We start from the raw sequence: 71,190 nt of genomic DNA, 5'->3' as shown, positions 1-71,190 counted from the left end.
GAAGTTCCCAGGTGTCACAGATGTCAGCATTGTCATCACCCAGGAGCTTTCTGGAAATGCAGACTTTTGGGCCCTGTCCCAACCTGCTGAGTCAGGATCTGCATCTTAACAAGATCCCAGGAGAGTTGCGGGCACAATGAAGACTGAGTAGCCACTGGCCCAGAACATCAGGCCTGGAATCGAAATGAAATCCAGCCCTGGACTCACTGTTCCTCAAGATCTGGTTCAGCTTCATCCAACCAGAGGAAGCTTCATCTGCATTCATTTGATGACAAAAAGTTCACTCCTCTGCCTTTAACAGCTGCAAAAGTCTGCCCAGCGAGGAGGAGGCAGTGAGCTCCAAGTGCCCGCCCACGGTCAGCTTCCCTTAATTATGGGAAGTTTTCACACAGAGGCAAGTGGGCTCCAAGTGTGCTTCTCCAACACTTGCATTTTGGTTAAAATGTGCACAACTATGGTAAATGTAAAGAACAAGAAAAAAATCTAACTGCCGAGAACTCTTAGGGACTCTGAGTCCCTAAGCACTCGGAAAGGTGGGCTAATCTGTGCAAGCTGGATTTTCACTTAGCATAGCTGCTGGGCTTCCGCATCCCAAATAGCTCATTACCATGCTAATATGGAAATTTAAATATAAAAAAGGAAAGCTGGGTTTATACCAAGGCAAGAACTGACAGATGCTTTCAGTGGAATGTACATCCTGGCAATTATGTGCTAAACCATTAGCTCTGACTCAAATCCAGCTTCCTAGTCTGTCATCAGCTCTGCGCCTGGGCTAATGAGCAGAGGTGAAATCACTGGATAAGTGGCTCTCAAAAATGTGACCCTCAGACCAGCAGCTTCTGTATCCGGGGAGTTTGCTAGAAATGCAAGTTATCTGGTCCCACCCCAGACCTAATGAATCAGAAATTCTGAGGTGAGGCACAGCAATCTGTGTTGAACAAACTTCCCGGGAGACTCTGTTGCACCTTAAAGTTTGAGAACCACTTAATTAGATAAATTTAAGTAAAAATAAAAGTTCTTACCACAGGAAGGTAAATTGCGGCTGGGCTTGTTCTTATCTACAAGACAGCTGCTGGCTCTCTGGGCAAAGTTGTCCGGGTACTTCTTCCTTCCTTCATCTGATTCATGAGGACCCCTCAAGGTCTGGAACTGTTATCGGAAAGGGGTTCCGATCCAGACTCCAAAAGAGGGTTCTTGGATCTTGCACAAGAAAGAATTCAGGGCAAGTCCATAGAGTAAAGTGAAAGCTAGTTAAATAAGAGAGTAAAGGAATAAAAGAATGGCTACTCCGTAGGCAGAGCAGCTGCAAGGGCTGCTGCTTGCCCATTTTTATGGTTATGACTAAATGTGTAACCCACATGACTCCCTCTTCTCCACCCTTGCTGTGGTTAACACCCACAGCCTCTCTGGCCCTCAACACCCTGGTACAAAACCAGCGAAGAGCAGAGAAAATTCAGGGTGCTGTGGCAGCTCCAGGACTACTTGGAAACCCATCGCTAGGATGGGAGGCCAGCTGGGCAATGGGAGCAGAGGAGAGACGGGAGGGATGTCAAAAAAGCACTTGAAGGCAAATGCCATCGACTCGAATTTGAATTTGTAACCACCTAGACCAGTGGTTCGCAACTCAGACTGTATAACAGAATCACTCAGGGAGCCTGGAAAATAATTCTGCTGCCCCGACCACTCCTTCAAAGAGTCTGGTGCCATTGGTCTAGGTTGGGGCCCGGACATCAAGACTTTAAGGCTTCCCAGGTGATTCTGCTGTGCAGCCAGAGCTGAGACCACTAGCTGGGCTGCATTTTAATCTCATTTCCTGAATACCATGCCTTTCAGTGATCACGGGTTAATCAAAAAACAGCTGCCTGGAGTAGCCACTGTCTATAAAGCCACTCCTATAAAGGATCAGTTTCCCAGCCCTTGATGTGTAAACGGACACTTGACCATAGTGGATTCTTATGTTTTCATTAAAGTGGGACCCATCAGAGCCTGGCCTGATTTGTTGGTTTTCTGGTCACAGTCTACTGTGATATCTCATTTGTCCACATCTCTTCCATTTTTATATCTATGACTCAGGGAAGGGCCTGGTGATACAAAGTTAATACTGAACGTTTATCAAATGAATAATAAGTATTACAGATCTCAGCAGGGGCCTCCATGCCTTAAAACCTAAATAAGGTTGGCTCAAACTATCCTTCTCCATTCCCAAGCCTATGGTTTGTGGCCATCCCAAGGCCCACTGAAGACTTCACACAGTTCTTGAAAGTCAGGTTCTCACAGGGACCTCCACTTCTGTCCATTTCAGTCTGACGTTCAGCCCCTGCCTCAGTTTCTACAAAGAAAACTCACTCTCAATAAACATTCCTAGCCAGGTGCAGTGGCTTGCACCTCTAATCCTGGCTCCTAGGGAGACTGAGGCAGGAGGACTGCTTGAGCCCAGGAGTTTGAGACCAGCTTGGGCAACCTAGCAATACCCTGTCCCTTGAAAAAATAAATAACCATTCCTGAGTTTTGCTGGGGGACTTGGGGGTCCCAGGGATGGTCCCTTTGCTGTCAGGGCCTCTCAATTGGCCTTCACCCCATACCAGACCCTCTACCAACCTGTCTTCTCCAGCACCAGCCACCCAATGGGCTAAACACCCATCCCTTTAGATTCTCTAAACCTCATTTGCTTTCTTTAGCCATAATCCCATAATCTCTTCCTAGAATGAAATTTGGTTCCAGCTCTTAATAGGATGGCCAAAACCTTCAGTTTGCTGAGGACCGAGGAGTTTCCTGAAACACTGGTCATTCATTGCTAAATCCAGGACAGTCCCCAGCAAACCAGGACCATTGGTCACCTTAGTGGTAAGAATAAAATTTTCACCTTGTTCTATAATAATGGTACTAAGAATTATAAATTAGCTGGTGGTTCTCAACCTAGCAATCATCATCATCATAATTACCTGGGAGTTAAAACATAGGCTTTTATGATTTAGCAGGTCTGGGGCCTGAGAAATTGCATTTCTTACAAGTTTCCAGTTGATGTGATAGTACTAGCCTGGGACCACACTTCAAGAACCCTGAATTAGGTAACCCACATTACACATTCAACAGAGGACTTGGCATACAGTAAATAAATGCACAACAATAACTAGTTATCAGCTAACATTTTGTTGAGTACTTACTGTAAACCAGGCACCCTGCTATTTCTGCATATTACCTTATGGCTTCCCTGTGAGGTAGGTGATGTGATGTTTGTTTTACAGAAAGGGAAACTGAGGTCCAGGGACAGCCAGAAGTGACTGAGCCTGCATGTGCACCGAATTCTGACTTGGAAGCCCATGCTCCATTCACCAGCAACCCCGCCACACTGAGGACTGAGCTAGTCCCAGGTAGCTGCCCCGCCCCTTTTTAATTTTAACTTTGTTTGAGGAAAATCTCTCAATGCATCTCCCACATCCCTGCCTTCTTCCAAGTGAGCTGAATGCAGATCAACTTCCTCTGCATGACTCAACAGCAGCATTTTGAACTTCAGTGACAGTCATTTTCCAGAGTGTCTGCTCTGGGCCTCCTCCAGGGGCAGCCTGAGCTGTGGCCTTGGACACCACCTCCAGTTCTGTTCCTCCAGCTGCCTTTCCCAGCTCCATCTGAGAAGTCGAGGCTGGGACAACCCAGCAGTTAGCCCAGTGAATGAGACCCAGGAGGCCTCCTGTGTAGTCTGGGGTCCTCTGGACTGCAGCCCAGGAGAGCACCCACAGCCAGGAGCCCCCTCAGCCCTGACCTTGGCCCTGCTCCCTCGGAGTCAGCCTGGTGGCTGAGGCTGCTGGAAATGGACCGTGTGATGCAAGGCACAACCACTGACTTTCATGTTAATATAACAGTTCTTCCCCACCACCCCTCCTCCTCCAAACCATCCAAACTTTTCGTTCCTTCTTTGTGGCTGGCATTGCTGAGATTTCTGGTGTTACTGGTGCAGAGGATGTGTGGAGTGCAGTAAGAACACAGGCTGCCTAGGTCTGGCCCAGCAATGCTGCTAGCTGATGACCTTCGGTAACTTGTCCAAGCTCTCTATGCCTTGATTGCCTCATTTGTCAAATTGGGTTGATGATAACGTACTTATTTTAGGGATATTGAGCTATTGTTGAATTAGATACAGTCATGTGCCACATAAGGATGTTTTGGTCAAGGGCAGACCACATATTCAAAGGTAGTTCCATAGATTAAAGTACCCTATTTTTACTGTTGTTTTTCTATGTTTAGATACACAAATACTTGCCATTGTCTTACACTTGCCTACAGTATTCAGTCCAGTAACATGTTGTCCAGGTTTGTAGCCTAGAAGGAGTAGGCTACAATTTAAAATTTAAATTTAAAAATTACATTTAATTTAAAATTTTAAATGTTAAAGCCATAGAACCATGGTGTATAGTAGGCTCTACTCTCCAGGGTTGTGTAGGTGCACTCTATGATGTTCACACAATGATGAAATCACCTAAGGATGCATTTCTCAGAACATATATCCATCATCAAACAACACATGACTGCATATACTTTCAAAATAGTGGCTGACACATCGAAACTCTATTTAAATGTTAACCAGGATTCCAAAATCAAATCCGTAAATGCTTCTGGAGTGCCTGCTAGTGACTCCAGCCACCATTGACTCAAACAGCACGTACCAGTCATTGTGCTTTGCATGCGTCGCGTCATTTAAGGCTTGGAGGAGCTAGGTGACTTGCCCAAGCACACCCCGCTTAGTCAGTGGGGTGCTTGTCTCCCAGGCCAAGCTGGCCTGTCCAGCGGTACCCCCTCTGCCTCCCTTGTGGGGCAGGCCCTGAGCTGGGCATTCAGCAAGGAGGCTTAACCTCCCCCATCCTCTGACCATAGCCCCTGCTCCGCCACCTCTCCCCTGCCTGCCTCACTTCCCCTTCCCTCAGATGATCCTTACCCAAAAAACAGCCTCCTGTTGCCCTTTCCTCTCCTGGGTCCCAGGACTACTCTGAGCTCTGCTCTTGCCCAGCTCCCCTTGTTAATCAAAACAGATTCAGCCTTCACAGGAAGCAATTTGGCATCTGGTATCAAGAGGCTTAAAATCCTCTTTCCTAAAAATGCCACTCCTAGGACCCTCTCCTAAAGAAGTAATCAAAGATGCAAAGAATGATGAACGAAGGTGATCTTCACATTCATAAGATACAAAACGTTAAAAGATCTAAGTGAGCAATAATTGGAGAATGATTAAACGATGCTGTACCCATGAAGGATTATACCACAAATGTGAACAGCAGAAGAAATGTTTGTTCCTGCGTTTTCATCATCCCTAGATAGTAGTGTCTTTTCAAAAATCTTTGCTTAATGGAAACACAAAAGATGGGCATCTAGTTTCTATTTTATTTTTATTTCTTTGACCCCCAGTGGACTTTTGAAGACTTGTCAATTTTTATTCCTTATAGAAACTGCCAATTTATGCCCTCTTCAATTTTCTGTTAATTTCATTTTTCTTATTTATTGGTTTTATGTATTCAGTTTATTAACCACTTATATGTCATATTTATTGCAAAAATTTCCCTTAGAGTGTAGTTTCCTCTTTCATTATATTACTGATTTATTTTTATACTATAGATGTTTAAAATTGTAAATGTCCAAAGCTATTATTTACTCCTTTATGGTTTTTTCTTTGGTACAATGCTAAATGAGCCTTTCTCGTCCAAGTATTATTATTATTTCCTTTGAATACCTTTAGGGTTACACTTTAAAATTTTTTTTAATGTTTCTTTTAGAGACCAGGTCTCACTCTGTTACTCAGGCTAGAGTGTAGTGGTGATCATAGCTCACTGCGGCCTTGAACCCCTGGGCTCAAGCAATCCTCCTGCCTCTGCCTCCCTAGTAGCTGGTACTACAGACATGTGCCACCACACCCAGCTATTTTTTTTTTCTTAAAGACGGGTCTCACTATGTTGCCCAGGGTGGTCTCCAGCTCTTGGCCTCAAGGGATCCTCCCACCTCAGCTGTTCACAGTGCTGGGGTTACAGGCATGAGCCACCATGCCTGACCCAGATGACTTTCTATTCATAAAATAAGGGAATGGAATTGTCTATACCTCATGCCATTATATTGAAGATTAAGTAAACTAACTTATGGAAAGCTTTAGAAACAATAACTGGCACATAGTCATTTCTCTGTCATTGTTAGCCTATTATTAATGTAACTTTAATTCACTGGAAATTTATTCTGGAGTGAGGTGTGAAGGATGTTATAACTTTGTGTTAAGCCAGTTGTCCCAACACCACTTTTTCAATAATATGTCCTGACCTCATCAAAAAGGCTGTGGCTGGAATGCAATCTTTTTGCTGATTCTGAGCCGCATGGGGAATTCCCTTTACAGAGCTCTGAGGTGGGGAGGAGGCTATTCCCAAATTCCCTGCTCATCCTCTCACTAGTACTCTCCCCTATGCTAAGTTCACCATGGATTTCCTAAGGATAGAGTGTGGAGCCAAACACACTCAGCCTGACTGTTCTCTCCTTTCCCAGCCCAAGTTCAGGGTGTCAAAGTCAAAATAAAAGGATAGAGATAAATCTCTAAATTTAACATTTTATTTGGGGAGCAAGAATTGCAATTCAGGGCATATGCACAGACCCCATGATCTTCAGTACTTCAGAAGAACAAAGAGAAGGTTAGAGATTTTATAAAAAGGAGAAATGGCTGGATGTGTTGGCTCACACTTGTAATCCCAGCACTTTGGGAGGCCAAGGCTGGCAGATTGCTTGAGCACAGGAGTTCCAGACCAGCCTGGGCAACATGGTGAAACCCCATCTCTACAAAAAATTTAAAAATTAGCTGGGCGTGGTGGTACACACCTATAGTCCCAGCTACTTGAAAGGCTGAGGTGGGAGGATCGCCTGAGCCCCAGGAGGTTGAGGCTACAGTGAGCCATGATCATGCCACTGCACTCCAGCCTGGGAGACAGAGTGAGACCCTGTCTCAGGGGGAAGTTCTGATTGGTGAGTGGTGGCAGTGGTTAAAACTAGTCTTAGAATTAACAGCAGGCTGTTTCGGTAGCCATTAGACAAAACTGGTTTCCGTTTACAAAAACAGGCAGTTTCAGCAGCCAGGCTTGCAGAGAATTACATTTTTGGAGCAACGTTATATTCCCTGGGTGTGTTTTCCCCCAGACTCTCTACTCTGATTTAGTTGGGTATGACAAGAACGATACAATTTGTACAACCAATTTTCACAAGAGTTTTTTATCCTCAGTCCTTCCACAAACCCTCCTCCTTTTTCTTTCACTTTCTCCCTTGGGGCTACTGAGATCCCATTTTCTCTAACCACCCTGGTGCCACAGCCCACGGAATCTGCTGAGTCAAGGTCAACAACGAACCCCCCTGCAACCCCCAGGCCAGGTCAGCCTGCCCAGGTAGGAGCCAAGAGGAAAACAGTGCCTCCATCCTGCACTGGGTGGTGGTGATGGGGGTAGGGTGCTCCCTTCCCTTTGGGAAACATCCAGCCAGGCTTTCTCACCATTGTCCGCCAAACTTACTTGTCTTCCCAAGTAAGGGCGAAACCTCCATCTGAAGCTCAAGCAGTGTTAATGCCTCTCCCTTGCTAACACCCACCTCTGCAAGGAAGTTCTTCAGACATTAACACACATTTGTGCGAGGGGCATAGTATCAAAGATTAGGAAAGGAGATGGATGATGCCTCTTTTTCTTAGGCAAAGAGCTGAAATGCACCTTTTTGAGTGAGGGCTCACTATGTGCTGGGCAGGGCTAGGTGACTGCACAGCCCGGAGGGGAACTGTTGTCATGACATTTGTGTGAGGGGCACCTGCTGGTCCTCACAGCAGCCAAGGTACATGCTGAGAATCCTCACTGCATCCCGATGGGGACAGTAAAATTCTTCAGAGGAAGAAGCTGAGCTTCAAGTCGAGGACTCGGACCCAAGTGTGTCTGATCCATTCCATGCCAACCCTAGACAAGGATCAGAGGACATTTCCTCACCATGTGGCCTTGGGCAAGTTATTCCAATTCTGTTGGCCTGGGTTCCCTCTTCTGAAAAATGGACATCCTACCTACCTTTTGGGTTGTGAAGATTAAATGAGTTAACACATTCAAAGAGCTTAGAATAGTAGCTGTGCTCGCTCCTTCACAGTTGCTTTAAAGAAAATATTTAAGCATTATCAGCATTATTACTGTAGCAGCAGCAGCAGCAGCAGCAATTATCCCCGCTGAGGTTTCCCTGCCAACCCGACACCTGGGAAGCAGGAGCAGTGCCCCTCTCGTCCACCAGATGGCAGCATCGCAGAACAGACGGGCCCTTTCTAGCTGCCTCTGCGCGCACATTTGTAGGGAAGTCCTCCAGCTTCCCCAGAGGCCCGGGAGAGAACCAGCACCTCCTCCAAAGCAGGATATCAAAGGTCAGGCTCCTTCACCCACCGGCCCCTGTTCTCGGCCCAGCTCTCTAGGACTTCCTGCCCTAGGACTGCCCATACGCAAATAAATGTGCACCTTGGGGGCCCAGGGTCTGGATCTCGGGAAGTTCCCCATTTGTATTTGCCACATGCTTTGCACAGCAGCAGGCCGAGGAACCTTCTCAGGAACTGTCTGATGAACTCTCTGGGTCTAAACCTGCCCAACGAAGGCCCAGCTCTTTCTGGGTGCTTCCTGCTGAAAGCCACCCCAAACCCCTCCCAGCTGACCTCCAATGTCCTTCAGGGGTTGGCTGCTCCATCTGCTTCCGGCCTTCCACGTAGACACAAGGACTGTGGGGTCTCCAGGAAGGGCTTTCAGAAAGGCTCTCTTGGTTCCATTTTCACAGGATCCATACACACATACACAGTCCTACCACAGCCTCTACCTTGGGAGACCCCAAACCCTGACTTCTGGCCTCTGGCCTGCTCACTTGCACCTGGCATTGGCCATGTCATGTGCGGGCCTGCTGCCTTGGATCACAGATGGAGCTTATTAAAAGGATGGATTCCAAAGCCTCACCTAGGGTCAGTTGTCCTCAAAGTGCTGTTCCAAGACAAGGGCAACACATCTCATGGGAACTTATAGGAAATGCAAATTCTCCCCACACTCCCACTGAATCCGAAACCCTGGGTTGGGGTAGAGCAAGCTGTGCATTAATACACCCTCTAGGTGAAGCTGCTGTGCAGAAAAGTACAAGACCCACTGGCCTGCCCTCTTCCCTTCTTCTGTGGCTGCAGGATTCATCTCCGCGGATGGCGCCAAATCTCTCCTTCCAGCACTCCGGTGGGTCTAACTCATCATCTCCAAGAGTGATGTGGTTGGTGGGTGATGTAGTGCACCACCTGACACAGTTGTGGTCCGTATTTTTCCAATATGATGGTGCTCAAAGCTCTTCTGGTCTTAGTTTTTAATCTCGATGAAAATATGTAATATTTTCATTGCAGTTGCTTAGCAAATAGAACCCTGACTTGTGACAGCTGATTCCAAAAAATATCAAGTTACACAAGCTATCTTGTTTCCAACAACTGTAATATTTTTCTCCTCCAAGGCAAGAGGAGACATTGAGTTGATCCTGTTATAGAGGGGAGAGGAAGAGATGAAGATCTCCACACACACGTCCATATGTAGGCACACATGCATGCACACACATGCAATGTCACTGAGAGCCCCTGCTCTGAGGACGGACCAGGGCTGGGATGGGAGCAGCTGTGGTACCTGGAGGATTGAGAGGTACAGCCCATACTTCAGGAAGCTCACAATCTCAAATGGACAGATATGTTTTTGGCAGAAAGTGTGAACAGTTAATTCCCTTCCCTGCCACTCCCCTCCAAGAAAAGAGTTTCACGGAACTCAGAATTACTCCCCCATATGCAGAGTAAGGGAGAAAAGACAGACTTATTTCCTGTGAAAATGGATCTGGTGGCATCATGTAAACAAGTCTCTTTTGATGCTGGAAGCTGCTGGAAAATAAATTTTTTGTAATTACAAGTAAACTTGTATGTTTCTCAGAAACTGTCAATCAAATTGTCATGATTCTATAAATAGAAGTGTAGTGGATTGAATAGTGGCCCCAAGAAGATGTTGACCTAAAAGGAAGAAGCTGAGGCAAAATTAATATAAGTAGAGAGTGTATTTGGGCCCAGCTTGAGGATTGCAACATGGAAGCATAGATTCAAGTTGCCCTGAATACACACTCCAATTAGCAGCAATTACAAGTGGATTTTTAAAGGCAAAATAGGATACAGAGAGTGGACTGTACAAAGTTGTTTGTCAGGAATGAAACCACCTTTGCAAAAATTATAACGGTAAGAAAATTACGACTGTGAAAGAGATCTGACCTAACCAACCTCCATTTTTCCCTTTTACCTCCAAACTGCCCTTAATCATTCCTGGACTTGGACTAAGCTAACTTCGGAAGACATTTCGTTTCTAGTTTAAATTATAACAGCCTTTGCCCAAAAGTAAACCACTTTAGTAAAACTAATGAAAGACCACCACGTTAAGAGGATGAGGGGAACCTGACTTCTGCTAAGGTGTAGATGTAAACAATTACTAGCCATTATTCTACAGGTGACAAGATTTGCAACTTCCCCAGTTACTCCTGCAGATAACATCACTCTTATAGAACCTAAGATTGGCCTTTTGAGATGTCTTTTCAGGTTTGCATTTCTGACAACTGATGGCTCCACCTAAACCCTCCAACTGGTCCTGTACCCACCACACCCCCCGGAAGCTGACTGAGCATGCACAAAGACCACTTTCCACACCCTGATGATTGCATCCCCAACCTATCGCAGCACCCATTCCCTGGTCTGCCAAACTATCTTTGAAATATCCTAGCCTCCGAATGTTCAGAGAATTGATTTGAGTAATAACTCCATCTCCTGTATTGTGTGGCTGGACTCATGTCAATTAAACTCTTTCTTTATTGCAATTCCATAGTCTCAGTGAATTGGTTTTGTCTGTGTAATGGGCAGAAAGAACCCATTGGGTGATGACGGGAATTCTCATTGGCTTACAGAAATAACATTGATTAATGATTGGTTATGCATTGTTAAGCTATGGAGTGCGGTTATAGGGTAATTTATAGCTACTTGTGGCCATAGCAAGTAGTTTCAAGAGATGAATGTCAATGAAAAGAGCCAAACTCTGTAAAATATTTAAAGAGATTTATTCTGAGCCAGATATCGGTGACCAAGGCCCATGACACAGCCCCAGGAGGTCCTGAGAACATGTGCCCAATGTGGTCAGGCTGCAGCCTGGTTTTATATGTTTTAGGGAGGCATAAGACATCAATCAATACATGTAAGGTATGCATTGGTTTGGTCTGGAAAGGTGGAACAACTTGAAAGGAGAAAGCTTACAGGTCACAGGTGGATTCAAAGATTTTCTGATTGACAATTGGTTGAAAGAGTTATTATCTGAAAACCTGCATTTAATAGAAGGGAGTAACTGGACTAAGAGAAGGGATTTGAAAGTCTGGAAAGAAAATAGATGATTCTCTGATAACATTTTATATTGCCAAACATGACTCAGAAAGAGGTAGAAAACTTGAACAGTTCAGCAACAATAGAAAAATCTGGAAAATGTGTTAAAGATTTATCACTTCAGGCCGGGCGCGGTGGCTCAAGCCTGTAATCCCAGCACTTTGGGAGGCCGAGACGGGCGGATCACGAGGTCAGGAGATCGAGACCATCCTGGCTAACATGGTGAAACCCCGTCTCTACTAAAAAAAATACAAAAAACTAGCCGGGCGAGGTGGCGGGCGCCTGTGGTCCCAGCTACTCGGGAGGCTGAGGCAGGAGAATGGCGTAAACCCGGGAGGCGGAGTTTGCAGTGAGCTGAGATCCGGCCACTGCACTCCAGCCTGGGCGACAGAGCGAGACTACGTCTCAAAAAAAAAAAAAAAAAAAGATTTATCACTTCATAAAGCACCAAGCTGAGATTATTTTGCAGCTAAATTTTACTTAACTTCCCCAAAGAAACAATTCTCTTACTATTCAAACTATAAAAGACTAGAAAGAAAAGTCCCAAAGTCATTTCATAAGACTAGCAATATCTTAGCATCAAAGTCTGGTAAAGCAAGCCGAGAAAACAAATGAGAAATTTCACTTATAAAAATAGATGTAAACATTAAAATATAATAGTAATAAATCTGACAGCATATGAAAGGAATAATCTGCCACATCAAAAGCAGTTCTTCCTCATATCTGAGTTTTGGCTGAAGCCCCTGAGGAAAGAAAAATAACTCTGATCAGTGTGAGCTATGTGAGGTTTGCAAAATTCACCAGGCCCAGTGAAACATGAGCATGGGGCTTCAGTCACACAGAGCGGGTGGGTGTGTGCCTCCACGCCCTGCCAGGGCGATTGTTTAAAGGCATTTTGTTCCTAACTAGCTGCCTCATCCATTAATTTTCATGTTCTTGGAATTTGTGATAACAAAGAACTGTGAGTGTATAGCAGCCAATCAGTAGCTTATGTTATTTTAATGTAAATTCTTGGTTAACAACTTAGGAACTGCCCCTTCTTTTCCTTTAAAAACCTACTAGTCGGCTGGGCGGGGTGGCTCATGCCTTTAATCCCAGCACTTTGGGAGGTCCAGGCGGGCAGATCATGAGGTCAGGAGACCGAGACCATCTTGGCTAACACGGTGAAACCCCGTCTCTACTAAAAATACAAAAAATTAGCCAGGTGTGGTGGCGGGCACCTGTAGTCCCAGCTACTTGGGAGGCTGAGGCAGGAGAATGGCGTGAACCTGGGAGGTGCAGGTTGCAGTGAGCCGAGATCATGCCACTGCACTCCAGCCTGGGTGACAGAGCGAGACTCTGTCTCAAAAATAAAGTAAAATAAAATAGAATAAAGTAAAGTAAAGTAAAATAAAATAAAATAAAACAACCCAGTAGTCACTGCTGCTAATCAGAGCGTATATTCAGGGCAACTTGAATCTATGTTCCTGGGTTGCAGTCCCCAAATTTAGCCCAAATAACTCTCTACTTACATAAAATTTGCCTCAGTTTTTTTTTTTTTTTTTAGTTCAACACCCCAAAGACCAAGAACAAGAGCCAGCTTGTCAAGCCCTCCCATTCTTGAGGGAGACAGCTGGCCTCTGTGCCAGCCCAAGAGGGCCCTCCACACCCTGAGGTTTCCTTCAGACGCTGAAGAGTGGAAGTGAGGACGTCTTTGGATAGCGTTGTCAGTGAGCATACTCCATCTGGCCTTCTGCCTCCCCTCCCATCTCAAGTCAAAAGAGGGTCTCCTGAGACCTGAGGGACAGAAGAACTGATACAAACTCAAGGTGAGAGGCTGTGGCTGGAGCTGCCCCTCTGTGATGGCAGATCGTGGGTGAGGACTGTCTGAAGGAAGGCCTGCATTTCCAGCCTTCACTGGGTAACAGCGTGTGCATATTTCCTGTGGGCGCCATGGAAGGGAGTGGTATTTAGCAGGGATCCCCACACTTGGCCAAAGGAGGCTGAGGGAGAAGTCTACACTGCCAACTTGAGGGGGTGTTGCCTGGATCAAAGGTTCTGTAAGAGAGGGAGCCTCAGTGTTGGGGAGTGGGCTCCCCTCAGTAACTATAAGTGCAACACCCACTGAGGGTGCCAGCACCAACTAACAGTGGCACCAAACTAGTAGGGACTTCTTGCTCCTCATCTCTGCTCTCTCCCAGAGGGCCCCTGTGATGGTTAATTCCATGTGTCAACTTGACTAGGTCACGGGGTGCCCAGATAGTTTGTAGCACTTTTTTTTAGTGTATCCGTGAGGGGGTTTCAGGAAGAGATTAGCATTTGCATTGGTAGACTGAGTAAAGCAAATGACCCTCCCCACTGCAGTGGGGCATCATCCAATCTATTCAGGTGTGAGTAGGACAAAGATCAGAGGAAGGGAGAATTCACTCTCTCTGCCTGACTGCTGAGCTGGGACATCAGTTTCCTGCCTTGGGCCTGGGATTTACACCACTGTCTCCCCTGGTTCTTGGGCTTGCGAACTTGGACTGAACGATACCACCAGCTCTCTCGGGTCTCTAGATTGCAGATGGCACGCCGCGGGACTTCTCAGCCTCCATAATCGTTACAGGAAAGAGGTCCCGACCCAGACCCCAAGAGAGGGCTCTTGGATCTTGCGTAAGAAAGAATTCAGGGTGAGTCCATAGGGTAAAGTGAAAGTAAGTTTATTTAAAAAGTAGAGGTATAAAAGAATGACTACTCCATAGAGCAGCCTGATGGCTGCTGGATGCCCATTTTTATGGTTATTTATTGATTAGATGCTAAACAAGGGGTGGATTATTCATGCCTCCCCTTTTAGACCATAGAGGGTAACCTCCTGATGTTGCTGCGGCATTTGTAAACTGTCATGGCGCTGGTGGGAGTGTAGCAGTGACAACAACCAGAGGTCACTGTCGTGGCCATCTTGGTTTTGGTGGGATTTGGCCGGCTTCTTTACTGCAAGCTGTTTCATCAGCAAGGTCTTTATGACCTGTTTCTTGTGCTGACCTCCTATCTCATCCTGTGACTTAGAATGCCTTAACCGTCTGGGAATGCAGCCCAGTAGGTCTCAGCCTCATTTTATCCAACCCCTATTCAAGATGGAGTTGCTCTGGTTCAAACACCTCTGATATAATCACATGAACCAATTCCTTATTAAAATTTCTGTCTCTCTCTCTCTGTGCATTCAATGATTCTGTTTTTCTGGAGAACCCTGACTAATCCAGCCCCCAAAATAGCACTTAGGAAAGAGGTGTAGCCAGGCACAGTGGATCATACCTGTAATCCCAGCACTTTGGGAGGCTGAGGCAGACAGATGACTTGAGGTCAGGGGTTTGAGACCAGCCTGGTCAACATGGTGGAACCCTGTTTCTACTAAAAAAAAAAAAAAAAAAAAAAGAGCCAGGCATTGTGGCCTCACACCTGTAATCCCAGCTACTTGGGAGGCTGAGGTGGGAGAATCCCTTGAACCCAGGAGGTGGAGATTGCAGTGAGCCAAGATCGTGCCACTGCACTACTGCACTTCAGGCTGGGTGACAGAGTGAAACGCCATCTCAAAAAAGAAAGAGGTAAAGCTGCTGTCCCCATCACAAATTTCCCAGCTGAAGCCAGAGCTAAGGGAGAGGAGAAGTTTAAGTTAGATAAAAGACTGGAGTTTTAATATTGTTTAATGTTGGATCGAGCAGGGCTTTTTATACTAAAATGACAGTGTTCTTAGATAACAAATGATTGGAAAAATTCTGAAAGTGGCCCATGTTTTCATCCCGTGGAGGAAAAGCACACCCCGGTGGACTTGGAAGGCAATGGGAAAAGTTCACTTTCTCCTTGCACCTTACTGAGTAGACATTTGTGCAACAAACTGGTTCCACCAGGAATGCAAGTGTGGTTCAGTATTAGGATAATCTTAAAACCATTTGATCATACCTATAGATGTTGGGAAGACATCTGATAAAATTTAGTATACATTCCTAATAGAAAACACTGTATAAAATAGGAAACAGGCCAGGCACAGTGGCTCCTGGCTGTGATCCTAGCACTTTGGCAGGCCAAGGCAGGTGGATCACTGGAGCTCAGGCGTTTGAGACTAGCCTGGGATGTGGCAAAACCTCCGTCTCTGCAAAAAAAACACAAAAATTAGCCGGGTGTGGTGGGGCACACCTGTAGTCCCAGCTACTCAGGAGGCTGAGGTGCAGAGATCACTTGAACCCAGGAGGTTGAGGCTGTGGTGAGAGATCACGCCACTGCACTCCAGTCTGGGGTCAAAGTGAGACCCTATCTCAAAAATAAAATAAAATAAAATAGGAATCAAAAGAAACTACCTAACATTTTAAAGACTGTGTACCTGAAACCAGCAACTCATGTCTTTTTTTAAATTTTATTTATTTTTATTTAATTTATTTATTTATTTATTTATTTATTTATTTATTTATTTATTTATTTTGAGACAGAGTTTTGCTCTTGTTGCCCAGGTTGGAGTGCAGTGGCACGATCTCAGCTCACAGCAACCTCCGCCTTCCGGTTTCAAGCGATTCTCCTGCCTCAGCCTCCCGAGTAGCTGGGACTACAGGCACGTGCCACCACGCCCAGCTAATTTTTCATATTTTTAGTAGAGACAGGGTTTCACCACGTTGGCCAGGATGGTCTCGATCTCTTGACTTCGTGATCTGCTCACCTCAGCCTCCCAAAGTGCTGGGATTACAGGCGTGAGCCACCAAGCTGACCATGTCTATTTTTTTTAAATGCAGAAAAGTACAAAGAAAAACAAAACTCTCTCATATTTTCATCACCTGGAACTAATAATTTGGCTATTCGCTTATGACTTTTTAAATAAAAATTATTATGCTGCATAATACACGTTTATTAAAAATTAAACTATAAAAAAGTATAACAATAAAGTTAAAAAAAATCACCAACCAGAAACCGTCATAATTGGCTGGGCGCAGAGGCTCATATTTGTAATCCCAGCACTTTGGGAGGCCAAGGCGGGCAGATTACTTGAGGTCAGGAGTTCGAGACCAGCCTGGCCAACATGGTGAAACCCCGTCTTCTACTAAAAATAAAAAGCTAGCTGGGCATTGTGGCTGGTGCCTGTAATCCCAGTTACTTGGGAGGCTGATGCAGGAGAATCGCTTGAACCAGGGAAGTAGAGGTTGCAGTGAGCAGAGATGGCACCACTGCACTCCAGCCTGGGCAACAGGGCAACACTCCAAAAATTAGCTGGCCGTGGTGGTGCAGGTCTGTGGTCCCAGCTGCTCAGGAGGCTGAGGTGGGAGGATTATTTGAAACTGGGAGGCTGAGGTTGCAGTGAGCTGAGATCATGCCACTGCACTCCAGCCTGGGTGACAGAGCCAGTCTCCATCTCATAAAAAAAGAAAGAAAGAAACAGTCATCATTAATATCAGGTAAACATCATTTCAGGTATCTTTCCATACATATTTACATATGGACAGAGATACATGGATACATGCATTTAATTTTACTTAAATTTGCATCTGTGTTTGTGAGGAATACTGGTCTGTAATTCTCTCTTCCTGTAGTGTCTTCATCTGGTTTTCATATTAAGGTAATACTGGCCTCATAAAATGAATTTGGGAAGTGTTCTATACTTCCATATTTTAAAAAGTTTGTATAGTATTCCTGTTGTTAAAAAAAATGTTTCATAGAATTCATGAGTAAAGCCTTCTGGGCCTGGAGTTTCTTCTGTGGGACATTTTAAATTACAAGTTCAATATTTGGAATTAATGTAAGGACATTCAAATTTTCTGTTTCTTCTTTGGTAGTTTGTGTCCCTGAAGAAATTTTTCTATTTCATCTAGGTTGTTCCATTATTTTGCATGAAGTTGTTCATAATATTCGATTCCCTTATCATCCTTTTAATATCTGTGGCGGCCGTAGTTATGTCCCTTCTTTCATTCCTGATATTAATACTTTGCCTTTTCTCTTTTTTCCTTGCTTCGTTTAGCTAAAAGCTTATCAATTTTGTTGATATTTTCAAAGACCCAGTTTTTTATTTCATTGATTTTCTCTACTGTTGATCTAAGTTTTATTTAATTACTGTACTTGTCTTTATGATTTTCTTTCCTCTACTTTAGGTTTAATTTACACTTCTTTTTCCAATTTGTTGAGGTAGGAATGCAGATCACTGGTTTTAGACTTTTCTTCATTCTAATATAAACAAACATTTAAAGCTATAAATTTTTTTCTTAGCACTGCTTTAGCTGCATCTGATAGAATTTAATATGTTGTTATCATGAGATTAAAATATTTTCCAATTTCCTTTGTGATTTCTCTTTTGACCTATGGATTATATGGAATGTGTTGTTTAATTTCCAGATATTTTGGGTTTTTCTAATTATCTGATTTTTCTTAAACTCTAACGTGATTCCACTGTGATCAGAGAATATACTCTCCATAGTCAGAGACAGGACTAGCTGGATTTCCTAGGCCGACTAAGAATCCCTAAGCCTATCTGGGAAGGTGACTTCATCCACCTTTAAACATGGGGCTTGCAACTTAGCTCACACCCAACCAATCAGGTAGTAAAGAGAGCTCACTAAAATGCTAATTAGGCAAAAACAGGAGGTAAAGAAATAGCCAATCATATATCGCCTGAGAGCACAGCGGGAGGGACAATGATCAGGATATAAACCCAGGCATTCGAGCCAGTAACGGCTGCCCTCTTTGGGTCCCCTCCCTTTGTATGGGAGCTCTGTTTTCACTCTATTAAATCTTGCAACTGCACACTCTTCTGGTACATGTTTGTTACAGCTTGAGCTGAGCTTTCACTTGCTCTCCATCGCTGCTGTCTGCCACCGTCGCAGCCTAAGGGGCTGCAGCTTCCTCTCCAGCTGTTTATCAGGCAATGTGAGAAGGACTATCCTGTTTGTGGCTCAAACACATTCATGTATTCATTCATGTGTGTGTTCCTTCACAAACATTGAGCACCTACTGCATTCCAGGCACTCTGATAGGCACTAAGTTTGATAAACCAGAAAATTATCAAGATACGCTCAGAGAATTGAATGCCTTTTGCAGGGTAAGACCTCACAGACACTCTGGTTAAATCTTTCATTTGACCCAACAGCTTGCCAAAGTCCAGAGTGGGAGTGGGATTTGCCTACAGTCATACAGAAAATCATTGTTTTTGTGTTTTTAAAAATGAGATCCTACATAAATGGCCAAAAAGCACACAAAAAGATGCTCAACATCACTAATCATCAGAGAATGCAAATCAAAACCATAATGAGATATCACCTCACAGCCATTAGAATGGTTACTATATAAAAAATCCTAGAAAATAATAAGTGTTGGCAAGGATGGGGAGAAACTGGAACTTTGTGCACTGTTGATGGAAATATAAAATGGTTCAGCTGCTGGGGAAAGCAGCATGGCAGGTCTTCAAAACTTAAACATAGAATTACCATTGATCTAGCAATTCCACTTCTGAGTATTACCCAAAAGAATTGAAAACAAGGTTAAAGAAGAGATATTTGTACACCCATGTTCACAGCAGCATTACTCACAATCGTTAAAATGTGGAAGCAACCCAAGTGACAATGACAGCTGACTGCAAAGACACAATGTGGTAGATACCCACAGTGAAAGATTAGCTTTGGAAAGGAAGGAAATTCTGACACATGCTACAACATGGATGAACCTTGGAGACATTTATGCTTAAAAAAAAAAAAAGCCAGTCACAAAAAAGGCAAACATATGGAATTATGTTTATAATTCCATATAAGCATATGGAATTACAGAATGTAAGATTCCACTTATGTGAGGTATCTAGAGTAGTCAAAATCATAGCGATAGAAAATAGAATGGTGGTTGCGGGTAGTTGGAGGGTGTGGAGGGGAATGGGAAGTTATTGTTTAAGGGGTGTAAAGTTTTGGTTTTGCAAGAAAAAGAATTCTGGAGATGGTGATGATGGTTACACAATAATACGAGTGTACTTAATACCACTGAGCTGACCCTTAAGAATGGTTAGGATAGTAAATATTATATGTATTTTGCAACAATAAAAAAACTTTTTAAATTATACAGATAAAACACAAACACATTCTTGTTGGAAAAAGTCAAACAAGGCTGGGCGCGGTGATTCACACCTGTAATCCCAGCACTTTGGGAGGCCGAGGTGGGTGGATCACGAGGTCAGGAAATCAAGACCATCCTGGCCAACATGGTGAAACCTTGTCTCTACTAAAAATACAAAAATTAGCCGGGCGTGGTGGCGGGCGCCAGTAATCTCAGCTACTCAGGAGGCTGAGGCAGGAGAATCACTTGAATCAGGGAATTGAAGGTTGCAGTGAGCCAAGATCGTGCCACTGCACTCCAACCTGGTGACAGAGCAAGACTCCGTCTCAAAAAAAAAAAAAAAAAAAAAAAAGTCAAACAATACAAACAAAACCCTAGTTTTTCCTTGACAACTTCCCCATGTGTGGGATATACAGCCTTACACACATTGTGTCTGACCCAGTCCTCATGACCACTCTGTAACTTAAATATTATGATCTGCATTTTACAGATAAGGAAATGGAACTGCAGATTCTCTAGTTCCAGAGTCAGTAAGTGCTTGAGTCTCAATTTAAACCCAAACAAATGCTAGAGATTCTGATTTTACCCTTTGCTCCCTAGCCTCCTCCTGTAGGTCAGGCTCAAACGTTGACACCAAGGCAGAAAGATGTATCAGATACAGCTGCCGCCCTCAAAGAATTCCCCAGTCTAACAGAGGGAACAAACACAGAAAATTACTCTAGCTCTGTATGAAAATACAAAAGTAAAACTAATGACACCGCTGGGTGCGGAGGCTCACGCCTAAAATCCCAGCACTTCGGGAGGTCAAGGTAGGCGGATCATTTGAGGTCAGGAGTTTGAGACCAACCTGGCCAACATGGTGAAGCCCTGTTCTACTAAAAATACAAAAAAATTAGCTGGGCATGGTGGTGCATGCCTGTAATCCCAGCTACTTGGGAGGCTGAGGCAGGAGAATTGCTTGAACCTGGGAGGTGGAGGCTGCAGTGAGCTGAGATCACGCCACTGCATTCCAGCCTGGGCAACAGAATAAGACCCCATCTAAAAACAAAAACAAAAACAAAAAACTAATGACACCTACATAGCAGAGGACATTTATTTTTCTGTTCCAAAGGAAAGATGATTTTGTGAGATGCTAAGTTTTTAAAAATAATAAAATTAGGCTGGGCACTGTGGCTCACACCTGTAATCCCAGCACTTTGGGAGGCTGAGGAGGGTGGATCACCTGAGGTCAGGAGTTCGAGACCAGCCTGGCCAAAATGGTGAACCCGTCTCACAAAAAATACAAAAAAATTACCCGGGCATGGTGGCAAATGCCTATAATCCCAGCTACTCGGGAGGCTGAGGCAGGAGAATCACTTGAACTCAGGAGGCAGAGGTTGCAGTGAGCCAAGATTGTCCCATTGCACTCCAGCCTAGGCGCAATGGGACAGGGAAACTCCATCTCAAAAAAAAAGAAAGAAAGAAAGAAAAATGGCCAGGTGCGGTGGCTCATGCCTATAATCCCAGCACTTTGGGAGGCCGAGGTGGGTGGATCACAAGGTCAGGAGATCAAGACCATCCTGGCTAACACAGTGAAACCGTGTCTCTACTAAAAATACAAAAAATTATCTGGGTGTGGTGGCGGGCGCCTGTAGTCCCAGCTACTCGGAAGGCTGAGGCAGGAGCATGGCATGAACCCGGGAAGCGGAGCTTGCAGTGAGCCGAGATCGTGCCACTGCAATCCAGCCTGGGCGACAGAACAAGACTCTGTCTCAAAATAATAATAATAATAATAATAATAATAATAATAATATTGTATGTACATTTTCAGTCTTCTTTTTAATTTAGGTCTCAACCTGGCTAAAACAGCCCTCCCCGCTACGCCAGCCACTCTCTCTGAGCCCACTCACTGCACTATCTGCAGAGCACCTTTCCTTACCTGCTGTTTTCTTGTACTTGGTTTAAATGTTGGTGTCTGTCTTCCTGCACTAGAATGTCAGCTGCCTGAGAGCAGTGAGCCTGTCGGTTCTGTTTACCCTGAATCTCTTACGCCTGGAACAGTGCCTGGCACTCAGTAGAAGGCTGTATTCATTTCCTAGGGCTGCAGTAACAAAGTGCCACAAACTGGATGGTTTAAAACAACAGGAATTTATTCTCTCACAGTTCTGGAGGCCAGCAGGGCTGAGCTCTCTCCCAAGGCTCCAGCCTGGTGGTGCCAGCTTCTGGTGTCCAGCTCCTGGTGGTGCCAGCAATCCTTGGCATTCCTCCCCTGTAACTGTACCACTCTGGTTTCTATGTGTGTCTTCACATGGCCTTCCCTTCCTGTGTGTCCTCTGCGTCCCTATCTCCGAATCTCTCTTTTCTTATAAGGACACCAGTCATTGGATTTACAGCCCACCCTAATTGAGTATGATCTCATCTTAAGTTGGTTACATCTGCAGAGACTCTATTTGAAATAAGATTACATTCACAGGTGCCAAGGGTTAGGACTTCAACATAGACAGAATTCAATCCACACTAGTGACCAACTTATATTTATTTGAGCTACTGTTCTTTGAATGGTTGGTATGTAATAGGATGCACCCTCTAATGTGTTCAGGTAAAGACTCTGGAAGGCATTATTCTCCCCAGGTTTTGCTGTGATCAAACCACCCAAGAAATTTTTTTTTTTTTTTTTTTGCTGGTGGTAGTCACTAGATGTCTAGATCGAGGGAAATAAAGGCTCCAATGTTCTAGGCACAGATTCCTTCCCAGGTAGGATATAGAGTTTTCAATGCCATATTCTCAATGTTCTATTATATTTAATTTGTGAGAGTAATTTAATGACATAAATAAGGTTTTAAAAATGGGGGGCAGGCATGGTGGCTCACACCTGTAATCTCAGCACTTTGGGCAGCTGAGGTGGGTGAACTGAGGTCAGGAATTTGAGACCAGCCTGGCCAACATGGCGAAACCCCATCTCTACTAAAAATACAGAAATTATTTGGACATGGTGGCAGGTGTCTGTAATCCTAGCTACTTGGGAGGCTAAGGCAGAAGAATCTCTTGAATCTGGGAGGCAGAGGTTGCGATGAACTGAGACTGCATCGCTGCACTCCAGACTGGGCACCAGAGCGAGATTTCATCTCAAAAAATAAATAAAATAAAATAAAAAATAAATAAAATAAATTTTAAAAGGGAGGGTGAAATCATAATCCCATCACCCTAACGTACTTTGGAGAAGTTTTAGAAGAGGAACATTCCAGGCAGAGGGAACAGCAAGGACAAAGGCCTTGCAGCATAAATGAACTTGATGTGTTCAAGGAACAGAAGGGCAATGCAGCTGAGGATGGCAATGTCCCACAGGTCTCAGACTGGGCATCTGTCTCAGTGGGTGTCCATCCAGTTCACAAACCAACAATCTTCGTTTCTCTAGTAAAACCCCACAAACTCACTACCTTCCACACCCCCTCCCAAACTAACCCAGGTTGAGGTGTGGACCTGCTGTGTGTCAAGGATGAAGGGGATGATAGATTCAGTTGGATCCTGTCTCCAAGGGATTTGGAATTGGGACAGGGTAAGGGTCAAGGCAGTCTCTCTGGATTGTTGAGACTGTGTCCTCCATCTCTGGATGCTGGGGGGAAAGTGCTGTGTTCTGCACTTCAGTCAGACAGGCAGGTCAACAGGGAGGGACACAAGGATGAGGAGTGCAGTTCTGGCACTTAGCTTCCTGGTCCGTCCATCCTGACAGCCAGCCACACTCTGCCTCAGCTTCCAGGAGAATTCCCTGTATCCCTATCGTACACTGTCTTTTGCTTCAGCAGACCTGGGTTAACCAATAGAAAAATATTTTGAGGAAAGAATTCTGTGGTCAAATAATCTGGGAAACACTGGGTTAAATAGAATTTAATAGCTTTTTGTCTGAAGGACTTCTCAGAGCCTTTAATAGGACTGTGTACATGCAACTCTCAAGAAGGAACTCCAGCGAGCAGCATTTCTTCCGTTGATTTCCTAGGCTACACTGGGAGATGCCAGTGTAACAGGATGTTAAGTTGGGGGACTTTCAGCCTCTGTTTTGGCTGAGTCCTGGAAAGCCAAGAACAATAGAGAAGAGTCCAGGTATTCTGACCACCAGGAACTCACCCATTGTTGAAAAAACTCATTGCAGTAAGTAATTTTATCCAAGAGAGAAGGATAAAGCCAGAGAAAGAAAAAGAGAGTGAGAGAGCAAGAGTCAGAGAGAATGAGAACGAGAGAGGGAGGGTGGTAGGGGGGAGAGGGAGAGAGAGACAGAGAGAAAAGGAAAGAGAAGAGAATCTTTTGATTGCTATCCATTGGCTCCAGCCTTTTGATAAACCTGTTGAAAGAGTATAGAGTCATTCCAAATCATTCCAGTACATTTGTCAATTCCAAAATCACATGCCAGTAATTGATGTGAGCCCTTTCATGTGGCCCACCTGAAATATATACTATCCACAAGACGATTTACTATCCGAACTTAAGAGATTCGGAGATCCACCTGCTCTGATCATTAAAGGGTTACAAACCATGGGCTTCACCATTGACTCTCAGGCACCTAGGGGCTTCCTCTTCATCTTTCCTTTTATTCACCAGTCACTTTCCCTTGTTGGGTGCCCCACAGATGGCCAGGACAGGCCGGCCCCCGGAAGCTCCCGGTCTGATGATGCAGGGAATAACGATCCAAACTGACACCTGTAAGAGAGGGTGGGGAGAGCAGGGCAGAGGGTTTTGTGGTGCGCAGGAGGGGCCCTGAGCTCGGCTCGATGAGGCTGGGGGCTAGGTCTAAGCTTTACAGATGTCAGAAGAGCTGGCAGCGTTGCAGGCTCTAGGATCCAGTTGGAGGGCGGGGACACAGGACCTGAGGCTGAGGAGGCTTGGCTGAGCCTGTCCAGGGAGGGCCTCGAATGCCAGCTGAATCCAGACTATACTGTGTATTATAGACTGCGTGTAGGAAACAGGTTTTAGGTGATGTTTATCCATGTTAAGCCAGTTTGTACACAGGCCTCGGTGAGTCATCAACCACCTAGGGCAGCACTTGGTCCACCCAGACTAGCGAGTGCGCACCTCCGGCTGACGCCTGCGCCACGTGCTGGGGTCGGAGGCTGAGCTTACCGGCTGGTTGCTTTTTAGAGCCAGCAGGAGCCAGTCGAGCGGCCCGCCCCACTAGGGCGGAGACTTCCGGAGCTGCGGGCTCACTGGAGCAGAGCGCTGGGGCGGCGCGGCGCGGCTCGGTGCATTTCCAGGCGCCGCGCTCCAGTGCGCCGTAGAGAACCCTGAACTCGGAGCGCTGAGAGTCCCAGCAGGGCAAGGGGGCGCGGCGTCCTGGTCCTCGCGCTTGGGAGACAGATGCGCCTGGGCGTCGGGGCATGCGGACCTAAGCTCGGGTGAAGCTCTCGGGAAGGGCAAGACGGCTGCGACAAGATGCGAGCAGAAGAGCCCAGCGTCCCGGGAGCCCAGCGCGCGCCGGGCCCCGAGCTGCGCCTGTCCAGCCAGCTGCTGCCCGAGCTCTGTACCTTCGTGGTGCGCGTCCTTTTCTACCTGGGGCCTGTCTACCTAGCTGGCTACCTGGGGCTCAGCATAACCTGGTTGCTGCTCGGCGCCCTGCTGTGGATGTGGTGGCGCAGGAACCGCCGCGGGAAGCTCGGGCGCCTGGCCGCCGCCTTCGAATTCCTTGACAATGAACGCGAGTTCATCAGCCGCGAGCTGCGAGGCCAGCACCTGCCAGCCTGGGTGAGCTGAACCGGGCGGGGGTCGGAGGTGGGGAGATGCCTTTCGACGTTCGGAGGAACTTGCGGTCAGTGGGGAGCTGGTGCGCGCAAACCCGAGGGAGGGCGGGAGCACGGTGACCCGCACACCCCGTTCCCCACCGCTCCCGGCGCACAGACCCTGGGGGCGGTGGTCCTCCCCTCCCGCGCCGCGCAGCACCCTCACCTCCACCTCTGGTTCGACTGCGGTGGGAGCGGGGAACCTGGGTTTCAGTTAAGGCCCCAGAGCCCGAGAGAAGAGTCACGGGCAGGCCACACCCAGGAGAAAAACAAGGGCGTCTGGGACTTCGCACACTTACTCGCGTTGGAATCAGAAGGCATTTCTTCCACCCGCCTGTTGATTCAGAGAACCAACGCCGGACGCCAAACGTAGATGGGCAAATACCGCAGTGACGGAAACGGCGGGCCCAGTTGCTTTCGGCAGAGGCCCCGACTGCAGGAGCGGGAGGGCTCCGCGGGGCTGGAGGTGGAGTGGCGGGTACGGCTGGGAGACCGACGGCGCCGGCCCCGGGCCTCCTTCCCTCCCTCCCTCCGCCGGATAGGGATGCCGGCGCACTCATACTGCCTCGACAAACCCATCTCCTGGGGTGGCATGGGCGGCACTAGGATTCCTCAAACGCTTCTGGTCCTGGCTTACCTAAGAAAACCCAAGTTCTGCGCCCCATCGAATAACTCCCAGGGTGACACAGAGTTATCCTGGGTGATTCTTATGATTAGATGAGCTTGGGAAACACTGGCAAGAGGGGTGTTCCATCCACGGGTTGGTCTGCGCAAAACCCTTACGGTTCCTCCGGTGCTGGCAACTCTGCGTTCTTAGATGTCTTCCAGATACTCTCAGGCCCACGGGGGAGGCCGCCAGACCCCTCATTGTCTCTAGCCTGTGGCCTATAAAGTCCAGCAGGGCCATAGGTTCCTCCTGACAGTAGTCTCCAAAGTGGGGTGTGAGAAAAAAAATATAAGGCCCATTTAGTTTATCTTATAAGAGCAATGAAGTCTTATTGTATCAGTCTGCCATAACTGAGTACCACAGGCTGCATGGCTTAAAGGGCAGACACTTTTTTCCTTTCATTTCTAGAGCCTTGAAGTCCAAGATCAAAGTGCAGCTGGCCTGCAGCTGGCTGTCTTCCTTCTTCTTCACACCGTCTTCTGTATCCTAATCTCTTCTTAGAAGGACATCAGTCATATTGGATTAAGGCTCACCCTGATGAACTCATTTTAACTTAATTACCTCTTTAAAAACCCCACCTGCAAATAGAATCACATTCTGAGGGACTGAGAATTAGCACTTGAAAGTGGGCATACACTTCATAACACTTAATATTTAATGTACGATTTGATGGTAAAGCTTTGTAAATAGCTTACATATATGGGGGAGGAGGGGCCAAAGACTGATAAGCGTGCACACTTTTCTATGGTAGTAGCCATAGGGGTAGTGCATGGGGCCTGACTCCCACAGACTTTGGTCATCCTGATGGTCCTGTGGGGCTTGTGATTCTGAAAGGTGTGGACCCAGCAAGCAGGCTCGACCTGTCCACACCCCTTGCTCACTGTTGAGGGAGTCCAGGCCACCTGTCAGATTTCTGTTTTGTCCCCCTTGGTGGCCTTAGCCCATGAGGGTGGGCCTGTGAGTCTTCACCAAGTAACACCCCTTCTTTTCTCCCCTTCTGTATCAGGGAAGCCTCTAGGCACTTAGTCATATGTAAAGGCAGTATTTCTATTTCTGAAATTGGGTCAAAAATCAGATCGTGTAGGGGCATTGACACCCTCCCTGCCTCTCCCCCACATACACCACAGAGACAATTCTGGCCTCTGTTGGGGATACGGACCCCAGGAGCAACATGGACCTAGCCAACAGGGAACTCAGCCTGAACTCAAGAAGACACCTCCTGGGTTTTCACCCCGCAACCCATATCCCAGGCTTGACCCAGCTGGGTAGAGGGACACTCACAGGAAGGTGATGCTCTCTCTCCTACCAAGAGGGCAGTCTCAGGTGGGGAACAGATGCATAACAGGTCATTGCCATGGAAGGGAATTGGAGCCAGGAGTCGGAACAGGGTCTAGTCAGATAGAAGGCCTGGTATGAAGGACACCCTACCAGGTTTCCATAGCATATTGTCCCCGAATCACAGCCCCCTTTCTCCTTGACAAGGACCTGGGAAAGACTGGCCTCTGCCTGCATTCTGCACCTGGCTGACAGACAAGTCACCTGGCTGACTTGTCTGGCTAGGTTGGAGGACCAGGGCCTGGATAACCTGTTGGATTGAGCCACTGGTGTGGCACAGGGCATTCTGGCCCAGGGAGGCAGTGAGCACAGCATGGAGATGTGACATGGCCACTGCATGAGGGAGCACTGTGTGCTGGGCCTGGCTGAAGTGTGTGGTAGGGGTTGATGGACAGGGTCAAGTTTAGGCAGACTTGATGGAGGCTGGCCCTGTTCTGAAGGCTGGAAGGACCCTTGGATGCTCAGAAAGCAGCATGGTGGGACAAGGGAGGCTGGAGGAGACAGGCCAGTTGGGAAAGTGATTTCAGCCAAGACGGTAGTAGTGAGGGAGGAGGGAGGGAGATGCTTGGGAGTGGGACTTTATATGCGTGGTGGCCTCTAGAGTGGGGGTGCAGGAGGATCCAGGGGTCTTCCAGGGCACTTTCTGGTTTAGGGAGCTGGTTGACCATTACTGTGATTGGGATTCCAGGATGAGAAACAAGTCTGGGGAAGTTGGTTGCCTGTATGAACACCTGTGAAGAGGATACAAATAGATGCAGGTGTGAGCTTTTCACTCACCTCATGAAGGTTTCCACGCCCAGGGATGATATGGAAAACCTGGAGTCTACCCGGCTGAATATTCTTTGCCTTTTTAGGAACACAAACCATGAAGGCAAAGAGAGACGGGGCTCTGGGCATGGTGGGGGCAGTACGACCCCTTGCACAAGATTTTGGGCATGGATGAATGGATCTCTTCATCATCACATGGTGACCTTTTAGCATACCTTGCCTCTTGAGAACTGATTTCTCTGCCTGAAAGAGAGGATGATGGCTTATGACCTCCTTTGGTATCAAGAAATATTTCTACAGGTTAACGGATGGCAAATCAATAGTTGGGGGCCTGAATGAAGAAAAGTTGAATACCTCAAGGGCACCACGCTCAGGCCTGTGTTGCATGTTGTGTGAGCTGGCCCTGTACTCTAGCCCCCAATGGGGAGGGATGGACATCCGGCCCACCTGCTGCTTGTCAAGCTGTACGCTGCCTAGAAGGGGCACCTTTTTCTAATGTGCACCAACTCCCTGTGAAGGGGTGGAGGCTAAGTCCTGGCTGAGCTGAGGCGGGGATGCCATCCCTCCCCACTGCCATCCAAGGCAGCCGTTGTCAGCCAGTCCTCAGTCATGCATGGCTTTCCTGCCTGGTCTTAGACTCCTTCTCAACATTTTGCTCCAAGATGCTGCCTCCAGGTGATCATGGAAATTGTTTTCCCTGGCTGAACCTGTTTCCCCACCTGTAAAAGGAAGTTGTATTGGATGGTCTTTCACAGTTATTTTGGTCCTGATGTCTGATTTCTAGTCAAACTTCAGATAGTCCTGCTGCTCCTCCAGGTCCCCAGCCATGGGAGATATAGCTGGAAGGAAGAATTCGCCTTACTGGAAGAGGCAGTGAAGGAAGAACCTGTGGATCCCCTTTGTCTTGTGAATGTGGCCTGACCACGTGGGGAAGAAGGCAGGGTGGCCCCCGCAGCTCACCCTTGAACAGAGGGTTCAAGAGGCTGCATGTTTACATGCGGATGCTCCTCTGACAGTGTTTATGTGTACTTTTGAATTAAGAGCCTCCTCAGTCCGCTGTCCTTGTCGGGAAGGGACTGTGTATAGCACAGTGACAAGTACGGAGCCCTTGATATTACTCATTTAATTGTAGGCCTTGGCAAGTCACAAAAGCTTTTTTGCCACACATGGTTATGGTGAGTCGACTGTTTGAAAAGCTGCTTGCACAGAGCCAGACACAAGCAAATGCCCAGTGGGGGCTGTCCTTTTATGTTCCTCCAATTCCCGGGCTTCCTAACTACCTTTTCCTAATATGAAATGAATGCCCAAGTGTCCCAGTGGCAAGCTCGTCTTTCCAGCATCTGGATGACTGTCAAGGGGTGGAGAGAGCGGAAGGGACACGCAGAGCACTTGTGTGGAACCCCCTACAACCTGGCTCTTCCCGGAGCCTGCTCCTGTGGGTTCTCGGAGTCCCAGCTGTGCTGCTCATGCGAGAGCTGCCTTCTGATCTTCAGAGCCCGTCCTTCATGCTCCGGGCTCCTGAGACCCTTCTCGGGGTGACCTTTGCTGCTTTGCTTCCCTGCCCACCTCCCCTGGTAGGGGCCCCTGGGTGGAGCTCTGCAGCCTTCACTCCTGGATTTGTGCATGAATCAGCCCTTCACTGACCCGTAAATTTCCAGCTATTCAGCCATTGATCAGTGCTTCAACTGGATGATCGGGTTGCTTATCAGATATTGATTTGCCCCTGCCATGACTGGGCCCCTGTGAGGAAGGAAGTTCGAAATCCTCACCTCACTCTAGGTTGGGGAAATGAGAGCCGGTAGTAGGAAAATAGCCTGAGGCAGTGTAGAGGGGAGAAAGAGCTGTGAGAAAACGTGGCATTTTGTCTATCTGTGGTTTCTAGCCAGGCTGGCTGTCCTTTCAGCTGGTAGCAATCAGTTACATCAGTTGGCAGCTTTGTGAGGGGCAGTTAACTCGTGCGTGTCTGCTGGTGAGGTGGTCGCGATGTGAAGTGGTGGAAGTCATTGGGGTCATTCATGGAGGGATCTTGAGAAGCCCCTTGTTCTCTCGGGCCTCTGATTTCTCTGAAAATCATGACATTTTAGGAGATGTTCTATAGAGTCTTCATAGCTGTAGGGTCTGCCATCATTAACCAGTCCCGAGTCAGCTTTTCTCTGGCGACACATACCCCACAGGACCCCACTTGCCGCCTTTCATGCCTGTCCCCATCTAACTGGGTGCGCTCTGGGGCTGCGGGCAGAAGCAAGCACCAGAGGAAAAAGGTGAGCATTTCACGCAAAGCGATGGGCATTCTGAGGCACAGAGCTGTGTCCCTGGGATTGCCCCTTCCAAGCCTCCCTGCCAGCCACTTAGGCAGACAGCCAAGGGCTGAGTGCTTTGCTTACCTAGTGCTGAGAGCTTGACACTTTCTGTGGCTGGAGCAGCAGTGGTTCCAGGACCCAGGCTCTCAGGGTCTGTCCTGAGATACTTCAGTTCATTAGAGGAAGTAAATGCAGTGACAGCTCTGAACTAGCCTGGGCACTCTTAGATTAGATCACAAAGCCTGATGCTTGGAACCAGGGCCACGGAACCTGATTTTAAACATCAGGACTGATTGGGTGCTGCTTGGAATTAGGGAGACTTCTTACCTTTGAGGTCCCTGCAGCCCTGTGAAATTATTCAGATGACTTGGAATCAGGCCTGTCCTCAGGAAGGAAGAGGCAGATGGATTTTAGTCATGCCTTTGGGGTTTCTGCCCCATGTCTTAATGATGGTTCCTGGACTTATGTCCTGGGCCAGGATTGGGCAATAGGAGTGACAGAGTCTGGGCCTTCTTTCCTCCAAGCCCAACAGAGGGATCCTAGGCATCCATGTGTTCATTCCTGTACTCACTCAGCAAGCATTTACTGAGAACTTGCAGTGTGTCAGGCACAGAGCTGCAGGTGGGGCAGCATGAGTGACACACGGCCCTGCCCTTGAGGAACCCATGAGCTAGATGGAGATTCAGACCTGCGAGGGCAGCCTCTTCTGAGAGAGCGTGATCAGTCCTCTGTGGTGACTCCAAGTCTGAGGCTCCGAGATAGCATGGGGGAGGGGCTCTATCCTGGGCTGGAAGTGGCCCAGGAAGCCTTCTTGGAGGAAGAGGCACTATGGTATTGCCGGCTGTGGTAGGGAGTTGGGGACTCGGCCCACAGTCTTTCACAGGTTAGGTCAGCTGAGCTCAGTATTGCATCTTGGGGTGAGCAGATTCTGGGACAGCGATGTATGATACCTGAGCTCACATGAGACTGCTCACCGCTTCATTTACAAGGGGCCGAATCTTTCTGGGACAGGAATGTCCAGGCAACCTTTTCTCAGCCAGGGCCTGAGGGCCTGAGTAACTGAGAGGTCACGTGGTGGACGAGGATCAGGGCCACGAGTAGGGACAGGCCCTGTTCTCCTGTGTTGCAGCCCCCTCTGCAGTGGGCAGGAAGGTGGGGAGAGATGGTCACCCGCTTCCACTGCATCCTGGCCAGAGTCTTGGTAGCAGGCAGAGAGGGCACTTCCGTGGGAATGTCTCCGGTGACTTTGGGGAGGGGGCTGTGGGAGGTGTGAGCTACCCCCTGAAGACCTGGGAGGGCCACAACCCAACTACCTCAGGGAGGGGAGCTGAGACCTGGCCTGCCTTGCTCCTTCGCCTGCCCCTCCCACTCCTCCCAGCAGAGTTCAGGGATTTCTAAATCTCCGGGAACCTAGAGCTTGTAGCACAAAAGTGCTCACATGTGCTTGAGGCAAGTGATTTCCTTTTCCTTCTCCTCCTCGACTGCAGATATTGAAGAAGGATTTAAGATGTTTTCTGCCCCATTGAGAATTATTAAAGAGACAAAACACTTTTTTTTTTTTTTTTTTTTAAGGTGCTGTGTATTTCAAGCTAAGGATATAAGACTTGATTTCCTCAGGCCACAGAGGGATGCAGAGCCCAGGTTCCGTAAGCCCTATCTCTGCGGGAGGGCAGACCGAGAAGCCCCGTGCCAGTGTGTCATGAGTCATGAGCCTTGGAAATCTCAGAGTAAAAAGCCAAGGAAATTCTCTAGGCTATAGGATGTTTCAGGATCCCAGAATCACCCACTCTATTCCTTTGCCCATGTTGTAGTCACTTTTTAACATAACTGGTTATAAACTGTCTAAAAATGTATTTTTTTCTGGTCATGAAAGTAAACATTCTTATTGGAGAATATTTGGAAATGGCATAAAAGTTAAAATTAGGATAAGTGGCCAGGCGCGGTGGCTCACGCCTGTAGTCCCAGCACTTTGGGAGGCTGAGGCGGGCAGATCACGAGGTCAGGAGATCTAGACCATCCTGGCTAACATGGTGAAAACCCGTCTCTACTAAAAATGTAAAAAATTAGCCAGGCGTGGTGGTGGGCGTCTATAGTCCCAGTTACTTGTGAGGCTGAGGCAGGAGAATGGTGTGAACCTGGGAGGCGGAGCTTGCAGTGAGCCGAGATCATGCCACTGCACTTCAGCCTGGGAGACAGAGCTAGACTCCGTCTCAAAAAAAAAAAAAAAATTAGGCATTTTACAATCCCTCCACCTAGAGATACAGTATGTTTAGGTGTACTTCCTTTATATAGAAAATATATGAAAACAGTTTCTTAAAAACTTGTACCTTTTTCTTCTCTTATTTTTTTATGTTCTTAACATTATATTACCAACATTCTCCAAAAACACTTCTAAGGACGATCATATCCTTCATGTGAATATACCACAAGCTGTGTAATTGTTTCTCCAACCTTGATTATATTGGTTACTTCGAAGCTTTCCTGGTCACATGGCTAGCGGAGGTGGGTGGTGGTTCCTCTGTCTGTCTGCAGTTTCTCCCTCTGATTTGTGCATCTAGATTCTGTGACTCATCCTTCAAGTCCAAACTCAGTCCCCACCCCCAGGACTCTTCTCCTTGGGCTCTTAAGAGCTCTGAGCATGTGTCTGTCACTCTGCTTACCAGACTGATTCGTAACCTACCTATTTTTATGGCTAACTTTTCCTCCAGGCTGAAAGTTCTTTTAAGATAAGGTATATGTCTTGTACATATCTGTAGCTTCAGCTGCTAGCTCAATGCCCAGTTCATGGTAAGGACTCAATAGAAATCTGCTGAATGAATGCTACGGTGAATGCCTGCTGTGTAAATCTTAGTCCACACTTCTCAATTTAATTAGTATGGATTCCTAGAAGTTTATGAAGATTTTTAAAGACACTTTTGCCCATTCACTGTGGTCTTATCACCATTGAATATTATCTTTTGGGGCCTGTGCTAGAGGATAAGCAAGAGGATAAGTTTTTTTAACTTCTAGGAATTACCAGCCCTGTAACTGGATCATTGAACTCTCTGAGCTTACTATCATCGCTTAGGTCCTCTTTAAAAAACTACTCTGTGGACAGCTCAGGGCCACCCCCCTCTGCTTTGAGCCCTTCTTCCTTAGCAAAGAGTGCCCGTGTTCAGTGTCAGTGTTCTCATCACTGTGACTAGTGGATTTCATCTGCTCAGTTCTGCTGGGTTCAGCTGATTTAGGCCAGTTTGCTGGCTGCGTGTGTTAAGGAGCTGTGGATTACAGAACAGTGCCAGACAGATTTTCAAGTTGGCAAAGCAATTGTTTCCCTCAAAGTACTTGAGCTGGGTAATTTAAAGCAGAAGAGTTGGAAGATTTAAAAGTAGTTTTGGCCGGGCGCGGTGGCTCAAGCCTGTAATCCCAGCACTTTGGGAGGCCAAGGCGGGTGGATCACGAGGTCAGGAGATCGAGACCATCCTGGCTAACATGGTGAAACCCCGTCTTTACTAAAAATACAAAAAACTAGCCGGGCGTGGTGGCGGGCGCCTGTAGTCCCAGCTACTCGGAGGCTGAGGCAGGAGAATGGCGTGAACCTGGGAGGCGGAGCTTGCAGTGAGCCGAGATCGCGCCACTGCACTCCAGCCTGGGTGACACAGCGTGAGACTCCGTCTCCAAAAAAAAAAAAAAAAAGTAGTTTTAACGGTTAAGTATTTGTCCTCCAAGAACAGAGGGGAAAAAAGGACAAAGGCTGTGCCTCAGGAGAAAAGCGAAATCGAAGGACCACTTTGCTCGTGAAAGCAGGAACCACTGAACAGGCGGCCACAGAGCAGCAGCCGATCTTGGGAAGACAGGAGCCAATCTGAAGTCCAATGGCCACTCCTTTTGTAGGACATCTCTGTAGGACACTCAGAATGGGTGGGTCTCCTCTCCTCCGAGCAGCTAGTTGGCAGGGGTGTATTGTCTGTAAGAATGTCCTTTGGAGTAGGGAAGAGCCATGAGGCTTTTTTTAGGAATCAGTGTGTGTTTTTGCACATGTGAGTCTGCAGATGTGTCTGTGTAGTTGTGTGTGTGTATATCTGCCTGTGTGTCCACATATCTGTGTTTGTGCATCTCTCTGTGTCTGTGTGACTACATGGCTGCTCCACGGGCGAGCCGCCACCCCGTGCAAGGGAGCTGGCAGAATTCACCGAATGACAGGGAGGCCCTTTAAGTGAGGCTCCTTAGTCCCTCCGCCTCCCAAGAGGGTCTGGTGGCCCAAGCTCTTGTCAAGGCCTCCCACCCCAGCCCCAGACCCATCTGTGTGGACCCCACCAAAACCCTTGGCTCCGATAGGAGGCAGCTGTCATTCTGGCTCCATTTCCTCACTGCTGTGGAATCATTTTTCCTAAGTGGTTTAAGAAATAATGCACAGACATCACCACCTAAAGATGGAGTATTGCTGGGGGCCTCTTTGGTGGCCTGTCTAGCATGGAATTCTAGTTAGACTTGAATTTGCTTTACCTTCTTCTCTCTAAATTCTCTTCACCATCACTCCCTTGACAATGCCTAAAAACACCGTCATTAAAATGTTAGCTCATTTTGCCTGGAACGCTTCGGCTCAAGTACACTAACAGCATCAAGAGGTATGTTAGTTTAGGGAGGCCTCAGATGGGGAGGGTGGAGGCTTGTGAACTATTTAAACTTCTCTGACAGGCAGTGCAGGGAGGACAGTGGACGTCTGACATCCTGGTGACTTGACCACGTGTCTGGGCATCTTTGGAATTTTCCAGGCCTGCTTTGGGGAGATGTTCTCACCTGTAGTATGTCAGTGAGGATAGTGTACAAGTTTTATGGAGATGAAGCTTGCTGGAGCGCTGGATTTGTCTCTAACACCAAACCATTTAGAAGTAGATTTATGTCCACTGTTTTGCTTGACTGTGGATCTGGGAAGAACAGGAATTAACGGCCCCACTTATTAATCAGCAAGAAACCTGAGGCTGAAGGGAGTTAAGACCAAAACCCTGTGCTCTAAGTCCTGGGCGCGCTTCCTTCTCTTCCTCCCGCCTGGCTACAGAAAGCAGGTATGAGGTGGAGGTGGCTCACCTTTTAGAGGGCAGAGCAGGCCCAGAGCCAGGGAAATCATAATATTCTGTTTTTTGCCTTTTGGCTCTGGCCTCCCCTTGCTGTTTGTGGAAGAATTCCCTTTCTGAAGGAGTTGAGGTCTGTAGGCTGCTGGTAAGAATTTGGTGACACAGCAGTGTTCTCCTAGGAGTGACAGCTGGAAACCCAGGCTGTGACTTTCGAGCTTAGTCAGGAAGCCCCGGAGGCAGACGAGCCACCTTCTTCCAGGGCCGGAGTAAGCCCTCCAGCCTGGGGAGCCCTGGGCACTCATTCTTCCACACCCGCCACTAAGATCAGAACCACCAGGAGCTTGTTAAAGACGCAGGTTTCCAGGCCCCTGCCCCAGTCCTCTGGAATCAAAATCTCTGTGCGCCCTGACCGAGCAGCCGGACTGGAGCGAGCTCTCCAGGTGGGACTGTTGAACACAGAAGTCTGAGAATCGCTGCAGAGCTCTTTGCACTGCCAGGTGGTGCGGGTGACTCCCCACTAGCTGGTCCCAGAGACTCCCAGCCTCATGGGGAACTGCAACAAAAGCTCAGTGATTTTAGGGCTCAGTTCAATGTGAGCCACCCATCTTATTTTTCAGCCCTCTCTTTGTTTCCCTAGTGAGGAAAGACACAAGGCAGAGGCTCAGATTGGGTGCGTTTGCCAAGCTTCACTATGCAGTGCCCCCATTGGGCAGAGTTTCACACGGGTGCCTGAGAGGCACTGGGCCCAGCTCTCTGTGGCTGTCTTGATCTGAGCCACAGATCCCTGGGCCAATCAGCGAGGCCAGGGAAACACCAACAGTGTTCCTCCTTCCATCTTAACCACTTGCACTGTGTTGTAAATCCTTCTCATTCTGTTCTCCCCTTGCAGTGCTGGCCAGAGGCACTAGGAAACTCAGCAGAGAATTTGCGGGGCTCTGGGTGAGGCAGAACTGGACACATAGCTCAAGTGACCTTGTTGTTGCACGTACTTGAGGTCAAAGGGGTCAGAATGCCTGCGCCTCCCGGGTCTGTACAACTTCCAGCAAGAGTTACCACTTCCAGAATGCTTATTCTGAGCCAGGAAAGATACCAAGCATCATCCATGCATTTAGTCTTCTCAGGAACTGTGAAGTTGGCAAGATTGTACCCATCTCGCAGATGAGAAAGCTGAGACTTACGGAGGTGGAATTTCAAACACACAAGGAGTAGGTTAGAAAAACACTAAGGAATGGACTTCAAATGCTGACATTTCAGGTGGAAGATGGGGAGAGGAAGTGGATAAGAAGAATATTTGAAGCTTGGGCTCCAATCATATGCAGGTGAGAGCTGGGTTCTGATCACATGAGTAATCTTGGCAAGTACTAACTAGTCTCCGAGCCTCTCCTCATTTGTAAAATGGGAATAATGATATATTTTCTGTTCACTTTACCGAGTGTTGGGAGCATCAGATGCAAGTGTTTATGGAATGCCCTTTGGAAGTCATAAGGCGTGGCCTCTGCCAGTCAGGGCTGAAGCCCCATAAGGGCAGTCGCCTGCTAAATCCCACACTTTATAAAAGAGGTTTCTATAAAACCTTATGTGATGCTGTGTGAGGTTTTCTTAGGAGGAGTGAGTGGATGGAGTGGAAAAGCACAGACTCTGTGGTCAGACAGACCCAGGCTTGGGTCTCCGTTCTAGCACACCACTACTGGAAATTATAAGTCATGTAACCTCGCTGAACTTTAGTTTCTTTATCTGTAAAATGGGGCAAACAAGGGATTAGGTGAGTATTAAATGACATGAGATGACATGAACTCAAAAAGGTTGAAAATAGGATGGAAAATACGCAACTGGCCAAGTCTGAAACAAAAGAAAGCTGAGGTAGCAATTGTCATATTAGACAAAATAGAATAGAATTCAAAGCAAAGGAGGTTGTTATATGCTTGTAAAGGACAGTAATTATATACCTGGGTATGTTGGCTCACACCTGTAATCCCAACAGTTTGAGAGGCTGAGGTGGGTGGATGGCTTGAGCCCAGGAGTTCATGACCAGCATGGGCAACATGGCAAAGTGCCATCTCTACAGAAAATTTAGAAAATTAGCTAGACATGGTGGCATGTACCTGTAGTCTCAGCTACTCGGGAGGCCAAGGCAGGCAGATAGCTTGAACCCAGGAGTTTGAGACCAGCCTGTGTAACATGACCTAACCCTGTCTCTACCAAAAAAAAAAAAAAAAAAAAATTAGCCAGGCGTGGTGGTGCATGCTCTTAGTCCTAGCTACTCGGGAGGCTAAGGTGGGAGGATTGCTTAAGCCTGGGAGGTCAAGGCTGCAGTAGGCCAAAATCACACCACTGCACTCTCGCCTGACTGACACAGTGAGACCTTGTCTCAATAATGATGATAATCACAGACATATATGTATTACATAATATAAACTTGAAATATGAATCAACAACCGACATGAGGAAGTAGATAAATCAGCAGTTGGGCTTGGAAACTTTTAATACATCCCTTTCTGAAAATGATAAATGAAGCAGGCAAAGACTAAGCAAGGATAAGGCATATTAGAAGGACATGATTAATAACCTGATTATACATGGAATAGTCATGGAAATTAATCATGTACTAGGCCACAAGGAATTATCAACATATTCCAGTGAACTGACAGTCCTACAGACTGTTCAGGCCACAAAGAAATAAAATTATTATTAGAAAACAAGAAAAATAGGTATCTATTGAAATGTCACATGTGTAGATATTTTAAAACATTACTATTTTAAAAACTCATTAAGAGGAAGTCATAATGGGAATAGAAAAATGAGAGCAGAATAGCAATGAAAATATTGTGTCAGAAACTAGAGAAATTTATACCTTTGAATTCATTTATTACAAAACAAAAATGGGAAATAAATGATATTCCCCAAACTCATGAAGTTCAACTCTAAAAACATAAAAGCAACAGATTTAAATCAAAGAAAAAGAGTTCTGGGAGAATCAATGAACAATTAGAACTATTAAAAAATTTCAGCAAAGTTGCCCAGAAAATGAAATTCCACACAGTAATCTAAAAAATATATATATACAGGACTTTTATAGAAAAAGAGTTGAAGTTTGATCCTAAATGTGAATAGAAAATGTGAATAAATGGTGTTCACGATGCAATATTTAACTGTCGGTTATCCCACAAGTTAACTTATAATTTAAAAAACATAATCGAAATCTCAGAAGAATTTTTTTTTTGTAGATTGACAAGCTGATTCTAAAATTCATACAGAACAATAAATACCTACTATTATCTAAATCAGTGTGAAAAAAAAACCAAAATGGGGAATTGCCGGCCGGGTGCAGTGACTCATGCCTGTAATCCGAACACTTTGGGAGGCCAAGACTGGTAGATCAGGAGTTCAGGAGTTCGAGACCAGCTTGGCCAACATGGTGAAACCCTGTCTCTGCTAAAAATACAAAAAATTAGCCAGGCATGGTGGCAGGTGCCTGTAATCGCAGCCACTCGGGAGGCTGAGGCTGGAGAATCGCTTGAACCCGGGAGGTGGAGGTTGCAGTGAGCTGAGATTGCACCATTGCACTCCAGCCTGGGCAACAAAAATGAAACTCCATCTCAAAAAAAAAAAAAAAAAAAAAAAAAAAAGACGCAGGGGAGGGGATTCACCCTACCCCAGGTCATTTGGCAAAAACACAGTGATGAAAACCATGTGGTGCTGGAACAGGCAGACTGATAGAGTTGAATGGCAAGTCCAGAAACACCCCAAAGTACATATGAGGAGGTAGTTTTTGAGTGAAGTAGATTCACAAGGAAAAAGATGGAATTTTTTTTTTATATGTTGGTTGAAAATTGCCTGAGGGAGAAAAAATTGTATCTTTGTCTCACCCTATGTAAAAAAATCCAGAGAGATTAAAGACCTCAACGTGAAAGCCAATAGATAAAAAATCCAGAGTAACTTTGAGAATGTGGGGTGGGAAAAGATTTCTTCAAGTTCCAAAAATGACGAATTATCATGGAAAAATAGATTGATCCGTCAATGTCAAAATGGAAAAGCACTGAGGCTGAGTCATTGCTCCCCAAGAATTAGTCTCTATGATTTCATCCCCTGCTCCAAACTGAGGGGCAGTCACAAGGAATGTGGTCTGGCTCTTGCACCTCAGCTCACTGGGAGGAAGGCAGGTGCTGAGATTCAGGCTGAGGGAGGGCCTTCAGGTCCCTAGGCAGGGTAGGGGACTTGTGGTCTCTTATTTTCTTGGACTGAATTGTTGCTGTCTTCAAGGGGTTCAGACTCATCCATGAAGGAGCCTCTTGGTGAGCAGCCTCAAATACAGGTGTGGGTAATTGAGAGAAACCATGACAGCTTAATCAGTGTGGGCCTTGGTCATTCTGTTACTCTTTTTTTTTTTTTTTTTTTTTGAGATGGAGTCTCACTCTGTGGCTCAAGCTGGAGTGCAGTGGTGTGATCTCGACTCACTGCAACCTGTGCCTCCAGGGTTCAAGCAATTCTTCTGCCTCAGCTTCCTGAGTAGCTGGGATTACAGGTGTGTGCCACCATGCACACCTAATTTTTATATTTTTTAGTAGAGATGGTGTTTCGCCACGTTGGCCAGGCTGGTCTCAAACTCCTGGGATCAAGTGATCCAACTGCCTTGGCCTCCCAAAGTACTGGGATTATAGGCATGAGACACAATTCCCGGCCTTGCTTCCTACATTTTCAGGATGCATGTGGGTCACCCTGACGCAAGGGGTCGGCTGGTCATTGATCCCAACCCTGACTGAACTCCAGCATCATACCAGGAGCTTGTGAAAAATAAGTTGGTGAGCCCCACCCTGATATACTCTGATGCAGTGGCATGAGGCAGCTCAGGAATCTTCATTTGACCAACTCCCAAGAGTGGCCAGGGTTAGACCCACCAAGCAGGATCACCTTTTGGGGTCCAGAGATCAGAACTACTCAGCTCCTGAAGTCACAAAACAACCTGGGCCAAGGGTGTGGGATGGGAAGTGTGATGCTTGGGCTGGAAGGAGGACAGCTACTGGTGAGGTCAGCAGGTTCCTCTGAGGATGTTCCCTCTTCCCACCTTAGTCATGATTCTGTATCAGAGTGATCTGTTAGTCGCCTGCCTGTGAGTTCGTTGAGGGCAAGAACCATGCCTCATTCATTCATTCCACAAATATTTATTAAGACCTTCATATGTTAGACACAGGCCTTAATAGGGGTGAGGCCCAGTCAGCCCTCTTACAGCTTCCAGCGTGTAGGAGCCGCAAATACAGGTGTGGGTAATTGAGAGAAACCATGACAGCTTAATCAGTGTGGGTCTTGGTCATTCTGTTGCTCTTGTTTGTTTGTTTTTGTTTTTGAAGCCCTCCTAGAGCCTCCAGTGTGTAGGGTGGTAGGCAGCAAGACCAGGCAGCTGTAGTAAAGTGTATCAAATGCTGCAATGGAGAACCAGCAGGCACCTCACTTATCCCCAACTTGGGAGACCCAGAGAGGCTTCCTGCAAGTGAAGTCTAAGATAGTGAGGAGCGAATCAATCAAAGGGGAGCAGGGAGGACTGTTTCAGACACACAATATGGCACATGCAGGCCTTTGGTAGGAACAGAAAAGGTAAAGGTGGTTGGATTGAAAGGGACTAGTGGGAGGAGGCGATGAGGCCATGACATGAGCTGGGTCTCCTCTCTAGGCCCATGTGCAGGAGTTTCTCCTTTAGTACTGGACAGTGTAATAGGAAGCAACGGAAAGGTCTTGCCTCCCATTTGCCTGGTTCCCAGCTGAGACCTGACCCAGGGTAGCTGCAGCGAATGTGTGCTGGGCAGGCAGCGTCACCCCCACTGAACCGAGCTCCTGCCCATGCTCCCCACAATTCCTTCCTGCATCGATCTCTTGTGTTTCTGTGGGCTGGGCCAGCTGCACCTCTGGGAATCAGGCCACGTTTTCTCTTCCATGCCTGGGAATATAAACTTTTCTGAATTAGTATAGGCCACTGCCCAGAGCAAGGGAAACTGAGGCTGGGAGAATAGTATCCCAAGAGAGAATGGGAGAATGGTGTCCCAAGAGTCTCAGAAGCACTGGACTCCTCTGACCAATCAAGGCTGTTTAACTGTTCCAGGAGAATTGAACTTCTCTGTCCCCCACTTTGGGAATGGCTGTGATCCTGGGCGAGGGCTGCAGGCCAGGGCATGTGTTTGAATCTTTAGGGCAACCCCAAAGCTGGCTGAGGACCTGGCACTTGGTAGGTGCGCAGTAGGTGTGTGAACTGCAGGGACACATCTACTTAGTCCCAGGACAAGGCCCTTCTGAGCTCCCAGATAGAGGGGGCAGGCCCTTTCCCCACCATGGGTGGTCCCAGGCCCACTCTGAATCTGACCCCAAACCAGCCTCATGCTCAGGGGACTTGGGGAGTGGCCACAGTGATGGCTGTGGCTGCTGTTTTGGTGTCAGTGTTTTGTGCAGGTACGCTGTACAGGTCCACGCCCACTCCTCTGTAAGAAAACCCCTGGGGGAATGAGAAGCTCAGCAGACAGAAGCAGGAGACTGAGAATCCTGGAGGGGGATTAAGCACTCTCAGAATGATGTCATGCACAGGTCAGCCAACAGGACTGTCCCTCCACTCACCTTCCACTGTTCCCCCTTCCCACACTGGGGTTCACCCAGCAAGTGGAGCTGGAGTAGCTAGGGGTTGTGACCCCATAGTTGGAAGCTGTGTGACTATAGGAAGGGCCTAAGGGGAAGGGAGGAGGTTTGGGAGGGGCTTCTGGGAGCCGAGGTGGGAGGGGTGCCACACAGCACCCTGCTCCCGAGTTGTCCATGAAAACATCAAGCTGTTAAGTACCTATCATTGGGTGGTAGATTTCCCTAATGTTTTTTGTTTTTGTTTAGCTGATTTTTGCATTTTCTAATTTTTCTACGGAGACTGCATATTGTTTGTGTCATTGAAACGAGTAAGGGGCATGGAATTTGCAAGGAGCAACCTGAGTGTTATCCTGGGGGCATCCACGTCGGGGGTCCTGTGCTTCCCCAGGAGTGGGGACTTACTTGCGTGTGCAAACCAGCAGTTTCCAGCCCTCCCTTTCCTCCTCGCCTTCCATGTGCTCTCCCACCTCGGTCTAGGTGTGGGGCTGGGGCGGAGGGGAGGGGTGAAACGGTGTGGAGTCCTGTCCTGCCTGCCACCACGTGCCCAGAAACGCCCACGCGAGCCTTGGAGCTGGGCTGCACTGTGGAATCAGTGCCAGCTCGTTGTCTGTTGATTTGCTGCCTGCTCCACCGGATGATGCGCTATTTGAGGGCAGGACCGGATCTGAGTTGCCAGGGCTGGGGGCCGAGTGGGTGCTGAGAGCACACTTGGAGGCAGCGGGGAGGAAGGGGTGAGGCGCAGCACGTGGGCAGAATGGGGAACCCGCCAGGCTGGCTAGCTTGGTTCCCAGAGGGTATGCGGCTTCAAGTCTGACTTCCCCTTGGGGTTTCTTTCCTAGATCCACTTCCCGGACGTGGAGCGGGTCGAGTGGGCCAACAAGGTAAGGCCGCTGGCAGGGCCTAGCAGGGCCGGACGCACACCAGCCTCCAGCAGCCTAATGGGGGCCAGGCGGCAGTTCCTTTGCCTGATGCGGGCAGGGATGCTCCCTTTCCCTCTTCTTTCACCAGAATGACTTGCTTTTGTTAACAACAACAACAAATTTAAATTAATATGTGGTCACACCAGAAAAAGTTAGAAAATACAGAGAAGTATAGAGAAAAGTACAATCCCCACTGGCCCGCCAGGTCGTGGAGCTGTACTTGCCTAGGGAGAGGAAGACATTAGACAACAGCTTCTGGACACCGCCTGGTTTCCTGCCTAGATCCAACGCCATTGCTGCGCAATCTTGGGCAGACTGCCTAATGCCTCTGAGCTGGTTTCCTTATCCGTAAAATGGGAATAATTAGAGTCCTCGCCCTGGCTCGATTCACTGACGTCACTACTGTAATTGCTGTTAGGTCACCCCTGGGAACTCCCCTTGGGCTCTGCTGCCAGGTGTCCCAAGGAGGCCCCTGCTGGATGATGACCCCTGGCCGAGCCCTCCCCAGCAGGAATCCCGACTTCACAGAGGACAGACCGGAGGCCTTCCCCTCCCTGATCTGCCCAGACTTGTCCCTAACTGTGCGGGCTCCATGGCAGCCCCCAGCTCAAGCCTCCTGACTGAGGAATTTTTCTAATACAAACCTTGCCTCTGGGAGGAGGCTTAGCCCGTAGCAGGAATGACTTAGGTTAGGTATATGAAAGGACTTCCTGATGGCTGTTGATCCAAGATTGCTATTTTCACATTACCAGAAGTATCGCTGCTGAGTGCATCAAAAAGCATTCCCTAGCAGGCCATGGTAGCACACACCAGGGTGCCAACTTCCTTGGGAGGCTGAGGCAGGAGGATTGCTTCAGCCCGGGGGGGTTCAAGGCCAGCTTGGGCAACATAGCAAGACTCCATGTCAAAAACAGCAACAAAAAAAGAACAGAGAACATTCTCAGCCTCTGGGTAAATTTGGAAGAAGCAGGTTGCTGCTTTAAGAGAAGTGACTGGGTTTCTGGGGATTCATGCAGGACCCAGTGCCTCTGGGGCAAACCTTGTAGAGTTCCTTCTGTACTGTGTTAGCTGGTCCATTCTGTACTGTGTTAGCTGGTCCGTGGATCTCTGCCTGCGTTACGTCTTTCTTTCAGTAATACACAGAGGCCTACACAAGGCATTGCAGATATAAGACTGTTGGGATATGAGGCTCCCACCTTCGTCTTGGATGGGGAGACAGAGACAGTTGTGTAGGAAAACTACATACTAGGGCGCCGAGTGTGTCCTAACGAGCTTTATACTCAGGAGGCACTTGGCCAGTGACAAACCAGCGAGACAGGAAGATGAGATCAGACCCGAGGAAGTAGAACCTGGGATTTGGAGAGGCCTTTGAGAGAGATGGGAACAATGAGCCCTAGAATCTCACAGCCTTTAGGCTCCTCCAGTGATGGCTTTGGAAGGGGCACATGGAGGAAGGACATGCATATTTAAACTGAAGCCCAAGCCCACAGGAAAGATACAGTCTTGTATCTCCAATGCCTTGTGTAGGCCTCTGTGTATTACTGAAAGAAAGACGAAACACAGGCAGAGATCCACGGACCAGCTAACACAGTACAGAAGGAACTCTACAAGGTTTGCCCCAGAGGCACTGGGTCCTGCATGAATCCCTAGAAACCCAGTCACTCCTCTTAAAGCAGCAACCTGCTTCTTCCAAATTTACCCAGAGGCTGAGAATGTTCTCTGTTTTATTTTTGTTACTGTTGTTTTTGAGATGGAGTCTTGCTATGTTGCCCAAGCTGGCCTTGAACCCCCGGGCTGAAACAATCCTCCTGCCTCAGCCTCCCAAGGAAGTTGGTACCCAGGTGTGTGCTACCATGCCCGGCTAGGGAATGCTTTTTGATGCACTCAGCAGTGACACTTCTGGTAATGTGAAAATAGCAATCTTGGATCAACATCCATCAGCTCGGGTAACATAGGGGGACCCTATCTCTACAAAAACATTAAAAAACCAGGTGTGGTGGTGCACGCTTGTAGTCCCAGCCACCCAGGAGGCTGTGGTGGGAGATCACCTAATCCAGGGAGGTTGAGGCTACAGTGAGCTGTAATCATGCCACTGCACTCCAGCCTGGACGACAGAGTGAGACCTTGTCTTAAAAAAGGCCAGGCGTCGTGGCTCACGCCTGTAATCCCAGCACTTTGAGAGGCCGAGGTGGACAGATCACTTGAGGCCAGGAGTTCAAGACCAGTCTGGGCAACATGGTGAAACCCCAACTCTACTAAAAAAAAAAAAAAAAAAAAAATCACCAGGTGTGGTGGGAGGCACCTGTAATCTCAACTACTTGGGAGGCTGAGGCGGGAGAATCACTTGAACCAGGAGTTGGAGGTTGCAGTGAGCCGAGGTCGTGCCACTGCACTCCAGCCTGGGCAACAAGGGCAAAACTCCATTTAAGAAAAAAAAGAAGATGGAGAAGCCTTGCCCCAAACAGAATGTACTTGCTGGCTGGCCCTCCCTCCATTCCCCTCTGATTTCCACCATCCTCCTCTCTCTCTGCCATGTTCCTTCTCCTCAGGTCCTGCACTTGGTTCCCAAACCAGTACAGTGAGTCATTCTGCTGCAGAAATCGGGCAAAGGCTGCCTTTTCTGATTGCTAGAAAATTAAATCCACAGGAAACAATTTAACTTTCTCTTCTGTAATTTTGTTCTTAAACTTCTTGCGTCTACTACTTTTTGTTTAAACCACAGTGTAGAATGAGATCATGTCTTAGCAGAGAACTAAAGGGCTTCCTAACATTAAATGTAGTGAATGAGTATTTCATGGTGCTCTGCAGAATAGCACCAAATCTTGGGGTCCTGCTGCCTGCATGACAGTGGGAACCACGGCTGTAGTTATCAGATGTTTGAAGGACAGACAGGTGAACAGGTGAGCAGATGGGTGGGCAGGCAGGCAGGTGAGTGCTGCAGCATAGGAACCCCCACCCCAAGACCAGGCTGCAGAGAATCAGGACCTTGTCCCATGCAGCTCTGGGTCTGCGGTGGCAGTATAGACCTGACGACCAAGGGCCTCTTCCCATCTTCACAGATCATCTCTCAGACCTGGCCCTACCTGAGCATGATCATGGAAAGCAAGTTCCGGGAGAAACTTGAGCCCAAGATCCGGGAGAAGAGCATCCACCTGAGGACCTTTACCTTTACCAAGCTCTACTTTGGACAGAAGGTGGGTGTGTCTCGGGAGGGTCAGCCTGGGCTGGCTGTGCAGTCTTTTCTCTGTCCCCTCTCCTCCCACCTTTCCCCCATCCAGGTCAGTCATATGACTGCAAAGATCCCACTGGACCTTACAGGGGGACACCCCCACCACCACCACCACCACCACCACCCCCACCACCACCACCACCACCACCACCACCACCACCACCTGCATTTCCTAGCCTGTCAGCCTCAGTGGACACCCTTCCCCCACATCCCTGTACCACCATCTCCCCAGGTTCCAAGGAAGCCTGGCTCAGAGGGAACAGAAAGGAGAGGTGGGAGGTATTTCCACTTTTCTTAAGGAAAACTTTGAAGACATGCCATGGTGGTAGCCAGACAGATAGAAAGATGGAAATCATAGTTGCCAACCTCACTGCCGGTGACCACACGCTCACGGTTTGGGTAGTCAGTGTCGCCAAGCGCTTTATATTCTCCACTAATTGACTGTTATGTCACTCAGTGTCACAAGTCTATGCTAGTTCTGTGAAGATCAGCAGGTGTCCCAGGATGAAATGGTCTGTGGCCAACGAAGTTTGTGTCAGCACACCTAATGTCATGGTCCCTGTCTAGACTGGGCTTCCTGTTTCAGCCTTGGTGCCCTACTCCTCCTGCCTCGAAGTGCCCCCAGTGACTTGAGTCTTTTGATCATCCAAAATGTATCCCCCAGCCAGAGACCACTGTGACCTAGTAAATGAGAGGCATTGGCATCTGGTCTTCCCAGCAATGAGCAGGTGTCCAAGTACAGGCCAGCCTGCTGAGAGCTGTCTGCCAGCCCTGCCTGGCTAGCCCCTGGGCAGGGGTGGATTAGGCAGGCCTGAGCCCTGGAGATTGGGATTTCTGCCTCTCAAACTGGCTTGTGCCAGCATCTGTTGGTTCATGCATTCATTTCTTGTTTCATTCACCTGTGACTTACTGAGCACGTGCTGTGTGCTGGGCATTATAGAGCTGGTTGTGGCTGCACCCCTTCTGTGGGCGGGACACATCAACCTGTGGATTACGACACGGCAGTATACGCATGCATGATGGCAGAGGAATGCGAGCTCAGAAATGGAGGGGTGGAGGGCCTGTGGGAGTCAGGGAAGACTTCCAGGAAACGGTGATGGCTCAGTTGGCTTTTGAAGAATTCAGCAGGCTAAGAGCCAAGAAGCTTGCAGAGTACTGTGTTCACAGCAGAGCCTGCTCAGCTAGGCTGCTCCTCTGGTGGTTGTATCTATGGCAGGGGTCCCCAGCTCTCAGTACCAGGCTACCCACCAGGAAGTCAGCAGCCAGGATGAGCATTGCCGCCTGAGCTCCGCCTCCCATCAGATCAGCAGCAGCATTATATTCTCATAGGAGCACAAACCCTACTGTGAACTGTGCATGTGAACGATCTAGGTCACGCACTCCTTATGAGACTCTAATGCCTGATGATCCGAGGTGGAACAGTTTCATCCCAAAACCATTTCCCACCCCGCCCCCGGTCTGTGGAAAAATTGTCTTCCAAGAAACTGGTCCCTGGTGCCAAAAATTTTGCGGACCTTTGGTCTATGGGATGCGGCACTGCTGGCAAGCAATCCTAAGAAGTGATATTTACCACATCAGAAGAACCTGGAGGGGAAAGCTGTAGGCTGAACAGACGTCCCAGCCCTGCAGGAGAAACACCTGCCTCCTGATGCTGGCATTCAGCGCTCCTCATGTCCCGGCCCCTCCCTCCTCCCCTCTGCTCTCCCATTCCCCACATGTCCCCTCCTCTCCATTGTGGGGTCACAGAGGACTCCTCACACGACCCTCCTGGGCTTGGCCAGGACCCAGTGCACTCACCACACCCCCTTTCTTCACACACCCATAAACATTATTTTTTTCAGCTGCCATAAGCGTTCATTCACACCCGTGAGTATTGCCGGCTTCCTCCAGTTCCCACGCCTATGCCCAGCTCCACCCTGTGCTGTGGGGCCAGACTTGACTTCTCTAAGTTCCAGGTTCCTCACGTGTAGAGGGAAAGGACCCACTTTCAGAGTTTGCTATCGGGCATGAACAACAGGCCTGGCCTCAGGGCCACTCTGTGGTTGTGTGAGTCGTGGCAGGAAGGGAGAGAAAGGAGGGGGCACATTCTAGGGAGGGAAGTCTCTGGGCTGCAGGATGGATTTACACGTCTGTGCCTCATCCTGGTGGTCATACTTGTTGCTGATAAAGCCCAGTGCCGGGGGAAGGGCTGGCAGCTGTCCCCTGCTACAAGAAGCGTCTGACCTAGCCCTGTTGGCATTTCTTCCAGTGCCCCAGGGTCAACGGTGTCAAGGCACATACTAACAAGTGCAACCGAAGGCGTGTGACTGTGGACCTGCAGATCTGGTGAGCTCTATCGGGCCGGGTATGGGTTTCAGGGGGTGAAGAGGACACTCTGTGGGAACAGCCAGTTTGAAGATGGAGTAGTATATATACACTCTGACTTGGGATGTAGAACCCCTCACAGGACGCTCCCCTCCTCCCAGCTTCTCCCATCCCCTGGCATACTCTGGGTTCCAAGGCCTGGGCAGCAGAGCTTTCTTGGAAGCCAGGGCTGGGTCGCTTGGAGGGTCAGACCAGCTGCCTCAGAGAGGATGTGTCTGATGGGAGCAAGTGTGACAAGAAGATGTGAGGACTCATGGTGAGGCCCAGGGAGCTCTAAGCACAGGCTGTGAGAGGTCAGCTGGAGACCTGGGCTCTGCGGCACCTCAGGAAAATACAGAATGCAAAGACACATAAGTGACTAGTTCAGGGGGTTGGGCAAGGATATCTCTTTGAAATGAGGTTCATAATGGGAGTGAGTCAGGAAGAAGGGAGATTCATTCCAGGAAGCCTTCCTGGAAGCGGCAAGATTTGCACTAAAAAGACAAAGAACGAACTTCTGAGGATCCAGAGTGTTGCCATTCCTTTCCCATGTCTCATTCTGTCCTTAGCCTAGAGGCTGGCACTGACAGAATGTTGGGAAGATAGGAGCCAGTTCTTCGGACCACCCATCCCCCTTTGGTGGCTGGTCCCAAGTGTGTTGGGATGGCCACAGGCTATAAGGTACTCCCAGCCCCTGGGGCTGTGCCACGAGATCCTTGTAGAAATAGGGCACATCGAGGTTGTGTGGCCCATTCAGCTGCCCAGGCAGCTCCCGCGGTCCACATTTCCCCTGTCTGGCTCACTCCTGCCCTTTCAAGAGGCGCTCAGTTTTTGCACAACTGTGACATTGGGCTCCTCTGCCTGTGCCCTATGCATGTGTGCTGGCTGCCCTCTCTCTCCCCTGAGTCTCCTTCAGTGCTTTCACAGGATCTGCTGATCTTTACCCTCAAGGGCACCCATTCTGGGCTCCCTGTGCCCATCACCTGGTGAGAGCCACTGGATGGACTCGGGCTTCTATGCTGAAGCCTGAGGCCTTGTTACCTTTGCCCACCTCCACCAGCCCCAGCAGCACCTGGGATGTATGCAGTGGGGGCTGCTTCTGTGTCCCCGTGAAAGACACCTGGGCAGAGATGGGACAGGGGACAACAGGGGTGGAAAGGTGGGCAGTGTGTTTATGAAGAGCCCCTCCTTTTCATCTTCAGGGTATCGTGGGGTGAGGTGAGTGCCTAGAGTCCCTGCTGTCAATAGTCAGAGATGAGGATATGCCTGGGATACCTGAATGCAAGGGCGCACAGGGGCTGCCCCCTGGGGTCTGGGCTTGGATCAGGGTCTGGGTCAGGTCTGAGAAAGGCTGAGGCTACTAGGCCATGTGCCCAGTACACAGAGCTCAGGGCTGGCAACTGGCTGACTGGACTCAGGCTGTGTGACACTGGGCAAGTTTCCCAACCTCTCTGAGCAGGTGGACCTATCCCTCCTCCCCACCTTCCTTCTCCACCCCCCATTTCAGCTACATCGGGGACTGTGAGATCAGTGTGGAGCTGCAGAAGATTCAGGCTGGTGTGAACGGGATCCAGGTGGGTGGAGCCCGGTGGGGCCGCCTCTGTTCCAGCCCCCGGGGTGGGGATCAGGGAAGGGGAAGCCGGGTCATGCCAGAGTAGGCTGCAGAAGGCGGTGGCGACACTAAACACACAGGATGGTGACTACAGAGGAGCTGTAGGCCTGAGGGTCACACGGCCAGGAAGTGGTGGCAGGGCTTCACCAACCCACTACTGTGCTCTAGAGACCCCCAGCCTCATCTGACTGCAGAGGCCCTGGAGAGGCTTTGGCTGCCTGGCGAGGAGAGAGGTGCTGTTCATGGAGCGATGGAAAGCCATTGCTTAGACACTGAGGTGGACCCAGGAGGTGAAAATAACTCTCGGCGGGAGTAGAGGAGCTGATTTGGGCCTGGAAATCATTCCTGGGTCCTTGCTGACTGGGCCAGCCCAAAACTTGGCAAAGGCTATAGGTCTCTCAGGCCAGCACACCTGTGGAGGGCGGTGGGGCCAGCTCAGGGCCCCTTGGTAGCTGGCAAGAGGTGGCAGCTGTGTCCAGGCCTCGGCACCTTAAGTATGGTTCCTGCTGTGAGCGCCGGCAGCCTGGGGCGGGTGGTCCTGACGTGGGGCAGCATGGGCATGAAATGAGGCAGCAGATGGCGTCAGCTGAGCCCAGCAGGCATGAGGAGAAAGGAGGCCTGGGCCCCTCACGGGCCCTCTGTGCCTATCCAGTTGCAGGGCACCCTGCGGGTCATCCTGGAGCCCCTCCTAGTGGACAAGCCCTTCGTGGGAGCCGTGACTGTGTTCTTCCTTCAGAAGCCGGTGAGTCCCAGGGACTGCGGTAAGCCTGCTGCTCCCTGGGAGTAGGCACTGGTCTGCTGGGCCCTAGACATTGGGTTTGAGCCCAAGAATGGACATTGTCCAAGCCCACCGAGACCTGGGCAGTCGCACTCCTTATCTCATTTAATCCTTAAGGCAGCTTGAGCTAGACTCTGCCCTCCCCAAGATGAGGCAGCTGAGCTCAGAGAAGGTCACACAGACGGTCTGAATTGGAGCCAAGGCTCAAACTCAGAGTTTTCAAAGTCCAGGCCAGCCTGTGGCCATGTGGACGATCCCACTCCTGTGGGGGTTCTGCCCAGGAAGCAGCAGGTTCCACAACCCCTGCCCCATCCTGAGCTGAGGCCTGGGCCCTCAATACCGCTAGATGCCTGAGCTGGGCTGGAAGGTGGCCTCGCATGCCTGACACCCTGGCAGAGGGTGCTCTGCCTGCTTTCCCCGGAACCCCCACCCGGACAGGCTGGGTTCTCCATGCACGTGGGTGTGAGGCTCTTGGCAGGGGGTTCTCAGCCCTGGGCTACCAGCCCTTTCCAGACTAATAGCTTCCCTCTGCCCCTGAAGCACCTACAGATCAACTGGACTGGCCTGACCAACCTGCTGGATGCACCGGGAATCAAGTAGGTGCCTGGGAGAGCCTCGAGGGAGATCGTAAGTGTAGGGGCCTCCAGGGCTCTGCAGCCAGTGACAGGAGCTGTGCGATGGTGGTGCCTTCCCTCCTGGTGCTCCCTGCGGAGGGAGAAGCATTGGTCTGTTTGAAGTGCGAGTGGGAGTGGGAGGTAACGGTGTTGTGTGGCCTCTGTGGGTGTGCACTGTACCAGCACACCCCCCGCCCATACCACACACACCCCCCCCCGCCATGTAGTAGGCAAGAAGTCCTTTGCTGAATGTTGGGCTGACGTTCAGGTCCCCGTCCTGGTGCAGGGGAGAGTGGCTGTGTCTGCTGAGATGTGGTCCGAGGGGAGGCTGTGTGGCTGTAGAACCAGAGGCAGCCAGCTCCTGGCTCTGTCACTTAGCAACTGAGTGAATGTGGAGAAGTTGCTTCACCTCTCTGGGCTCTTCCTCAGTAAAAGGGGAGCCTGGTTCCTCTGCCTTGGGTCCCTCGGAGGACACTCAGCTGTGCGGTGGCGGCATATTGGGTGTGGACACACGAGTGTCCTCCTTTTTTCCTCACTGTACCCCTCCCAAACCAAATGTGTGGTGAGAAGCCTATGTGACTTGCCCTGACCGTGGTCACAAACATAGGCATGGAAGGGGCACTGTCACAGCAGAGGCCAGTGAGGAGCAGCTGGTCCTAGAGAGTTCACCATCGGGGGGCAAGTGAAGGCTCCTCTCAGAGCCCCAGGCCCCATAAGAGGAACAGAGAAGGGCACCAGCCCTATTGGACACACCTCCCCAGGAGGAAGGGACAGTTGGACTGGCCAGGGCTGGCACCGGCTGGCTTGTCAGGCTCGGGAGGGCCGCTGACTCACTCATTCACTGACATCTGCATGGATCTCACCCACACTGGACAAAGGGAATCCAGGCATGCGTTCTTTTATTCTAAAAGTATTTACTGAGCATTTACACCGTGCCAGCCCTGTTCCAGGCACTATCCCTGACCCCCAGTACCAGGAGGTGGAGTCAGGCAACAAACAACCCCAGGAACATGCATTTTTAGCCCCAGGTTAGAGGTGAGGATGCTGAGGTCCAGAGAGGTTAGCGACTTGCCAAGGCCACACAGCTAGTCGGTGGTGGAGCTGAGATTCTAACACAGGCACCAGCCTTGCTCTTAGCCACCGTGCTGTGTGACCTCCAAGAACAAAGTAGCCTGGAGGCAGAGGGAGTCGGGCACATGTAGGTGGGAGGACTGCTGTTGAGATAGAATGTCAGGGGCTGTCACGATGTATAGGCACACCCACCCCTACCCAGGCAAGTGGGGTCAGGGCTGTTCTGTAGGTGGGGCCCACCCTACCAGGCTGGGCTCCTGGTTTCTGCTAGGGATGGAGTGGCAGGTGGCATGGGGGAGGTGGTGGCACCCCTCCACAGCTGGTCCTGCCTTGTGTCCAGTGAGGTGTCAGACAGCCTGCTGGAGGACCTCATTGCTGCCCACCTGGTGCTGCCTAACCGTGTGACTGTGCCTGTGAAGAAGGGGCTGGATCTGACCAACCTGCGCTTCCCTCTGCCCTGCGTGAGTAGCCAGTGCTGGCCACAGACCAGCCTGCTGGGAGGCAGCGCAAATATCCTCTCAGCCTTCACATGTGGTGCATTGGCTTTATTTCACACTAATGCTTGATGGTCCCAGAATAATGGTACAAACCCCATTGCCCACGTCATAATTACTAAAGACATTTTGTCCTTGGGGTGTATCCCAGTTGGGAGGTGGTGTCAAATTTATTGCATTTTAAACTTACTTGGAATATTTCCTGTTTGTGACAACTGGCCATGAATATTTACATTGACTTGTTTCATTCTATTTTCCATTTTTAGGGTTTTTTACCTTAACTTCCTTTTACAATTATGTAAAGTAGTTGTACACTTCCAAAGTTCAACTAAAAAACAAATTACATTTTAAGGAGTCTGGCTTCTATCCCTTGTTTCCTCCACCTACTCCCCACCCTTCACTTATAAGTAATAGTTTATCCTTCCATTTTATTGATTGATTGATTGATTGAGTCTTGCTTTGTTGCCTAGCTAGGCTGGAGTGCAGTGGCACAATCACAGCTCACTGCAGCCTCCACCTCTTGGGCTCAAGCAATCCTCCTGCCTCAGCCTTCCGAGTAGCTGGGACTACAGGTGTGCACTACCACGCCTGGCTAATTTTTGTGTTTTTTGTAGAGAGGGTTTTGCCACGTTGGCCAGGCTGGTCTCAAAGTCCTGGGCTCAAGTGATCTGCCTGCCTCAGCCTCCCAAAGTGCTGGGATTACAGGCATGAGCCACCGTACCTGGCCATTGTTACTTAATATGAACAAATATATATGGTCATATGACACATATTTGCTTATATTCAAATTCCCCCTTTCTTCGATAGATGGCAGCATAGTACAGTTTTCCCCAGTGTGCTTTTTTTTTTTGGGGGGGGGTTGGGGGGAGGTGGTGGTGGGGAGTCTTGCTCTGTGACCCAGGCTGGAATGCAGTGGCACGATCTTGGCTCACTGCAACCTCCACCTCCCAGGTTCAAGTGATTCTCCAGCCTCAGCCTTCTGAGTAGCTGGGACTACAGGCATATGCCACCAAGCCTGGTTAATTTTTGTATTTTTAGTAGAGGCTGGGTTTCACCATGTTGGTGAGGCTGGTGTCGAACTCCTGACCTCAGGTGATCCGCCCACTTCGGCCTCCCAAAGTGCTGGGATTACAGGTGTAAGCACTGCGCCTGGCCCTCAGTGTGCTTTTAACACTGAGTGTGTCATGGGGATCATGCCATGATAGTGTAGAGATCTTCCACATTCTCTTTAAGAGCTCCAAAGTACTTCACTGTGGGAATGTACTGAAGTTTATTCAACACAGTTCCTATTGATGGACCATTATGTTGTGTTGGGTCTTTCACTATTACAAATAGTAGTGTAATAAATAGCCTTGCATACATGTCTTTATATTTTTGCTAGTATGCCCTTGGGACAGATTCCTAGAAGTGGGATTTCTGGGTCAAAGAGTAAATGCATATGTATTTACTAATATTAAAAAAAAATTCTAGGAAGGAGATATACCTCAAAGCCCATGAACTATGCCTTTCCTAATTCCTGTGCTCCTGTCTTTATTAACAGAGTTATATCTCTTTCATTTCCTTTTAAACTCTATCCATGCAAGTGTTGGGGGAGGGTCTGCCCTATAGCACAGTCCAGAGTGTGGTGGGGATGAGGCTCAGTGTTGGGGCCTTTAGGAGTGCAGGGACCTCCTGTCAGCAGCCGGCATTGCCCACAGGGGCCAGGAGAAGGGATGCTAGAATTCCCTTGTAGAAGTCTACATGTAGGACACACAACAGAGGGGGCTAGAGTAAAGGAGGAAGCTTCCTTAGGTGTCATGATTGTTGGCACAGGAGGGAGACAAACCGCTGCAGTTGTGTAAGCCATTCATGTGGCAGTTTGGAGGTAGGGAGTGGGGAGGCCAGGGCTGTGGGCAGGGCATACTGATGGAGAGAGCCCTGCCATCACTTGCTGTGTGGCCTTGGCCAGGTCACTGCCGTATCTGGCTTCTATCTCCCGGTCCAGACCATGGAGGGGGCAATGTGGGGAAAGCAGTGATCTCTGATGGCTTTAGCTCTGATACTCCAGGACTTGGAGGCCCCAGGAAGCAGCTGTGAGCCCTGGGCTTGGACATTTTCCAGGGGGTGATCAGAGTGCACTTGCTGGAGGCAGAGAAGCTGGCCCAGAAGGACAACTTCCTGGGGCTCCGAGGCAAGTCAGATCCCTACGCCAAGGTGAGCATTGGCCTGCAGCATTTCCGGAGCAGGACCATCTACAGGAACCTGAACCCCACCTGGAACGAGGTGTTTGAGGTAAGGGTCTTCTTGGCTGCTCCTGGAATCCCTTGAATCCCTTGATACACTCCAGCCTTCACTCTGAGTCATGCTGGGCAGAGGCAATCCAGGGGCAACACTAGGCAGGGAGTAGGCCTTGGAGACAGGCAGGTCTGTGGGATTCCCGCTCCCATATCTACCAGGCTTCCAGAGTAGGTTACTCTGGCGCGACTAAAGGGCCAGCCTGAAGGCAAATTCCTACCTCCTTTCCCCTTCCAATTTTGTTAGAAGTTTCCAAATCAAAGAGAAAGAGCCTTAGAGGCATTTCTGCTCCACTCCTCTCAACCTCCCCTGTCAGTCAAACATCAGGATCCGGAAGTTCTTCCTTAAGTTCAACCACAATCCCTACCGTTTGAAGGGTGGGACCCACAGCCTGTTAAGGCCCCCAGATTACACATCCTAGGTGACCCCTCTGAACTTCCTCTCCTAATACACCATCTGGATGCTCTGTTACATTTGGGGTGAGGCAGTGAAAGCAGCGGTACTAAAAGGCAGCTTGGGGCTTCCTGGTATTGCAGACCCACAGAGGGGCAGGAGAATGTCATGAAGAGGTGCTCTGGACACCACAGAGCCCATGCAGAACAAACAGCCACTGTCTCCTGGGCACCTGCTCTGCCATGGCTTACACATGTTTTCTCTAATCTTCTCTTCCCCCTACAGGGGAGGGACTTCACTCCCTTATGGGTGGGGTTCTCGAGGCACTGAGGAGATCAGGACCCTGCTAGCATTCTGAGCCACGATTTGGCTCCCCTTGGGTCATACATAAGGTCAGCTGTTGCCTGCAGGTCAAGACACCTCTTTTTCCTTCCAGTTCATGGTGTACGAAGTCCCTGGGCAGGACCTGGAGGTAGACCTGTATGATGAGGATACCGACAGGGATGACTTCCTGGGCAGGTGAGGAGGAGGGCGCACAGCTGGGCCTGGAGGCAGCCTTCCCTCCCTGTAGGGTGCTGGGCTGGGCCTTGGGACATAAATACCCTGCTTCTACCACTTAATGACTAGCAATCCTCTCTGGTCACCCTGACATGGTAACTGTGCCAGGCAACCTGCCTCACCATTCTACATTCCTACCACAAACCTTCCCAGATGTCTCCCAAGTGCCCAGCCCTGACCTAGGCCCTGGGGGGTACAGAGAGGACCCCAAGATTTGTATATTATGGCTCTGCTTTCTGCCTTCTTGATAACGTACAAAGTCCCCATTTGGAGTAGTGGACAAGGCTGGCATGGATGGCCAGATGCCCAGTTCCAAGGAACCCTGGGCCATGCTTTAGGGGGTAGAACTCAGCCCTTCAGGGGTATGGGAGAACTAAAATGATCAGGGTGGGGCTGGCTATTAGAATTTAAAACTTACATGTATTTTGATCCAGCAGTCCCACTTCCAGGATCTCCTATAAAATAAAAGCCCTAGTATCTGAAATGTTTATTACAGAACTATCCATAGAAGAAAAACAACACCCCCATCCCCGAAATGAATATCTAACCTCAGAGGACATTGGCTGAATGTTTGAATAAATTTCCCATTGCCAAACTACAGAATATTCTGCAGCTCTGAAAAACAAGTAGAATCTCTGTGTCTTAACCCGGAGGACACCCATTACGAAGTGGGGGAGAGCAGCTGGGCATAACATGTCATTTGAGTCATCCTCAAATGGGAGAGGAACCTTGAATGCGTATTTCTGCATGTGTTGATGTTAGCAGAGAAAGGCAGGCTGTTAACACCGCTTATCAGATGAGGAAGCAGAAAAGGCAGTTTTACCCACATTTTCAGATTCCTGTGTTGTTCAGCTTGTTTCCATGATCATGTAATTTTGAAAAGTGGAAACCAAACTGGGAGGGGCACAACCTGACAGTTTAAGAAACACGCAGAATCTGTGTGTATTAGCCTGGATGTTAACACACACAGATTCACCACTAGATGTTGCTTATCATTTTGTATTTTTATCTTGAAACAGTTGCAATTTTTGTAATGTTGCAGATTAGAAGTGTGGCTTGTGGGTCATGCTTTATGTATTAATAACTGATTTCAGGTGTGTTTTGAGCTTAAGCACATTTCTTACAGTTATATAGAATTACATTTTCCCCTCTGGCTATCAGGACCTTCTGGTTGGGCTTGGCTCAGGGTGAGTTAGGGGCGAGCTGTGGTGTGAGTGTTACCTCCTCTCACACACACATGCTGTGTTTGTCCATATTTTGTTGCTATAAAGGATACCCGAGGCCAGGTAATTTATAAAGAAAATAGGGTTATCTGGCTCATGGTTCTGCAGGCTGTACATGAAGCATAGTGCCAGCATTTACTCAGGGCAGAAGGTGAAGGGGGATCAGGTATGTCACATGGCGAGAGAGAGAGAGCGCAAGAGGAGTGAGAATGTCCCAGCTTATTTTTAACAACCAGGTCTTGCATGACCTCATTACTGTGGGGAGGGCACCAAGCCATTCATGAGGAATCTGCCCCCGTGACCCAAACGCCTCTCACTAGGCCCCGCCCACCTTTAACATTGGGGATCACATTTCAACATGAGATTTGGAGGGGACAGACATCCAAACTACATCACATGCCAACTATACTCATCCCTTGTAGGGCACCTGGGGTAGTTTTGGAAATGAAGGGGCATTTGGGGTTATTAACATGGCTGTGAGGGGTAGTGCTCTGGCATTTAAAGGGCACAGGACCAGGAGGCCAAATTCCTGCAATGCATGGGTAGTTTTGCACAATGAAGAATCATCTCACTCAAAATGCTAGTTGCACTGTCATTGAGAAATCCAGAAGTGATGTGTCCAGCAGCCTCTGCTTATCCCCTCTGGGTATGGGAGCTCCCTTCCTCCCCAGGTAGCACACCCAATGGGAGCACCCATTGGTTCCTTGGGGTAAGATTTTGTCTTAATGGCCGTACTCAGATATCTGAAAACAGAGTCCAGTGTGGGCCTCCATGCCCTCTGCTGCTTTCTTCCTCAGAACTGACCCAATCTCCTCTCCCTATATATTCCAGCCTGCAGATCTGCCTTGGAGATGTCATGACCAACAGAGTGGTGGATGAGGTACAGTTGGTGCTTGCAACCCTTGGGGGAGTTTCAAGGTAGCCCTTTCCTGTGGACATCTCTAGCAGGTTGCTTCAGCCCAGCTATTCCTATGCTGTGGTCCCCCTCTGTGCTGGGCTGCACACATGTCCCTCCTCAGGGCAAGAGCTGGGTGAGGCACTGATGGCTCCAGGAAACTCCCCAGGGTATTCTCCAGGGCCCCGGCTGGAAGAAGTTTCCCTGGGAAATACCCACAGACTAAGGACCCCAGCAGGGGACAGTCACATTATAGGGGAGGGTGGGTGGGCCTGGGTTTTTTTTTAATCCCACAGCGTAGCACTTCTGTCTTCCTATAACCACATCTCCCAGTCCCTCTGAGCCCAGAGCATACCCTGTCTGGGCTGGTCCACCTTTTCCCATACTAGGACTGGGTTTCCCTGTCCCTACTAGGATACCAGGTCCCAGAACTGGGCTGCCCAGAGAGCATCAGTAGCATCTCCCTGGCCCTTGCCCTGAGCTTTCCGCCCCTGCCCCACAGTGGTTTGTCCTGAATGACACAACCAGCGGGCAGCTGCACCTGCGGCTGGAGTGGCTTTCATTGCTTACCGACCAGGAAGCTCTGACCGAGGTGAGTGTGGGGTGTCAAGGGCTCCCTAGCAGAAAGGTGGAGGAGCACATGTGCCAGCTGTGTGCAGCTGGAAGGAAGGGAGGGAGATGATGCCCCCTGTTCTTGCTCACCTCCTGAAGAACATGTCACTGAGCCCGTCTCCACACAGGGCAGCTCCTGATGGCTCTCAGCAAATGTCCTCTGAGCATCTCCATCATCTTTAGATGATGGGGTCCTCAGAACTCTGTGTCAATGCCTGTCCTCCCAGTTCACAGGGAAATCCACTCAGTGTCTAACTTGAATCTGTCATGCATCAGTTATATTCCTAACCTCGACAAAAGGCTAGGTTGTGAGATGTCCTCCGGCAGCTAGTCTGGAGTGTGAAGGCTAGCTGACTTTCTTCTGCCATGAGTAGGCTTCTCCAAAACCAGTCTTTCTCTCCTGCTGCTGGGAGTACCCAGTGAGGGTCTGTGTCTGTTTGCAGGACCATGGTGGCCTTTCCACTGCCATTCTCGTGGTCTTCTTGGAGAGCGCCTGCAACTTGCCGGTGAGTAGTGACATGTCCAGAGTGTCACACATATGCAACAAAGTGCCCGTCACTTTCAAACTGTCCTGTGTTGCTTTAACCCTGTTATTCCTGTGCTGCAGAGAAACCCTTTTGACTACCTGAATGGTGAATATCGAGCCAAAAAACTCTCCAGGTTTGCCAGAGTGAGTGAGTATGTGGCTAAAACCTCCAGGGAGGGCATATCACAGCTTCTCTCCCCAGAGTAACCACAACCCCGTGTCTTCTGGGCCACAGTCTGTGCACACACAGCCTAGGGATAACAGGAGGTGCTGATTATGGAGTCTACTGTGTGCCAGGCACTAGGCTTGGCAACTCATCCCCCACATTTGTTATCCCCGAGTCTCATGATGACGGTATCATTCATTTTTATTACCATTTTTTGAGTCGCACAGCTAAGAGGAGGAGCCAAAACTTGATTCTACTCTGTTTTCATAGCCCCAGGGAACAAGAGGCTGTGCCTGGCCAGGCCCAGCTCTGGCTTCTGGTCTTTTAACTTGGAACTGCTTTCTGGGGTTGGTCCTGTCCTGGGGCTTACACAGTAATGACAGCCCAGGGGACTGGGGCATTAGAGTAGCTTTCTCTCAAAGAGAAGTAATTGGGTGGTCCCAGTTCCCCCAAATGCTCCTGGGGGTTGGGGGTAGGACTGTCTCAATCTGATTCTGACTATGCCACCTTCACTGTTATGGATTTGATTCCTCACAGAACAAGGTCAGCAAAGACCCTTCTTCCTATGTCAAACTATCTGTAGGCAAGAAGACACATACAAGTAAGGTAAGACAGCTTGGTGGTAGCCCTGGGGTAAGGAAACAAGGACCCAGCCCTTCTCAGGGAGAGAGGCAAAAGGGACGGGAATTAACTTATGGTGAATGCCTAGGCGGCACTTGATGTTATTTAGTCTTCAGAATAACCTCACAGAATAGTTTTATAATTCAAGAATCTGAGGATCAGAGATAAATGGCTTGACCAAGGACATGGAACTAGGGTTCAAGTGTGGGCATGATTCTGAAGCCTGTGTCCTTTCCACCAATCATGAATTTTCCCAGTCCAGCAGCCGAAATCCTGTTGGCCTCTCCTCTCCTGAAGTGAGCTCTAAGGCCAATATGATTTTCAGCTCCCCTGTAAAACTTCCTGGCAGACCACTCCCTGCCTTTGAGTGTGGTTGTCCTGTCCTAGTGCCTCCCACTAGCTGTAGTGTGTTTGGGTCTGATCTCAGGGCAAATAGGTAAGGTTCCCAGTGGTGGCCAGAGTGGTAGCAGAGGGTGCCGGTGTCCAGCTCTGCCCAACCTAACCCTTCAATGAACTCTCCCTCTTCTGTTCCCAGACTTGTCCCCACAACAAGGACCCTGTCTGGAGCCAGGTTTTCTCCTTCTTTGTGCACAGTGTGGCCACTGAGCAGCTCCATCTGAAGGTTTGCTGGATGATGGGCTCTTGAAACAGAGTTAAGAGGTTTCTAAGCCAGGCGGGGTGGGAAGCTTGAAGTGTACCTTGAGCAGGTTCTCCTGGCAGTGTTTAAACTCAGGCCCTTTTATGTGAGAGAGGACACTGAGGCCCCATAAGGCCTCATCTCCTTGAGGCTAGTGCCTGAGGTCATTGTATAGGGGGATGTGGGAGGATAAATCCTCAAGTCCCTCGACTTTCCCTGCAAAAGCGTCTTTATATTTGCTACACAGCATCCAGAGAAGCCTGTGCTGGAATCTACACAGGACATTAATAATGGTACACTTTAAAAAACAGCCGGGCGCGGTGGCTCACACCTGTAATCCCAGCACTTTGGGAGGCCGAGGCGGGTAGATCACGAGGTCAGGAGATCGAGACCATCCTGGCTAACATGGTGAAACCCCGTCTCTACTAAAAATGCAAAAAATTAGCCGGGCGTGGCGGCAGGCACCTGTAGTCCCAGCTGAGGCAGGAGAATGGTGTGAACCCGGGAGGCGGAGCTTGCAGTGAGCCGAGATCGCGCCACTGCACTCCAGCCTGGGCGACTGAGCCAGACTCCGTCTCAAAAAACAAACAAACAAACAAAAAACATATATTTCATTTGATCTTCACAAAAGATCTGTGGAGCGAGCAGAGAGAGGCAAAAACAATATCTTGTCCAAGATCTCATGACCAACAAGTGGTGGAGCTGGGATCTTTTGGGGTCCTGAGCCCTGCCTGGAGAGCAGCACAGCTCATCAGTCCCCAAAGCCCCCTGGCTCTGGGCATTTAACAGACTAGCTCATACAGATCATAATTGCCTCTTACTCTGAGTCAGTATCTTCCCTGACAGAAGACAAGGATCAGGTCTGGCCTGATCCCATTCTAGTTTTCAGAATAGGACCAGATGCCCATAGAAGCACAGTACAGACTGAAGTAAACCCAAACTTGGCTGGGGCCCAGATACTAGTGGTGGTGTGGTTGGGGCTTGGTTATCCTCTTGTTTTGTGACTGGCCCACTGCCTAGGTGCTTGATGATGACCAGGAGTGTGCTCTGGGAACGCTGGACGTCCCCCTGTGCCAGATCCTCCCCTATGCTGACCTCACTCTTGAGCAGCGCTTTCAGCTGGACCACTCAGGCCTGGACAGCCTCATCTCCATGAGGCTGGTGCTTCGGGTAAATCTCTCCTGTCCCCTGGGGGAGGGAAGGAATAGAGCTCTGGCAGTGGAGCAGGGTGAACTGCCCCAGCACTAAGCACCTGCTCTATGCCTGCAAGAAACCAGGAGATGGATTCATGTTTTCAGATTCATGTTTTCATCAATTTTGAAATACTGAATGGGAGCAAGTCAGTATTTGAAGAGATAGTGGCTCTTCAAATATTGCCTCTCTTCCATTCTTTTCAAATTCCTCTTTCTAGAATTTTCTATAATATACCTTCTCATCTATTCTTCATGTCTCTTGACCTCACCTAAATATTTCCCATCTCTGTATTCATGGTGGTACATTCTAATTCCCTCAGAGCTATCTTCCAGGCCACTAATTCTTTCTTTGGCTATGCCTTGTTTGCTGTTTAACCTGTTCATGGCTTTTTCAATGGTGATTTTTCATTTCTATTTTTATCTTTTCCAAATCTGTTTGGTATTTTCTCATAGCATTTTATTATCTTCTCATGTTTATATTCCATCTTTGGTCATTTGAAAATATGTTACAATGTATTAATATGTATGTTCTATTATTTGAAGATCTTGGGAATTTTGATGTTTGTTTTGTCTGTTGATGCTTTTTGATGGTGACTCATTTCTGTTTCATAACTTGGATTGCAAACATATGTTCAGTGTTCCTTTATGACCTGGATTAAGGTTGTTCTCTTCCAAGGAGCTTCTGCTTTTGCTGCAGCACAGTACCTCAGGTGCATTACAAACCTGAGTCCATTTTTATGTACATTTCTTAACTTTGGATTTCAAGATCCCATAGGTAGCTCATATTTATACTCAAAAGTCATATGGGGACAGGCCTATGAGGTGTCATGTTATTAGGGAAGACTTTGTCCCCTCAACCAGAGTACAGGCTGTGACAAACACATGTTCTTGTCATCAGTCTTTGCCGGTAGGCAGAATAATTTTTATCCTAAACTACTTTTTTAACTAAAGAGATCTCACCTTCATGGATCTTCCCTTCAGCTCCTAGCCTCACAGCCTCTCTTCTCCTAACTCCCTGAATTCCAAGGTTGATATACAACCCTAGCAAAGCTTAACTTTTATTTTTTAGATTTTTTTTTCTTTTTTAAATGGAATTATCCTTATTTTCTTGTGAATTTGGCTATGCATTTCAAAGGATGTTTGCTTCATTTTATTTGGCATTTCTAACAAGTTTTTCAGAATGTTTGGAACACCATATGTTACTGGAAATGGAAGTTCCCTAGGAAGGGTCTTTATAATTCACAACTGAGGGGAAAGGGGGAATGGGAAACAATGGCTGAGGTTGTGGAAGTGGTGACCCAGCTCATAAGCCACCCTGTTATCTATCTTATCTGCTTGCAGTTCCTGCGAGTGGAGGAACGAGAGCTGGGGAGCCCATACACAGGACCTGAAGCCCTAAAGAAAGGCCCTCTGCTCATCAAGAAGGTGGCTACCAACCAGAATCCCAAAGCCCCACCTCAGGAAGAAGGCCCTACAGAGTTGCCTTGTCCCCCAGACCCTGCATCTGATACTAAGGACACATCCAAGAGTACCACAACCACCACCAGTGCTACCACCGTTGCCACTGAGCCCACACCCCAAGAGACAGGCCCAGAGCCTAAAGGCAAGGAAAGTGCCAAAAGGTTCTGTGAGCCCATGGGGGAGAAGAAGAGTTCAGCCACCATCTTCCTGACTGTCCCGGGTCCCCACTCTCCAGGGCCCATCAAGTCACCCAGACCCATGAAATGCCCTGCCTCCCCATTCGCATGGCCGCCCAAGAGGCTGCCTCCCAGCATGTCCTCGCTCAACTCCTTGGCCTCTTCTTGCTTTGACCTGGCAGATAGCAGCCTCAACATTGAGTATGCACCTCTCTGCTTAATCTTTTCTAAAATGGTCTGTATGAAAAATACCTCACTGGATGGAAAAGTAGATATGAACTTACATTTCTGTGCAAGTTGTTTTTTCACAAAATATCTTCCTAAGAGGCAGCATGGTGTGGTAGAAAGAACACAGGACGAGGGAGAGACAGCCAAACAGGCTGGTTATGGCTCTAGCTGTATACTGACTATAAAATAGATGCTGGACTCTGGTTGGTAAGGTCCCTTCCAGCAGAACCATTTCCTGAATTCTAAAGAGTTATACTGGGATGACATGGAAAGCTTAATATGTAGAATTACATAATAAATGGCTGTCATTTATGAAGGGTTTACTATGGGCTTAGCATGTTATCTGATTTAATTCAACCTTCACAATAACCCTATAAGATGGAACTATCATAAAAGTTTAATAAATTCATTCAAGGCCCCAAAAGGAATCATGATACAAAGGCAGATCCCACTTCAGGGTTCCCGTTCTTCCTACTGTGAAGTAGGATAATTATACATGAATGCTGGATGGAACTGAATTCCAACTGAAAGTAAATTCACTGCAAATTATTATCCCACATGGCTCTATGCTCCTCAAGCAGGAATGCTTTGTCTTTCAGGGTGGGGGAAGAGGGCCAATGCCCTGTTACAGCAAGAGAAGTGACGGGCTCTTTCTTTACAGAGGCGGAGACCTCAGGAGACGGCAGCTGGGCGAGATTCAACTCACAGTGCGCTATGTGTGTCTGCGGCGCTGCCTCAGCGTGCTAATCAATGGCTGCAGGTAAAGGGATTCTAGGGCCAGGGAGGTCCTTTGGGAGCATCAGGTGACTATAAATCAGAGTAGGGACACTCAGAGCAATGAACAGGGCACATAGTCCCAAGATAACACTTTGGGGAAAAAATGAGATTTGAAGGCCTGAACACTGTAATCAAGTCCTCAAAGAGGCACTCTGGCCATCATTCTTCAGTGGTGCTGATGGGCTCAAGAGCTAAGGGCTTTGCTCAGATGCAACCACTGCAAGACTGTCTGGAGTGGCTGGTAGCCAGTACATTTTCCAAGTGAAAATCTCCAACTTCCCTTAGAAGGAAAGTACTTGCTCTACTCCAAGCTTTATAAAGATGCATGTTTTCAAAATCATGCGTCTGATATTTTGTCCTCTAAATTCTACAGACTATTACTTTTGATCATCAGGACCACTGAGCATTTTTATCCTCAAGCGTATCTAATGCTGAATGGCTAATACAGCCTTCTCTCAAATGAGTATTTTCAGTGTTTGAAAACCAGGGGCCTTTTTTTTCCTAATGTCTTTGACACCAAATCAGAAACCTGACACCATGTACCAGCAGTGGAGCTGATCCCTACGTCCGTGTCTACTTGTTGCCAGAAAGGAAGTGGGCATGTCGTAAGAAGACTTCAGTGAAGCGGAAGACCTTGGAACCTCTGTTTGATGAGACGTAAGTGGGCTGCTAGCCTGCCTAGAGTGCCTCATCCATTCAAGTATTTGCCAAGTACCTGTTATGTTGCCTGGCAGCCTATGGCTGAACAAGACAACATAGTCTATGACTTCATGAAGCTTCTGTACTTTAGTGGGAAAAATAGAGTGCCAGAGAAGTTTATCAAAATGGCTACCTACATTTACTGCTCATAGAGGCTAAAGTGTTCCTGAATATGGAATGTTCCCTGTTCTTTCTGTTTAAATGAGGTCTCTCTGGTAGTGAAAAGATTTGAATCTATTCAAATATTTTTTTGATCTGTTTTAATTCCAGCAGTTAAACATTCCTTGAGCCTAAGGACCTAAAATTTCCTTTAAAGCTTGAAGCTCTTTGGCCTGTCTTCCCTCCTGCAACAAAACATAGGTGACAGGTGGAGAAGATACCCTCCCCTTCTCCACAAAGGCTTGTCCACCTGTGTTCTTGGGGACAAAGGTGACTCTGATCATATTAATTGCTTTTGATGGGCCAGTGGTGGCAAATCTTATCCCAAATATTTTTATTCTTAGAAGTCTGAATCTTACCAGCGTGTACCTTCTGCTTCAGGTTCTAAAAAGACATTTCTAGCCAGCTTAGGAAAATATTACATCTCATAATTTTCCTGGCCAATAACTTTTTCAAAAAGGGTTACACTGAGTCCTCTTTGGGCCATGTCTAAGAACTATTATGTTCCTTTAACAGCTACACTTTGAGTTCATCAGTATCAAGAAAAGGGTATGAGGAAGAGAGAGACTATTCATTCAACATTTACTGAATGCTTTATGCCAGGCACCATCCTATACTCTAGAGCCACACAAGTAAGATACTTTGCCCTCAAAGGAAGCTCTGACATAATTATAAAAAGATGTCAAAATTGTGGTGTGGTGGCTACTACATGGCTAAGGGATTTAAAAAAATTATGTGGGAATATAGGAGAGGTTTAACATTTGACTTTTCTGACAACCCTAAACCTGTTAATAATTCTCAAAAGTATGACAGCAAGATAAGCCTGGACTATCTGGAAGGCAAAGCTAGCAACCTCCACCCTAAAACCTAAAAGTAAGAGGTTTCCTCTGCCTTACTCTACAGGAGGTGGCCACTATTTTCCACGTAACTGCAGCAAACCTAACTGTTCAGTGTTCTAGCCCTTAGCTGGTGAGAAAAAACTGAGAAGGGGGTTGAGGTGGTCCTATGAATAAGTACTGTTCAGGGTGAGGAGGGCCAGCTGAAAGAGTGGTAGCCAGGGCCGGGCATGGTGGCTCACGTCTGTAATCACAGCACTTTGGGAGGCCACGGCAGGTGGATTATCTGAGGTTGAGAGTTCCAAGACCTGCCTGACCAACGTGGTGAAACCCTGTCTCTACTAAAAACACAAAAAATTAGCCAGGTGTGGTGGCGCATGCCTGTAATCCCAGCTACTCAGGAGGCTGAGGCAGAAGAATTGATTGAACCCAGGAGGCGGAGGTTGTGGTGAGCCAAGATCATGCCACTGCACTCCAGCCTGGGCGACAGAGTGAAACTCCATCTCAAAAAAAAGAGGGGTAGCAAGGGTAGAATTGGAGATAGATAGATGCAAACTAAGCCACAGCAGTCTGAGGCACTTCTAGGCAAACAGCCTCTTAATACTTCTGGGTTTTGTGAACAACACTGGACAGTGATTATCTGTAATAATGAAACATTGTGAGTAGTTTACGAGCCAGTCCTGCTCTAGGTGCTCCTAATAGTCTGTATCTTGTGTTTTAGTAGGGAAATAGATGAAGCACTTTAGATTTTCAAGAAAACTGAATGAAATGCGTAATTCTCAATTCCTGACTTTTTGCTTCCTAAAGATTTGAATTTTTTGTTCCCATGGAAGAAGTAAAGAAGAGGTCACTAGATGTTGCAGTGAAAAATAGTAGGCCACTTGGCTCACACAGAAGAAAGGAGTTAGGAAAAGTAAGTACAAAAGAGATTTGATATACCAAGGTGGTTATGATCAATTTGCTTTATCTCAATTTCTTTCCTTAATGCAGTGTTTTGGAGGGAAACTAATTATTTGTGATTATTTAGGTACTGATTGACTTATCAAAAGAAGATCTGATTAAGGGCTTTTCACAATGGTAAGTGTGTCCTTTCATTTTATTACTGTTATCCTGCTATTCAAGACAGTTTTCCCTTTTCAGTACTATTTCAGCTACTTTGGTTATCAAGAAGGGAGAGAGATGAATACCTTTATTTAAGGCTTTACTGCCTGCAGATCTCACTGATACCCTAAAAGACACCTGTAAACTCTAGCCTTAACCCTGAACCCTGGCTGGCCAACTTACAGAGACAGGTTCTGTTGGTTTTACAGAGGCCCAGGCAGGCAGGACTAGGCAGTTTGTCCTGTTACCACAACACACTGTCATTACTAACGTTAAGTCCAAACCTAACTGTCTTACAGGTATGAGCTGACTCCAAATGGACAGCCCAGAAGCTGATGATGAGAATCCTTATCACTCACCTTTATATTAAAATGTGTATATATGTATATATATTTTTCCTTTGGATCACTTACATCAAATATATGTATAGTTTGTCATTTAAATCAGAACCACTTGAAATTATACATTCTTGTGTGGAATTTAACTGCATGACTGAATAGCATAAGGAAGAGGTTATTTAAAAGCAAGAACTACTTTTTTTAGTTGGATTTTTTTGTTCAAGTCCAGCAAGAAATGACATTTGTGCCTACTAAATTATCCAAACCTCAGTGGTTATTTTTCACTTTTAGTAGGTAATTGTATACCATCTGATTTAGGACTTACCTGAATGTATGTACCAGAAAGTGTCCTGCCCCTGGCATAGGGGCTGGGGGAGATCTGTTTCTGGAGCCACTACCAGCATTCCTGGGCAGTGACTGGCCAAAGGGAAGTTGCTTTTTTATGGAAACAGAAAGTGACCCAACTCAGAACTGCCAAGAGCTAACACTGCCAAAGCTCTTCTGGCTGCCACCTGTGGTACTTGTATGCCTGGAGATTTGTTCTTTTATTTGACCTGGAGCTAAAAATGTTATTTCCCTACTGGCAAAAATGTTATACTGATATACTTAAATACCTTGAGTTAAATACTCTTGTGTAGTCTAAGGGCCAAATTCCAGCATGTAGCATTATTTCCCTAGGAAAATGCAAACCAACTTCCAAACCCAGGTCTATGTCTGACTCTCATAGCAAAGCACTGGAGACTGCTGAAGAGTTTCACCATCAGAGAAAAGGAAGCTTTCAGATAAGTTTAGGCTATTCAACTTTTCTAAAGAGATGGTTAGTTCACCTAAATGGCATGTTAAAAGCAAAATGTATAAATTATATACTTAAACAAGTGCCTCTTTTACATTTCAGACTTTACAAGACCAAATATACTTCTCATTCCCTCTAACATTCCTGGACCTCCTCTTCTCTCTTACCGACTCAGACAACACTACCTGCCATCAGTTTTCTGTCTCTGCCACTGCCTTCACTGCCACTTTTCTGAAGCAGGGCAACATTCAAAAACAAAGCTTTTGTCATGTTACTCTTATTCCAGTTTTCTGCCACCTTATTCACATGTAGATGTTCTATTCCAGAATAGTCCAAATACTATGCTCTGCCAACTCAAGTCCTGTCTCAAACCTATTTCCTCTATTAAGTCAATCAATAGTGAAATGGCCTCTTCCCACCGCCTGTAGCATTTACTGTTGATACTGAGTATTTTCCATTTTAGTAGTTCCCAGCCTTTATAACACTAAGTTTTAAGAAATGTTGGTTAGGCACCTGCTAAGGTTACATGCTAAGCAGCTACTTATATTGTATTTGGTATTTAATATTTGTTTACTCTCCAACTGAACAGTAGGGAACAAAATTCAAGCTACCTGAATTGTTTTTCACCCTCACCACCCTAGACCGTGTTAAGTACATAGAAGATGCATGGTGAAATCTGTTTCTGCTGAGGTTTCTATTTTAAATGGCAAATTCTCATTATAAAATGGAGCATTGATGCCTATCCCGTCTACCTCATGATGGCATTCTAATTGCTCCCTAAATAGACAAGTGCCTTGAAAATGGAGAAGCACCAGAGAAATAAGGGAATGTATCATATGTACATCTGAAACATTAGCCACCCTAAAACAGCTAATCAAAATGGCAGATAAGTGAAAACCTACCCCTCTTCTTCCAAACTTAAACCACAAACATTTATTTTAAACATGGTCAATTGAACCATTTTGATTTTTTTTTTTTTTTTTTTTTTAAATTTGAGATAGAGTCTCACTCTGTCTCCCAAGCTGGAGTGCAGTGGCACGATCTCGGCTCACTGCAAGCTCGGCCTCCCGGGTTCACGCCATACTCCTGCCTCAGCCTTCCGAGTAGCTGGGACTGCAGGCGCCCGCCACCACGCCTGGCTAATTTTTTGTATTTTTAGTAGAGACGGGGTTTCACTGTGTTAGCCAGGATGGTCTTGATCTCCTGACCTCATGATCCACCCACCTCAGCCTCCCAAAGTGCTGGGATTACAGGCCTGAGCCACCGTGCCCGGCCAATTGAACCATTTTTACCTGTATCAGGCAACACAGGTAAATTCCTGGTGATGGTCTGAAGAGGAATTAAAATGTTGAAGGGAACCAGAATTTTAGTACACACCAGACAGAAGGCAAGATTATATAGGCACTGTGTAAGGGGCAGGGAACCTGAAAAGTTGTTAATACCTTGGCTGCCACTGAGGACAAGAATTGGTTTTCAGCAGTGGGTGGAAACAGTCAGCTAATATGCAGGAGCATAGGGTCTGAAGTTAACATCAACTTGGGGCAAAAACCTCCAAATCTAGGAAGGAATGTGAATATTGGTTTCGAACTGGAATCCTGTGAAACCTTGATGGAGGCAACCATAAAATTGGCCCCACAGGATTGCCACTCATATCCAGGGTACATGTGTGACAACTGCAGCAGATAACTGTCATTAAAGGGAAACTCACGGGCAAAACTTATGAAACAAAACAAAAACAGACTTTAAAAAAAATATAAAGTGCACAGGAATATCAAACTGAAAAACAGCCATAGATAATATTTCAGCAAGAAGGAAAATGTACCAGTAAGGCAGAAATAGCACGTGAAAAGCAGTGGAGAGCAAAGAAACCTGTAAAATACGTTGGCAAACCTAAGCAAGTTTTGATTGTTCACAAGATATAAACAAATAACCAAAGATTTTTGCAAGGGTTCAGAAACACAGTAGAACTAAAATGCTAGTACTAACAACTAGGAAGGGGCAGCTAGGCTGATGCAGAAGAAAGTATTCAAGACCATACCTTATTTAGGAAGCTAAAGATACTTATCTTAAAAATATAACTGTGAGTGAGTCAGTAACGAATTCATTACCTCTCAGCTTCAAATTGACGTCTGTCTCCTTTGCCTCTTTCCCGGTGGGCTTGATATTTGGCTTTGCCAATACGGGGTGACGGAAGGGCACTGCAGGGCTACAGCAGGAAGAAGGGGCTTTTCTTCTGATGTTTTCTGTGGCTGCTAGCTAATTGGTGTAGAGAGCTGTTCTCAATCACCTACGTACCCCCCGGTTAACCCTTGGCTAATGCCCTAAGAACCATGGCCTTCATGCTTTATCAGCAGGCAACACCTTTTGGCAAGTTTCTTAGCCACAAGTGGGTTGCATGCTCCTATGGCTGCCAGAGGAAATCTAAATCTCAGCCTGGTAGGGAGGCACTTAGTTTCTAACCTCCTTTCTTGTTCACTCTCCCTTACCCCTGGGGGGAAGGATCTGCATCCCGAAGTTGATA

General features: G+C 48.0%; 1 protein-coding gene across 1 annotated transcript; it reads left to right on the top strand.

The window, feature by feature from the left end:
• Positions 1-24,635: 24,635 nt before the first annotated feature.
• ESYT3 (extended synaptotagmin 3) lies at positions 24,636-69,501 on the top strand. Its single transcript, XM_025376534.1, has 23 exons — positions 24,636-25,168; positions 42,782-42,823; positions 45,922-46,056; positions 48,340-48,416; positions 49,942-50,008; positions 50,699-50,788; positions 51,365-51,420; positions 52,850-52,970; positions 55,104-55,274; positions 56,107-56,189; positions 58,283-58,331; positions 58,849-58,938; positions 59,402-59,464; positions 59,566-59,628; positions 60,188-60,256; positions 60,807-60,893; positions 61,929-62,078; positions 63,443-63,939; positions 64,628-64,726; positions 65,269-65,400; positions 67,245-67,350; positions 67,465-67,514; positions 67,838-69,501. The coding sequence occupies exons 1-23, from the start codon at positions 24,860-24,862 to the stop codon at positions 67,872-67,874; spliced, it is 2,643 nt and encodes an 880-aa protein (XP_025232319.1). The 5' UTR covers positions 24,636-24,859; the 3' UTR covers positions 67,875-69,501.
• Positions 69,502-71,190: the final 1,689 nt, after the last annotated feature.

This window comes from Theropithecus gelada, chromosome 2 (genome assembly GCF_003255815.1).
Source record: "Theropithecus gelada isolate Dixy chromosome 2, Tgel_1.0, whole genome shotgun sequence".
NCBI lineage: Eukaryota > Metazoa > Chordata > Mammalia > Primates > Cercopithecidae > Theropithecus > Theropithecus gelada.
The sequence above is the reverse complement of the archived record's forward strand: the minus strand, read 5'-3'. Positions and strand labels throughout refer to the sequence as shown.

Excerpts from the sequence above, each read along its gene's own strand:
- ESYT3 (XM_025376534.1), top strand. The coding sequence starts at position 24,860 with ATGCGAGCAGAAGAGCCCAGCGTCCCGGGAGCCCAGCGCGCGCCGGGC. Across the intron at positions 50,009-50,698 it reads CTGGTGTGAACGGGATCCAG|TTGCAGGGCACCCTGCGGGT; the intron begins GTGGGTGGAGCC and ends GTGCCTATCCAG. Across the intron at positions 60,894-61,928 it reads CTGAGCAGCTCCATCTGAAG|GTGCTTGATGATGACCAGGA; the intron begins GTTTGCTGGATG and ends CCCACTGCCTAG.